This window comes from Oculina patagonica, chromosome 14 (assembly GCF_052425735.1).
Source record: "Oculina patagonica isolate OP01 chromosome 14, crgOcupat, whole genome shotgun sequence".
NCBI lineage: Eukaryota > Metazoa > Cnidaria > Anthozoa > Scleractinia > Oculinidae > Oculina > Oculina patagonica.
This window is the reverse complement of record NC_135771.1, coordinates 19324829-19395987: the sequence shown is the minus strand read 5'-3', so window position 1 is coordinate 19395987 and position 71159 is coordinate 19324829. Positions and strand designations below refer to the sequence as shown.

At 39.2% G+C, this 71159-nt stretch overlaps 7 protein-coding genes and 1 long non-coding RNA gene across 9 annotated transcripts in view; 7 read left to right on the top strand and 1 right to left on the bottom strand.

Moving 5' to 3' along the window:
- Nucleotides 1-13020: 13020 nt before the first annotated feature.
- On the bottom strand, nucleotides 13021-19516 carry LOC144637590 (transcription factor BTF3 homolog 4-like). Its single transcript, XM_078496654.1, has 9 exons — nucleotides 19475-19516; nucleotides 19008-19051; nucleotides 17226-17340; nucleotides 16505-16556; nucleotides 15798-15854; nucleotides 15402-15439; nucleotides 14655-14706; nucleotides 13916-13972; nucleotides 13021-13278 (listed from the first exon to the last, which is right to left on the bottom strand). Exons 1-9 carry the CDS (start codon nucleotides 19514-19516, stop codon nucleotides 13232-13234), a joined length of 504 nt encoding a protein of 167 aa, XP_078352780.1. The 3' UTR covers nucleotides 13021-13231.
- A 2361-nt stretch (nucleotides 19517-21877) lies between these two features.
- LOC144637589 (uncharacterized) lies at nucleotides 21878-37059 on the top strand. The gene is made up of 2 exons (XM_078496653.1): nucleotides 21878-22464; nucleotides 35857-37059. The coding sequence occupies exons 1-2, from the start codon at nucleotides 21889-21891 to the stop codon at nucleotides 36436-36438; spliced, it is 1158 nt and encodes a 385-aa protein (XP_078352779.1). The 5' UTR covers nucleotides 21878-21888; the 3' UTR covers nucleotides 36439-37059.
- A 1138-nt stretch (nucleotides 37060-38197) lies between these two features.
- LOC144638778 (uncharacterized) lies at nucleotides 38198-42430 on the top strand. The gene is made up of 3 exons (XR_013568005.1): nucleotides 38198-39107; nucleotides 41161-41188; nucleotides 42315-42430. It is a non-coding gene; the product is annotated as an uncharacterized LOC144638778 (long non-coding RNA).
- A 4639-nt stretch (nucleotides 42431-47069) lies between these two features.
- LOC144637588 (uncharacterized) lies at nucleotides 47070-54786 on the top strand. Its single transcript, XM_078496651.1, has 3 exons — nucleotides 47070-47730; nucleotides 47934-47985; nucleotides 51935-54786. Exons 1-3 carry the CDS (start codon nucleotides 47101-47103, stop codon nucleotides 52855-52857), a joined length of 1605 nt encoding a protein of 534 aa, XP_078352777.1. The 5' UTR covers nucleotides 47070-47100; the 3' UTR covers nucleotides 52858-54786.
- A 3437-nt stretch (nucleotides 54787-58223) lies between these two features.
- LOC144638432 (uncharacterized) lies at nucleotides 58224-60751 on the top strand. Its single transcript, XM_078497631.1, has one exon. It carries the CDS (start codon nucleotides 58261-58263, stop codon nucleotides 59023-59025), a length of 765 nt encoding a protein of 254 aa, XP_078353757.1. The 5' UTR covers nucleotides 58224-58260; the 3' UTR covers nucleotides 59026-60751.
- Nucleotides 60752-63431: 2680 nt separating this feature from the next.
- Nucleotides 63432-64619, top strand: LOC144638435 (uncharacterized). The gene has a single exon (XM_078497634.1). It carries the CDS (start codon nucleotides 63763-63765, stop codon nucleotides 64333-64335), a length of 573 nt encoding a protein of 190 aa, XP_078353760.1. The 5' UTR covers nucleotides 63432-63762; the 3' UTR covers nucleotides 64336-64619.
- A 1723-nt stretch (nucleotides 64620-66342) lies between these two features.
- Nucleotides 66343-71159, top strand: part of LOC144638433 (uncharacterized) — a 6245-nt gene continuing 1428 nt past the window's right edge. The window contains exons 1-2 of one of the 2 annotated variants that reach the window (XM_078497633.1): nucleotides 66343-66848; nucleotides 70091-71159. The exon at nucleotides 70091-71159 is cut by the window's right edge and continues 1428 nt beyond it. In XM_078497633.1, the coding sequence (XP_078353759.1) occupies nucleotides 66359-66848; nucleotides 70091-70185 (585 nt within the window). In that variant the 5' untranslated portion in view covers nucleotides 66343-66358 and the 3' untranslated portion in view covers nucleotides 70186-71159. Of the gene's footprint in view, nucleotides 66924-70090 lie in introns of both variants that reach the window. The other variant, XM_078497632.1, reaches the window with a different exon arrangement.
- On the top strand, nucleotides 69297-70086 carry LOC144639017 (uncharacterized; the record flags this gene model as incomplete). Its single annotated transcript, XM_078498282.1, has 1 exon — nucleotides 69297-70086. A coding segment is annotated over exon 1 (759 nt), but the record flags the coding sequence as incomplete, so codon positions are not given.

The following is a 71159-nucleotide window of genomic DNA, read 5'->3' as shown; positions in this document are numbered from 1 at the left end:
ACGAGAGTTACAAAATTGTACGCATAATTATGTATGGTGCTCAACAGAAATCTTTCCAATTGTTTTTTATTATTTTGTAACATTCTAGGCTTGTTCAACGGAGGAAATTGAAATGGACTGGTCTAAACACTTCTCTGTGACGTCAATCTTGGCCGTCTGACCATAGGTAAGTCTCTGAATACGAGAAATAATACATTGACATAGGCGGCGGAGCAGGGGGGTCAGGGGGGCTCCCTCTCACGTTTTGGTGCCGAAAATGTCGTGAGCGCAACGTTAAATTGGTTTGTCAAGATATTCCGTCTTGTGAGTGAGTTCAAATATCTTAGAAACTTCATTGGAAGTCTTCGGGAAACTTCGTTTATCTTCGGAAAAGTTTGAAAAATGATCGGAAACGTTTGTATGGCCTTCGAACAACAATCGGAGAATCTTCGGAAATCTTCGGTCTAGAAACTGCTAAGAAAACAAAAAGTTGCCAGAACGGAAAACGTTGCTCCAAATATGAAAACCTGCCGAGTATTTTTGGGACAGTCTTAGCCCCCCTCTCGCCCCCGCTCCGCCGCCTCTGATTGACGTTTTCTTGTTCACTTCATAGACAAATCAAATACTAGGAATTTGCTGTTTTCATAGTGATTTACTGGAGCATATTTATATTTCCTCAAGATTCAATGCAGAAGCGCATACAGCTGAATTCTCCCTACGTGCACTGTAAGAAATGTATGGGGGGGCATTGCACGTTTACAGAACAGTTGATCATTGAAACAAGCCATAGTAAAATATATGCCGCAAAAGAAGCCCTAGACTTATTTTTGCGAATGAGGTTTTGGGGGCTATTTAATTTCTGGGGGGTTGGGGGTAGGGGAGAGGGTTGGCATATTACACAAAGTAGTTTTCATAACTCTTAAAGGGAACCTCCGCTCTTAAGGCAATTGACGTTGAGTTGTTTGAAAAAATGTCTCAATTACGAATTTTACCAGACAAGGAAGAAATAGCAAATAATTATAACAATAAACGGAAAAAAAGATTATTGCTTTTAAATTTTTTGCGGCGCTATTTTGGAATATAAGACGTCAGCGCGTTGCCCAATTGTTTCACACAAAAGAACCTCTGCTTTCTCCAAAATGGTGGCTTGCGGGAAATTTGAAAGAGATAATCTTTTTGGTTTATTTATCACAAAGAATGCACTTGTCTAGAGAAAGCCAACAATTAGAGCTGTCCCAAAAATGCTCAAAATTTCCTTAAAGAGTTGCTCAAAAGTTCCTGCAAAATCCAAAACGTTGCTCAAAGGTCCTGCAAAATCCAAAACGTTGCTCAAAAGTTGCTCCAAAAAAAACAAAACGTTATTTTAAAATAGGAAAATTCCGCAAATGCATGCTAATTTTCCTTTTCCTAACAAAACCGGAACAGAAATATCCAAATAATATTTATTATTATATTATTAATTTATAATTAAATTACAAGGATTTCGTTCGCGACGAACAATTGTGAAGAAACCGATGACGTCATGTTTGCTGACGAGTTTCTAATGTAGAATGATCCGAAAGTTGAACATCTTCTGAACTTCCTCGGAAATCTTCGGCAAATTTCGTTTATCTTCGGACAAGTTCAAAAAATGCTCGGAAACGTTTGTATGGCCTTCGAACAACACAGCCCAACACTCGGACAATCTTCGAAAGTCTTGGTCTAGAAATTGCGAAGAAATGCCTGAAATTGAAAAAAGTTGCTTGAAATGTGAAAAGTTGTCCAAAAGTTAACGATCATCTTTAGCCCTACCAACGATGACTGCAAAATACAAAAAAATAGTTGAAATTAAGGCAACGAATAATCATAAATCAACATGAAATTGATGGTCCAAATGAGGATACAAATCCCATAACGACGATGGCCTCCGAGGGGGTGTTAGGGGGTCCCTAAAAGTATTTCTTCAAATTATTGTGTTCCCTGTTCCCAAAATATGCTCCTGTTCAAGCTCAACGGTTTTTACTTTGCGACTGATGGGGATTATTCCCGAAACGTTTCGCAAAACAAGAACATTTTAGCACTTTTTGAGAAAAACATTTCATAGTACATGAACAAAAAGCTACACAGCAACTTATTATTTTTATCCTGTTCCTGTGTTCCCAGTTTTAGATGTCTTAGGTTAAAGGGACTATGTCACGGATTTTAACTGATTTTTGAACGGCCAAAATTTACATTTGTGTCGCAAGAAACCTAAAAATAGTAGTCCATTTTTATTAAAAATTACTATATTAGAGCACTGAAACTGTTAACGAGCATCTTTGGCTGCAGATGGCTCGGATGCAAACGGATTGCTATTTGAAAAAGTTAGGCAAACGTTTTCAAGTTGTTTCCGCGCGTCTTCGAAATATTGATATTTATAAACGTAGTGTTTTCTATCCGCAAATTAAGGTTATATATTCCTTTAGATGTTCAAAGATAATGTTTCTTTAAGGTTAAGTTGTCCACCACTAATTTCAGAACAGCTGCAAGCACAAATCTGCAAAATCCCCGTGACATAGTCCCCACAATGGCCAGAGTTAATGGCCATGTTGCCTTGTTCCCTGAAACCCCTGGGAGAGCCTCAACAACAGGCGGCTAGCTTCACAATCTGAAACTACATGGCTAATTATTGTTGTATGAAGGTTATTTGTTTAACATCCATTATTTCCATTTTACATTTCCAACAGGCAAATAATTGAGCGTCATTGGCTGTGGCAATATCCCTGTGTGGTTCAAGCTAACAAGAAGCCAGGGATTTACGGATCATTGAGCAACTCTTCTGTCCAAGGTTTGTGTTGCAATTTTATCCTTTTAGTTGGAGAATTAATTAGTTCAGATTGCTAGTTGATTTTGAGCGGTTTTCACTTGAGTGTCGAAAGTAACTTGCGTTTGCTTTGGTTTTGCAGTACTTCGCATAGTGATTTGCTTAAAAATCTCGCGCCACTTTCTCAGCCAATCAGAACTAAAACCAAAACCAATCGCGTCTCCCTCGCGCACATTTTCCCGCGCTTCGTGCCGGCTTCATGTATTTGCTTCGAGTTTTGATTGGTTCACTGCCGGGATTGCCTCTGTCCTTTGTGATTGGCTAGAGTAATAACAGGTAATTACTTTGGTTTTGGTTTTACGACACTCAATTGAAAACTGCTCTATTACTTTCTGATTGATCGGACAACTTCAAAATTTATAGTTCAAGGCCAGGTTGTTCCAAAACCGATTAACACTAACCCAGGATTAAAAGTGGATCTAGAGTTCAATTTCTCTTGTATAAAAGTGTTTTTATTGCTAATGTTTTGCCGAGTTTGAGATGAGTTGACGTCAAAACTGGAGGATAAAAAATATAAACAGAAAAACTTTGAGAAAAGTTAAAAAATTAAAAGCAAACTTTACGCATATCTATGATTAGCTTAATCGTGCTTTGAATAACCCGGCCCATCTTGGTAATCTTATTTTATTTTGATGACTTAAAATTTTCTAAAATACAGAATTAAAACGCTTGCAAACATTAACGAAATCATCTGTGCAGCTTGTAGAAAGAAATGTTTGAAGAATTCCAACATTGAACCTAACTTTGCAGCCAAAATCATTTGATCGAATACCATCTAAAGTTTTGCAGTGAATGTTAAAATACGTTTGGCCAAGTTACCATACATCTGGTTTGATATATTATTAGTCGAGAAAAGTCAATTCTTTATGCAATATAGGCTGTTCGGCTTTTTACCTGACTCAAATCAAATTTGCTCTGTATACGTTCAGTTTGGTTTTCATATGATTAATTGCTGCCAGTTCTGTCGTTATTTGTTTCGCCGGTCTGCGAGTTGATGTTTTAATCCCATTTGTAATTTGTAGTTTAACCCTCGCAACTTACGCACAAACTTTATTATTCATTTAAGGGATTGCTTGTAAAGCCTGGTTTCACGTGACGCAACACAACCCACGCGACCCTTCCCAACACACACACCTGTGCGCTTGCGTTTTTTCACGTGTAGAGGTACCCGCCCGCGCAGTGCAAACCAGGCTTAAGAAAGATGTTTGAGGTCGAATCTATGTTAATTTTTTTCATCCAAGGCATTCCAGTCAGCCAACTAAACCAAGATCACAATACCACGTTATAATAACCATTGTGTTTTTCCTGGAAAATAACAAATTTGAATTTTACAGCACACACAAATTTGCGCTCGCTTCCAAAACAACGAGTTCAAACCTAAGATATCGTAATCTTTTATAGTCAGGTAAAAGCTGATGGTTGTACTATTTGGGTTTCACCGTAAGTGTTTTAATTTATATAAAGCTCTGCTTTCTACAGTTTTATTTTCAATCATGATTTTAATGTTGTTCTTTTCGTTTATATTACAGGGCAAAACAAGTCGACCGTGCTGTGAAAGGACAAAGAAGCTATACAGTCAAGCAAACAGCCTTCGGTGAAAAGGATTCATCGGCGAAAGACATTGAATAAATAAAGTGAAAGTTTGCGTGGTTCATTTCGCGGGGAATGCACAGCAAAAATTTCTGCGCTTTTGAAAGGAGCTTTATGAGCGAAAAAAAAAACTAAGTCTTTTGGCGGGAAAAATTTCTGCGCTTTTGAAAGGGGCCTTTTGAACGAAAAAAACTAAGTCTTTTGGCGGGAAAAAGGGAAAAAAAAAAAAAAAATTTTTTGGAAAAAAGGCTGCGCTTTTGAATGGAGTCTAGTATTGAGTCAAAAATAAACTAAGTCTTTTGGCGGGAAAAATCTGTGCATTTACAGCAGATTTCACCCATCAAAAGGGCAGGAGTTTATTCTGATTTGATACTAGACCCCGTTTAAAAGTGCAGAAATTTTTCCCGCGTCGGCAACCCTCCATAGGCAAAATATATAAAAAGAGATAGCCTATATTCTGACTAGTTTCCAGGCCCCTTTCAAAAGCGCAGATTTTTTTTAATTTTTTTTCTTGTAAATAAACCAAGACTCATTTATTGATTACAAGTGTCTCTTTATTTCAACTTTTTAATCAGAAGAACCTTTATTATACAAAGTAGTAACCGTTAACTAACTATATTTCAAAGATGAAAATAAACAAGTACAAAAAACTGAAGTAGATTTTTCAAACAAGTAACTACTAACAAACTCGCCAAAAAGATGTCTTAAGTATTTTGGGTTTTTTCTAAGTGTAAATTGTTGGCGAAAGCAAATTAGATTAAACTTAACAATATTCTGCTAGTTTGCTTATAATTATGCGATAAGCAACTACTGGAAAACTCTCAGAAATTAATACTAAGTCCCTTGGCTGTTTGATTTTTGCAAAAAATCACAGGCAAAATAATCAAGTAAAAGCAAATCAGGTTAAATTAAATAAGTTCTGCTAGATTTGTTAAGTTTTATGCGACTACTGGACAAAAATGTTTAAAATATAAACTAAGTGTTTTGGTTGTTTGGCTTTTGCAATAAATCTTTGGCAAAATAGGTTTTTTACCCGGAAAAACATACGTAGGGGAAAATAAAAAAATAAAAAAAAAAAAAAAAAAAAAAAAGAAAAAATTATAATGGTAAAAAAATGTAATAAATATTTCACGGGTTTAGTGAAATCACTCTAGTCGGGTAAAGCAAAAATTTCTGATGATTTGTCAAGTTTTTTTGGCAAACAAATAATCAAATTTCAGATTACGAAGAAGTTTCAATGAAAGAAAAGGGAACGCACTAATTTAGACGTGGACCCATGCAATACATTAGAAAACCATGCAAAAAAGTTCTTCAAAAATGAGAAAAAAATTGTGCACCAGTTAATTTTGGTATACATTCAACAAGTCAAAATTGATTTAAATTTGTTCTGATACTTGCTTAATTATTAGCAAAATACTGATTTCTTCTTTATTTCACGAGTTTTGTTAAATCTATATCAGTAACTATTTTCAGAGTTTTGATACACGTTGTGTAGCATTTGACCGATGTACGTTTGGTAAACAACGAGGCCAAATTATAATCTAATTTTCAATATCAAAATCACGCTTATAAACTGATTGCGTGTGTTTACTTCTGTTTTAAAAGATAATTCAGTGGCTACTTGTTTTGATTTTATTTCTCTATAGAATTTTGTTCACAGATTGATTAGACGTTAACAGTTTTGTAGATTTTGGTGCAAAGATTGACGAATTTAACCAAAATCAAATGTAACATTGCAAACGGTCTTGGAAAATTACGAAATGAAATTATTATCAAAACTTTGTTTCAGTATCAAAATTTTTTGCGTGTTTACGATTAAGATTTGTTTGGTGCACATGTGTAAAAAATTTAAATTTGTAAAATTCTTGGTATAAAATTGTGAGGGATTTTTTTTTTCAAAATTGAAGTTGTCCGAAAATGAAAAAAAAGTTCTCCTTCAATATTGCACGGGTCGTCGAAATACATCTAAGCCCTTATCGTGAAATAAATTCTCTTTAGTTGTCTTTTCAAATATCCTTATATCAGGAGAGGAGAATTTGGTTGTTAATCGAGACAATTTGTCTGCTGATCAGTTCAGTTTTTCTCCTGACCTTGACGCATGATCATACCCAGAAGTATTTTGAGAAAACCGATTTCGATCGCTTAGTGAAACTAATGTTATTTACCTAACAAAGCACAGAACAAAACTTGTACAGGAGTCCTTGAGCTTTCATCTCGTCAGCTTGCTTCTGTAATCCATTGAAATCCAGAGCTGGCAAAAATCTGCGGAAAAAATAAACAGAATTCCATGTTAACAATTTGTTATAAAATTTCATCGTTTTACAGCAAACAAGAATTCTAACGTTGTTGTGGGTTACAGGCAGAAGGATATTAAATTTTGCGAGATTTTCGCATTGGAAGTCCGAACGTGAAATATATTTGAACATCTGTACAAATCATTCGACTTTATAGCCAAATTATTTTATAGCATGGTTCGTGTGACAAAATAATTTACATTTTTTTTTAATCACGATCACCGGTATTTTGGTCTTATAATATAATGCAAATTAATCTCCTGATTTTTGAGGACGCAAACAAACTTTACAAATCCTTTCACGATTTTAACCAAAAATTCTTAGTACGCCGAGCTACTTTTTTCCAGCTATTTTTTTGTTTGTTGGTAAATTTCAGATATTTTTGTTCTCATTTATGCTTTTGCCGCAAATAAGAGTTTTTTAATACGACGTTGTTTACAAACTAGACAAGTAATTTGCATAATAATATAAAAGCCATCATGGCGGCGATCGTGACCGCGGTCCACTGAAGGTCATTCAAGGTCAACCAAAATGAAAGGGGAGGAGGTATACGTCATCCAAATAGGCAAAAAAAGTTTAGCTTTCAAATATTGTCAAATTTAGTGAAATAACTCCCTAATTGTAAGCGATAAGGAGAAAACAACTAAGAAAGTGCCAATACTTGAAGATGTGTTTAAGCGCAAGGTTATTTTTTAGCATCAATAAAAGATTTCATGAAAATAATTTGATGTGTTTGTGATGTGTTTCTCTGCGATAAAATATTTCTTTTGGATAAAATCGCAGAAATGAGGCTTCTAGTCTAAAAAATGCCAGGGCGATTCCAACAATATTCCTTTTGCGAGTAAATCTTGGTACCTTGAGTTCCATTCACACCAATTAAACATATTAAACTCATTCAATTTTAAAAGATAGAAAATCTGTGCCAGGATTATATTCTGAAAGTCGTTATTTGCACAAAGTTATATAAGCCTCCCTCTTGTTTTCATTATGTTTTCATTACGTTAAGTCAATTACAGTGACCTCGAGCTCGGTGAACAATGTTTGTACACAAAAGAATTTTTTTATCTGAACAGCGTCAGTACATGTTTAAAAATCGGTGTGAACAGACCACATCATAGGCCCGGCCATTTTGAGTGTGAACAAGATTTAAACTAAACGAATAGCACTGATTGATTTAACTGAATACAACACAGCTCTGAGAGAGATAATCAACTCACCATCGTCTTAACATCAAGATTTTCCGTCTCCAGTAGACTTTAGTCTCCAGCTCGTAAACGGCATTTTTTAGTCTGTAAAATAATCAAGAGAACAACATAAGTGATTATGTTTTTAAAAAAGGCTTTAGCACCCCATTGTGATCTCTGAGGCTCTGTTTATATGGAGAAATGTTGTCCCTGATGGGAGGGTCAACCTCATTACCAAGCCACCCTGGGCGTGAGATCTTTTCATGCGTTTCTTTTAAACAAACAAGACTGCAAGGTAGACCATACTCGTGAAAAGTAGACTTTGCGAGACACCACCACGACTAGAACCGATACAACAGCAGTCCAGCTCGTAACCAGAACTGGATATATGATTTCCTGTAATCTGATTGGCTCACTCACTGACCAAAACATTGTTCTGACCGCGAAAAGACTAAGCTCTAGTGCGTCGGTAAGCAAATATGGTTTCGGCTCTCGAGTCTCCCATGAAAGAATATAACAAGCTCGAATAGAGCAACGGAATCCCGATTTAACCCACGTTGCATTGAACCTCCATATAACTCAAACCAGTGGTTTTCCTTGGATCTACGTTACGTATTTTAACACTTCAATTTAACGCACGCTTTCGCGAATCAATTTGAATCATTTCCTTCAAGGTAGGGTGACCCAGGGGAGCGAGCAAATTTTTTCATATAAACAGATTGATTTTTTTTGCCTCCCTTCCAGGGAACTCTTCTCTTTCCCCAAGCCCCCGTCCCCCTAGACCAGCGGGCTCTGGGAACAAATACGGATCGGAGCATGCGCAAACGTTAATATTGGTTAAACAAAATGGGGGATAATTTGAAATTGAAGTCGGCGCAAAATCGTTCCGCTTTTTGGAAAAGGCCGCCATATTAGTTGTTTTAAAACAACTTTCGCCATTCTTTTAAACCGAGACGGCCAAGTTTTGGCGCGGTAAACAGCGACATTTTTTCTCATACGAACGGCTTGGCAAAAGGTGGCTCTGAGGGAGGGTAACCCTTCTAAAAGAATCAACTCTCCTCCACATAAACAGGCCCTGAGAACGGCGTTTTGGTTAAAAGTATACCCCTGGGTACTAAACTATTTTAGGCGTAACTGTCCTAGCTTACGTTAATGCACAACACCTTGGCCCGAGGCTCGACTCTTCGTCCGGGAATCGAACAAAGAATCAAATCAAGTTAGCCTAAAAAAAAAAAAAATCAAAAAAAAAAAAAAAAAGGGAAAAAAAAAAAACAAAAAAAAAAAAAAACGCAACCTGGACATATCTGACCATGCAATATTTAGCCCGAAAAGAAACAAGATATCCCCCTCCTCCCATCTTGCAACTTGCCCCAAATTTTTACTAATGGAATATTTTATTAAAAAATAGATATACAAGATAAGAACACTAAGAAAAGCTGTTACCTGAAGAAATCGTCCAAGTCGTGTCCTGAATATGATGACTACCCTGTATGAACCTCAAAAGACTGGTTTCTACCCTGTTATAGAAAAGGATCAGAAAAACGTGTGAGATTATAAACGGCCCAGTTTATTTGCAAGGTTCACAGAACCTGTTTGATATATTGTTTTATACCATGCCATGGAAAATACAGCCAATCAGAATAATTTTTCAGGAAAGCCATTGTATATTCGACGTCATTAAAAACTAACAATGGTATATTGCAATTCCTGAGTTTCGATTGGTTAACAGACAATAGTATATGAGCTCATATATATCATTGACCACAAATATGGTAGCTGATACGCGTCAACGAAAACAGCTGGGGAGCTCAAATAGTTAGCCTCGTTCGCTATCTACCATCTCATATCTAAGGATACCATTAATGACTTTAAAAAAAGCCCCTTACCCAAAAGAAGCTCCTATTTTAAAAAGAAACCCCAGCTCTTTCATAAGCCCCTTTTGGATAAAGACCAATCAAACTTATTTTGATACAAATGTGGTCTTTGGCACTTCATTGTTTACATCTCACGTATCCCTTGTAGTTAGTACATAATTGGGTGATTTTTGGCTGGCATACAGTATAATCCCGATTTCTCAAACCTAGGGTTTCTCGAAACTCCCGATTTTTGACCCAATTTTTCGTTTTCTTAAATAGTACTTAACTGTAATTTAACCCCCCCACCCCCCCCCCCCGTTTCCCCTGGAGGTTCGATAAATCAGAATTTTACTCGATGTCAAATGCGCAAATGAAGGCGTTTATAAATTCAAATTGGGAGCGAACTCTCAATAATGTTGACGGCGGTGCGACATTAATTAAAAAAGTCTATTAATTTCTTACCAAACTTGAAGTTAATCTTTTCACAAACTTTATCGCGCAATTTTTTTCGCACAAATGCTAGATTGATAGTAATATTTTGTTTTTATGACTAACATACTGCATAAATTATTCAGTAAACAAGTTATAAGCAGCACATACGTATTCTAACATGCTATATTTGTGCCTAGTTTTATTTTACACGCTTTTCAAGAGAAATTCTGAGTTTACCAACTAAGATACCTCAACAAAATAGCGGTTCAAAATTTCGTACCTTGAAGAGGACTCAAGAACCATTTACTATGAGCACATTGCGGCGTCTCTGTCCAAACGAACCACGTGCAGTGCTCGCAAGACTTGGTTGAAATGAAGTACTTGTCCAGGTATTTGTGTTTAGCTACAGCTCCAAGCGATGGCACTCTCAAATTAAAGCCCGCATGATGGTTTTCCATAGCAATAAGCCTGGGAAAAAGATAGGTTTCTGCTTGTAATTTTTAACATAGATGGCAAACGTCCGACATCAAGAACGCCACATGACAAATAGTTTATCACATGTATAATTTACAATTTAAATTTTAGAGTGCCGTTTTAATGCGACCATTTTATTGGTTCTCTTCGCATAATCAAATAAGGACCATTTGAAATTTTCAAAACGAGGTCCCAGTGTTTGAAATTGAACAGAAATCGTTAATGGAAAAAACGCTGGAGACTTCAAATTTACTAAACAATCCTCGATAATTTTACCACAGTAAGAATGCCACAGGAAGGCGCAGTAGCCTGATGGTTAGTGCTCCGGACTCCGGATCGAACGGTCCGGGTTCAAGCCCTAGACACTTCACTCCGAAATAATGCTGTGGGACACCCAGCTGCGATGGACTAGCACTGCTGTGGCCGGGAACTTTCCCCATTTTCTGTGGAATGATTCCACAGAAATTGGGGTAAGCTCCCAGTCACAGACAGACCACCCTATGTGTTCGTGGTTAATAATTTGTTCACATAAGACGAACAAAAGATGATATGTTTAAATCTAAGAGAGTTATGAATAAAGCTCTCCAAATTACATTTCTAAATGAATCTCGTTCTAAGTATTTCAACAAAGGTGAATTAAATGTTAATCGACTCGTAATTGGTGTAGCTGTGTTTCAACCATTCAACCAACCTGTAACCGCCTGTAACCTATGCCGTAGCCGTCCCTAAAACCCGTAGACAATCAAATCAACTGTCCCGGGGCCTCTACGGGAAGGTGCCGCTGGATAGGGTGTATCATTTCAAATCATGGGTTTAACGGAAATATCATGTTCGCGTTTCACCAATCCCAAAACCCCAGGAGGGGGGGGGGAGGGGGACTCGCATATGAAAGTGACGGGAATGCTCGTCGTCTCGCGTTAATTTCGGATTTTTGGTCTCGCTTAGAGTGTTCCGGGCAAAACGCCCAAAACGTCAATATTTTTAGCCATAATGGTCTTGTTTAGGGTTACACACGAAGAAATATACAAATATAAACTCCATTCTTAGTTTTTTGGTATCTTTTAGGGGTCAAGAAAAGCTTGAGCCACACCCAAATTGGTCTCTTTTAGGGGTTCTTTTCAAAATTTTCCGACGAGCATCACCGTCCGTTTCATGTGGGAGTACCCCGTTCGTAAAGAACGAAAGGAAATACAGAAGTGAACAGACTTGGAATGCAAGGAAATGGGAATGCACGGGCAAGCGAAATACGAAGTGCATTACGCCTTAAAGGGAGTATGTCACGAGGATTTCGCGGTTTTTGGTCTAAACTGTTCTGAAAAAAACAAAAAACATTTAACGGAACTCAAGACATAACCTTTATTTGGGGATAGAAATTAAACTACGGCTATAAATATCGATTTTTTTTTTAAGGCGCGCGGAAACAACTTGAAAACGTTGGCTAACGTTTTCAAATTGCAATCCATTTCCATCCGAGCCATCCGCAGCCAAACGCGCTTTGGAACATTTTTTGTGCTCTGAAATAGCAATTGCTAATAATGACGTTTGTGTCGTAGGTTGCCTACGACACAAATATAAATTTGTGCTGTTAAATCTGTTAAAACCGTGACATAGCCCCTTTAACAAGCCAGTAACGGGGTGAGGGAAGCCAGAGGAATAGGTTGAGCCGAAATAAGGCTTAGAACGCTGATTTCCCTAAAACCGGGACTTTCCCTAAATCAGGGAGTTTCCTTCAAACCGTGGTAAATTCCATATTTTGTTAAATGTTAATTTCTTCGTTTATTAATAAAATTAGGATTTAATTCGTCATCATTGCGCTCAAGAGATCCCTCCCCTATATACGTGTGTAAAAAGTATCTGTCGGTAGAGTTCAGAGCCACTTTACCTTTGTGCGAAATTAACATAGCTCACAAAAGTGTTTCTTTTGCTGATAAGACAAAAACGTATTTTTTAAAAAAACTTTCACCAAGTAGTTTTAACTGGTTATTATCCTTAAACAGGTTTTCAGGCTCCTGCCTCACCTTCGACCTCCTTTCACATTGCCATGACAACGAATTTTAAGGTCAAAGCAACTTTTAGCTCATTCCCCAGTATGCCACATTGAAGTTAGGTGCATCCCTACTGCCCCTAACTTCACCGTGATTAAAACCAGTAAACATTTGACTGACCTACCTACTGATCGACATACCAACTGAGTGACCTACCTACCAGCTACGTACGTACGTACCCATCTACCTACCTACCTACCTACCCACATGTACATGTACCTACCTACTGACTAACCAACCTTCCTATTGACCTACCCATCTACCTACCAACCAGCCTTCCCATCAAGGTATGCCCAGCTTATTTACACAAACCACCATTCCAACTGAAGCAAGTTTCCCATTTATTTTATTGACAGCCCAATAAATTGCTGTGTATTAAGAATACAACACCAAGATTGTACAGGACACTTACAAAATTTGTCTCGTTAACTATTACATGTACAATGAAAAAGGCTACAACTGTTGTGTTTAGTTTGTAGTCAGCACTAGTGTGGCAGCAGAGTGTTGGTTTATCTGTGCCACATTTGACATCTCTTTACACTCCTTCTGCTTTTGAGGGCTCATCAAAATTCTCAACTAATTCTATAGAAGAGAAATAGAATTGAACTTTAGTATACACTGCACAAACCAGTTTAATTACAGCAGCTATTTAATCCTCGTTGCCACTTGTGAGAAAATTGCTCGAAAAGCCTCAAAATGCCAGTCGATATTTTTTGCAAAAGTTTGTGAGAACAAAGAATAAACTTGGCAAATTTTTGTTCGTATAAACTACTGTTGCAGAATAATGTAGCTCTCCAGCTAAGTGGTTTGTCTGCAACTTGTTTAGCCTTATGCCATGTCTTTCCAATGTTCTCCGACTATTACAGCGCTTACAGCACAGGCAGCTCATTTAATTTCTTCCTCCAAGTAAGATGTCGCTTATTAAACATTTCTATCTTCGGAGTAGGCACTTATCAACTCTCCAAGTTTAATTTTTTTGTTAGTCTGACAGCTCAAGTTTGGTTGCCAGTGAAAAGTTTTAGTCTTTAGATTAAGCTCACACTTTCAATCCTTCTTCTCAATTTTGGTCAGCAGTCTGGCGACTTCGGTTCCAATTTAATCGCCATGGCCACTAAAATGGTCTTAATTTGGAGGGTTGCTTATTCTAGGTGGGTGCTAATTCAAGGTTGGCTGTTAAATCAAATAAAAAAAACATTACTATACAATGTTGACATGTTACCTGGGACGTCATCATCATCAACATCTTCAGTTAGAGTGGGCACATGGCCAACATCAGCTGTGAACGGAACAACAATGCATCAATAAAATTGCTAGGACTGCTGACAAGTTTGACAAAATGATTACGTCTGGATTGAAACATATGTCTACTGCGTGCAATGGAGTCACACTTCTCAGCCATTCAAGTTAATAAATCTCTAGTCCAAAACACCATGCTCTGTTTCTACAGTGGAATCTATATTAACATTTTCTTAAACCTCGGAGGGAAGTGAAAAATAGGTTTGTGACATCAGCAGTAAAATTGCAGTGTTTTTCTGAGGGAAGGCAAACCACTTTTGGTCCAGCTTCATGTGTCAGGACGTTAGACAACTTAAGGGTTTGAGAAAAAAGGATTTCATTGTACTTTCGCATTTTTCTTTTGTCAAAGTACTTTACGGTTACAGTTTATTCTAATTGGGCTGCTGTCACTATTATGGTTATGATTTCACATCAGCAACATTGTGTTGTAGCGTCTCTGTGTGAAATGTTGCATATCTGGCCTGCTACAGGCCTCACTAAATTATTAGGACTTTTCTGTTAATTTAACAGGTCAGGTAACAGACCTTGTCAGGTTTTTTCCCTGAGCGCACCCCCCCCCCCCCCCACACACACACACACACACACACGCACACAAATTGGTTATTCGTTATCTGTCTGGCCCTTTAGAAACTATGCATCAAGTACATTATGTCTTGTCTCACCTGGTGGGAATTTCTCAGCCAGCTTCTTTAAATTGGACAGACTATCATTACCCTGGTTACAAAACATAAAACAATAAATTGTTAGCGTCATCAAGACATGCAATAAAAATTGTTTTGTACCTGCTGTACCCAAAGGATCATGTACGGTGCACTAAAAAAATTAAGTATTTCCAATAAACCTGCCATCTTACATCTAAAACAAAATTCACTGTAAGGGGCTTAGAGTTTTACAGCAAGGCGCCCAAAAGTGTGACCACTTTTACTTTATTCACATTTTTTCGTGCAGATTTAATCCAATCAGAAGTCAACTGAAAGCTATCCACAGCTTTTGATTGGATTAAATCTGCACGAAAGAATGTGAATAAATTAAAAGTGGTCACACTTTTGGGCGCCTTGCTGTAATGGTACACAAATAAGTTTTGGACTGAAAAATTTCCAGCTTACTGTTGGCCAGCATCACAGTTTCTGAAAGGAAATCTGCCAAGGATGGAGCAAATCGAACATTTTATTCTGAATTTCTGCAGACCATTGTTTGTGATGGCTCAATCTTCTCCATACTCGTTGCTTTTCTGTTATAGTAATAATTTTTTAACGAGGAAATCCAACTCACAATGCGGCTACCAGTGGTTTGACATTATCTTCTATTTTTACCTTGTATGTATTAAACATGTTATTGAAAATCAGGCTATATGGAAACGTCCAACGTTAAGACCAGGAACCAAACATCATTAAGAACAGGCTACTTACCAACTGATTCAGAATTCCAGGAAGCAATTCAGTGATTGCTACAAGAAAAGCAAAACATTAAAGTTAGATAACAAGGCATAACAAATTGTGGCTTTATCTTTGCAGTGGATGAGCTAAGAACTGCAGATCAACATGCAAACATGGATGTAGCTAAGAAAACACTAAGCCGGCTTATCCACAAGCCCAGCTGGAGTTTCTGGCCATTGCAGCTCTAAAAGTTTACCCAAGTCTTTATTTTCGTGTAAAATTTCAGCCAGGTTTAAGATCTCTTTTTGCTGGTAAAACTAGCCAGCAGCCAGCTCTTAGCAACATCTATGTTCTACACAGACTTAAGCTTACAAGATAAAAGATGAGCTCTTCTCCAAAGCTATTCAGTTAGCAGATCTCTGTACTTACATTTATTTTCAGACTGACCATTCACAGCAAAAGTGTTGGAAGAAAGGGAAGCTTGAACTAAGAAAGTACAAAAATAACTCAAGGTTAGGTTCCAAGTTGGAGAGGTGTGATCTATCAAGAGACCATTTTCGTATTCTCGGTATTGTACTGGAAAAAGCTTGCAATGGACACGAATGCAGGGGAATATCATTAAAAAGAGCGTCATGTCATTTGCTTTGAAAAGATTACCTGCATTAGCCTCAGTTGCAAGCTAGTTCCAGTGTAATACCAAGAATACGAAAAATAATTTATCGTATTCAATTTAATGGACTATTGGAATGTTACGTCATTTCTAAAGTGTGCCAATTTGTAAAACACAAGATTGAGCAAAGGGCTTTTTTTGTATACTGTTTTAGACAAAGACAGTAACATGAAAATCTCATAGCATTTTTCTCCACCGAAGGGGAACTGACAGCATCGTGAACAGCTTCAGTACTACCATGTGCTTCATGCTCTGTACAGAAAGTGTTATTACTGTAATGATTGCAACCTGGACACTAATTTTATTTTGATAGCTCAAACAGAGAGTACAAAATGGAGACCGGGTACTTATTAGGGTTTGCTAAGGTTAAAAGAACTGATATCCCAGGTAAATTTAATTAAGTAGATACAATGTTTCCATTAAAAAACTGCAGTTAGCATTTAGGCAATTGTTACTATTGCTGTACCTTTTGGATTAGTAAAATGAATGACCATTCCATCGTCCTTGATCATGTTTACCTATAAAAACAAAACAATTCAACAGACTTAAAATAGGTATTTATTACATACATGTACGTACTGAGATTTACCTTCTGAAAAGCCGCAAAGTAAATTTTTGTTTGTAAACCAATGTCAACCAATTACAGTCAAAATAGTCAGTGCGTGCCGCCTAGTATTCCAGAATAGTTTTGATTAACGGCGAACAGATTGCATTTTTGTTTCAAAAATTCAAATTCAAATTGAATATTCCGTAAACACGTGAACCTGTCAAAAATTATCGAATTTGATTGGCTAATTTTTGACAGGTTCACGTGTTCACGTGTTTACAGTTGGATGATTTCTAATATTCAAATTGAATTTGAATTTTTGAAACAAATAATGCAATCCATTCGCCGTTAATCAAAACTATTCTGGAATAATAGGAGGCACGCGCTGACTATTTTGACTGTAAATGGCACATATCACTTTGTTCACATGCGAGAAAGATGTTACGTCCAATCGGGAGCCAGGCATCATGTTTATGACATGTGAGATGTATCAAGTTGAAGTTCATGGTTGATTGGTGGCATTTTGCACACAAGCCATCTCTTGGCACAGCTGAAAGGCTTTTTTTCTTTTTTACAAAATTGTAATCCCAACATTAATTGAAATTTACAGCAGATCAGAAATCTAAACAAGATATATTACCTCTTCAATGCCAGGAATGCTGTTAACAGAGAGTTTCTTGAGAGTATTCTGTAACTTCTTGTCATCTGTTGTTGCCGTTTTGTGAACCACCTTCTTTTTTTCTTCTGGGTGTTCCCTGAGATTGTAATAATTCAATGCAGTGAATCACCAAATGAATAATTATTGCCAGAAGCCAATACAAGTATATTCTTATAGGTATATTCTTAAATTTTGTATGGCAAGAATGTTGTTCTGACAAGAATGAGTTTAGGGAAATGGTCAAACTATTGTACTCAGACAGGACCCACCACATATGAAAGTTTTAAGTCAAATTTTAAGGCCAATAAATTTTGTCCATTTGGCTAAACAGACAGGTGGTATCTTGTATAGCCCCCCTACCTCTACACAAGGTGGGTACTCATCGAGTACACTTGTTATGACCACTTCCCTGGAAACTAGCTTCGTAAAATCTATCTCGCGGGAGGGGGGGTAAAAGGCTCTGGAAATCCAGGCGGGAGGGGGGCTTGAACTTCAAAAAGTCTTCTGCAGGGGTCATTTCAACCGATAATTCAAGCGCTTTGAACGTTTAGTTCGGTGACACTTCAGCGCCCTCAGATCCTGAAAAAGTAGATTATATTTTTGTTCATATATTTCTCACCTGACATAAATGATAATCTAAGTTCCTTAACAGGTCTTTTTATAGCAGAAAACGTTAAAACAAGATACAAAATTAAAGAGAACCCCTCACAAGATCTCAAGACGTTGTTGCAACGAAGATCGTGAAACGCCTGACACATTTCTACTCTGCAAAAGCCTGGTGACGAATGTTGTTCACAGCGGACTTTTGACACAACGCAATGGACGAATCTGAAAGTCATCTTAAGCCGCTTTAAAAATAATTAGTTGAATTCATTTCGTGATTGGGAGCTGTTTCAAGTGCTTTTGTCTTGGCTACATTCTCCTCCGCATAAATTTTGCCTTCCCGATTTACTGACGAAAGCCAAAAAGACTTTTTGTAACTATGGGCAGTATGGCGGGCATAATAACTAAGAAAGCGGTTCACAACGCGAGTTTCAACTTTCCTTCCACTGCAGATTAGAACTTCTGGCTCTTGAAGGTAGGATATGTGAATGAAGTTATCCATTCCTAAGTTATAGAAGAATTTGGACGATAAAGAAGTTTAGACTTTTGTTATTCGAAAGATTTTGAAGAAGATTTTAGAAGTTCTCGATCTTCAGTGGACGGGACTGACCTTATGTCTCGAAAAGCAGGCGAAGAGGAATGACTATTTGACTCTTTTATCATATTTTTTACTAATCGTATTACTTTAGGACCATATCTAGCGCAGAGTAGAATAAAGGGCAACTGATTTTAATGAGCTAAGAAGGTAAACACTCGTTCACTTTTTCGTATTTTTGCTCCTTCCTTCTTTTAGATCTATGCGATAGAATTCTTAGCTTAATATTAGCTGATGCTTAAAAAATTAAACAAGAACATCTTCTTGACGTGATTGTGCATATTTTCTATTAAAATTAATTAAATTTAAGCATAATATTTTTTTTCTGGAAATCCAGGCGGGAGGGGGGGTCTTTGGTTTTGGAAATCCAGACAGGAGGGGGGGTCTTGTGCTTCAGGAAATCCAGGTGAGAGGGGGGTTAAAAAACGACCCCATCCGTCGGGGGGGTGTGGATTTTTTCTGGAATAACCCATTTCCAGCCCCACCTGGTATAAATTTCAACTAGAGTACAACTCCCTCTATAGCTATAGTATAAGCACTGAGCACTGTCAATGTGAATGACTCACCTTTCCTCCAATTCTAACTTCTTTTTGTAATCTTGATAACTTTTCTTGATTCATAATGGTCTGTAACTTAATAGAACAACAAAGCACCATTAGGAAAGATGAACGTTGATTTGATTCATTTGTCTCATGATAGAATTGCTTTCAGGAGTTAAGTGTGACACTTCAACTGCAACACTGCTAGTCTTCACCAGGCCACTAGCAGTATAGCAGTCAAAACGTCATGGTCAACACCTCAAAGTGATTCCATCATTTTATCACATAAATATATCCAAATTTAGAATACGGTTGACCCTGGTATTTCGAACTATCAAGGGAAAAAAATAGTTCAAAGTAGTGGGAGTTCGAAATAGCTGATAGTAAATGACTGAAGGGCAAATCCACAGGAAATAGGCTTACATTGTAGCTTGAAATAACAGGGAATTGGAAATAACCGAGTTCAAATTAGCAGGGTCCAACTGTAATCTTACAAGGGATGCAACAGTCTCTTGTTTGTTAAATCTACAATTCATTTATAATAAATGAAAAAGAAAGAAAAAAACAAGGTGTTAACTACAAAATATAATGTAACTAGGCGTATTTTTCAAAGTACAAATGTTTATAATAAAAGCGTAAGCTTTTTCTGTAGCAACATGACATTGCCTCTGTTGTGGAGGAATGGTGAGATTTAAAGATTGAAATGCAATTAAAATTACTGCCCCGAAATAACAGGCTTATCCCAACACCAGTCATGCCGATAATAAATATTTTTATGCATGGAAGTTTATACCGATGACAAAATCCTACAAACAAGAAATTATGGTTCTAAATTGTACAATTTATCGGTTCATACACCTTTGATGTTTTTGCTATTGCTGCACGGGTGGAGTTAAATAACAAGATTTCTCCAGTTTAACGGAAACTGCTGGAATTCATACTCAACTATTAAAACGAATTATCCATGCAGCGTGTATCGAGGAGTGCTTCGACTTCAGCAAAACATGTGCGTTTTGACTACGACAACTGGAGTGGTTCTAAGCAAATTTAACGAACTGTGAAGAACAAATACACTAAAACTTACCTGTTAGTGGTATTTGGTATCAACAGAAAAGTCGAACTCCTGCTAAAATGTCATCAAAGAGTTTTTCCTTCGCTAAACACGAGGATGACTTGATCGGCACGATGGCGTAAGAGAACGGGCCTTCATTGCGCAGGCGCTCTATTCCGGACCGCGCAATATCCAAGAGGCTGGGTCGAGCGGTCGGGAAACGCTGACCAACAGGTTCGCGGCCTCTAGCTCTGGGGAGGAGATATTCCTTTCAAAAGGATTGCGGTCTCTAGGGTACTTCTAGCCTACGTGGCCGGTGTTAGCTGGTGTTCAAAGGGGAAGCGCGAGGTGCGAGAAGAGAGCACGAAGCCCGATCGCGCATTACGCTCGAACTCCCTTTCTCCTTCGCCTTTAAACACCGGCCACGCAGGCTAGGGTACTTCTTTCGCTGAATCAATCTTCGTTCCTTGCATGCTTCAATCTTTTATCGTGGCTATACTCCAACTGTTGCAAACAACCAATTAAAATTTTCGCGCGCTCTCACTGGGCAAAACCAGCAGCCCATGACGCAGAACAAATCAGACGACGCGGTATCAGATTTACTAAATATAGTCACACATCCCGTCCGATTTGATGTCTGTCGCCCGATTTTTTGAGAAGTGTAAAACAAACGAACAAAGTAACTTTTTCAGGTCTAAAAATCAAATTTTAGTGCTAAATAAATTACGTAAACCAATCAACTTTCATTTACACTCCAACTACAATTACGGTACGCCGTTTAGCACATATTTTTTTCCTTTGTACCGCGATAAAGCGCAATGTAGAAATAAATCAGAGGATAATAAAACAAATAAACCCTTTCTGGCTTTCTAGTATATTGTATATCGGGAGGATAACGCTCTTTTTGCTGAAAAAGCGTCCTCAAAACTTCACAGCTGGCCAAGCATCCATTTTTGAAAGTGCGCTCAATAAGACTTTTCCGGCGTGCAAATGCAATTCATCGCGAAACAGTTACAGTGTTTTGCTCAATTGAGGAAGTTCGTCTGATCAGTCGCGTCCCCGGGGGGAAGGGGAAAAAGGCTCGTTTCACATTCAAAACCACCGGTCCGGCCAGCAAGTTCTGACTCATGGTAAGCGCTCTTAGTTACGCGAACATGTTCACTAGTCTCATGATATAGTTTTGTGCCTTCTGTGTTGATTTTGTATTCGTCTTGGTTTCGATTTTAAGCGATGACTGGGTCGCTTAATGTCGTGAGGCGGTTGGTTCTTTATGTCTGTTTTTTTTTTTCTGTCGCGATCGACCGCAAGGAAAGTGACAGAAATCAAGTTAAACTCAACAAGAAATCGCCGCGTAGAACACAAAAGCAAGATACTTCCGTGCAGTTTAAAGGAACAGAGCAAAGCATTAAGGGGGGGGGGGGAGCGCAGCGCAGAGTAAAATTGGTTTGACAAGATATTCCGTTTCGTAAGTGAGTTGAAACATCTTCGAAACTTCCTTGGAAGTCTTCGGGAAACTTCGTTTCTCTTCCTAAAAGTTCGAAAAATGATCGGAAACGTTCGTATGGCCTTTGAATAACAATCGGAGAATCTTCGGAAATCTTCGGTCTAGAAACTGCTCAGAAAACAAAAAGTTGCAAGAACGGAAAAAAGTTGCCCCAAATATGAAAACCTGTCGAGTATTTTTGAGTCAGTCTTCCCCCCCCCCCCCCTCCCCCAACACACACACACGTTCCAGAACGCTCCGCCGCCTCTGTTATGTTCTGTGTTAACACGTGTTGGTTTTGTTGCGGTTTCGAGGTCATGAAACCGTGTCGATTGGAAACCGCGTGCTCAGATACATGTACTTCCGCGTTAGCAATGGCGGCGAAGGTAGCTTTTTGCGTTCTGTTTGTCTGTTTCTTTGCGTTTGGAAGCGCTAAAAACTGTGACTGTGGCGCATGGTCGGGCAAGACTTGTTGCTCAGATAACGTTTGCAGAGAAACATGTCATAACTGCACTCACGATTATCAATGCGGTACAGATGAATTTTGTTGTGATGGTGACTGCTTGTCAGAGTGTACTCACACTTTTTGGACTGAGGTTACTATTGCCGGCGTTTCGGTCGGCACAATCGTGTTTTTCGCGATTATTATTTTCATTGCCTACCGCCATCATTCGCCACGGACTCAGCCTCGTTACCAACTGTTCAAGAACACAGCACAAACTTCCACCACCCAGGAAATGCAGCAATATCCCCCGCCAGTGAATAATCACCAGCCGCCACGAGGTTGTAATCAGGCACCGTCGCCATGCCCCAGCTATCCGCAGCCATCAGCAACACATCTTCCCACTCAAACTCAAAGCCTGCAAAGCCAGCCACCTATGCCTCAGCCTGCTCGGCCTCCCGTCAGCCAGCCTCCCAAGTACTACAAAGTACAGCTTGTTGTGAAACAATGAACTTTGGAACAGTTAGAACAGTGAGCAATTAATCGAACTGTGCCATTGCTGAGTGAAGTTTATTTTATTTAGTTTTACACGCTATGAATCCTAATGTTTGCAAAGGAATTTCTATAGCTTCAATGAAACTTCGTACAGTTAAAAGCAAACGACATTAACTTTGAAAACTGTTCAGCCAAACAATATTTCAAAACTCATATCGCAATCCGTTTCAATCTTCGTCATTTTTAGCCATCCGTACCTTCTTTTGTATTTACTGTGTTATTGAAATGTTCCTTCACTGTTTCAAGAGGTTATTTTTATATTTTAATTAATGTAACAGTGAAATCCCGTTCACTCGAACCCTCGAATCCATAGCTAGCTTCCATTCGCTGTTCTTCGCGTTAATCTCGTTTTTGGCGCTCTCCAACTAACCGAACGCCTGAAAAACACTATCGATTTCGAAGTCATTTCCTTTGGATGTTTGACAAATCGGAATTCCACTGTAGCGAGAAAAGTACATAGAAAGAAGCTGACTTTACAAGTTTATAAACCAAAGCGAAAGTTAACACGGCATCATTTTGTTATGGTAGAATGATTTTCTATGGCTAAACTATTTGGGCCCGTCAGCCCTTAAACTGATAGAAATAAATACATCTATATGCGACAGTGTCACTTTACAAGTTTTTAAAAGGATTTAGGTCATCAGATTTTCCAAGCCATTCTGGCAATAGTTTTATGTGATTCTCTAGTAATGAGTCTAAAAAGGTGGATTTCCACTGTCGCGCATTTTAACCTTCGTCAGTCTCGCGCGCGTCTACTGAAAAAGTTAAATGTGTTTCAACTTTTTTCCACAGATGCAAGCCGTTCATTAATTTTCTCTAGTTTTTTTTAGGCACAAAAATACAGTTAAATAATTTTATTGCCACCGTCTAGAAAGTTTTTTTTGTTAAGGGTCTAGATTACATGGAAGCTCAGACAACGTAATTGTAGGGATTGCATCGTTTGGGATTGTTTAAGTTTTTGTAATTTTTTTGAAGGAGTGGTAAACCTCTAGTTCCTTGTGATATTTCTCGTGTGTGGTTCTTTTACTAGTCATTTTTACGCTTTCTGTTGTCAGCACTGATAGTTCAGTTATAGGTTAGGCGTAGGTCTGCTACTGGCGTATAAATCTGATCAACAGGTTTGTGTAATTTAATCGAGTTACAGCAGTTTCCAATTGAGTGTCGTAAAACCAAAAGCAAAGTAATTACTCTGGTCAATCACAAAGGACACAGACAACTCAGTGAACCAATCAAAACGCGAAGGAAATACATGTAGCCTTCACGAAGCACGGGAAAACGTGCGCGAGCGAGAGACGATTGGATTGGTTTTAGTTTTGATTGGCTGAGAAAGTGGCGCGAGATTTTTTAACCAATCACTAAGCGTAGACTACTGGTAGTCTGTATGTTCTTTTTAGGGTCCGATCGAGGACCGCGCGCGCACTAATCAGAGACGCGAGCCGCGAGCAAACTTGCGGATGAACGAGAAGGGGATTGGGGCGAGACAAGAAAAGACGGGGTGAGCGCGCGTCAAGAGCGCGCGCGCCCTCTTTTCCTGCCCTACTCCCTTCTCGCGTCCTGAACCTTCCCTAAGCCTTTTAGTTGCACTGCCTTACAAATTTCGAGAGAAAAACAGACTGCAAGCAGTCTACGTAGTAATGCAAAACCAAAACAAACACATATTATTTTCGACACTCAAGTAATCAAAAGCCCTCTGGGCTTAGTGTCTCGTGACTCTTTTCAGAGTTTAATTTATTTGAAAATAGACCGCTTTCCACGTCTATTTATTGCTTGTAAAGATATCGAAAATTAAAAAGCGTGCATCTAACATAAAGAAACATTTAGACTCCTCACCCCTAAAATTTGAACTAAAACTAAAGCTACTTTTGTCGCTCGATAAAAGTTGTGACATTCACAACACGATATACGAAACTCTTGATTCACTTGTCAATTCAGAAACCTTTGTCGTGAATGCTTGCGCTGAACTTCACGATTTCACAGTTAAAGATAAAAACAAAGGTTTATTCCAACTACAAAAGGTTCTCACGCGAAAGGCTCAAAATCCAACTAAAAATATATATGTCTGATTTTTTGAAAAAGGGGTCAACGTTATTTTCAGCGCTTGGTGCGAAATCCGTCGAAAACGTTTTTTTCTGGCCAGAAACTATCTCCAAAGTAGACGATATAAAAACTAAAAGAAATGTCATTTTTTTTTCTCGTCTCCTTTGACTTATTAACCCTTTCGCGCTGTTTATCATTTTTTTTTTCTGTTTCAAGGCCTTCTTTTAAGCCTACTTAAGCCCCAAAGCTACATGACAAAAGAGACCGAGGAGACTAGACTTTTCTTTGACCTGGTTTTCATAAATTCATGTATATGATAGCGTAGTACGTTACATACTCTAACAGAAAGCCTAGTTTTCAACCCAGAAGCTTTGAAAGTGATTGACAGTAACACGAGAGGCACAATTTAAGCTTTTCCGGTCATATTCGCCGTGATCTATGCCATTATATGTCGGCTTAGTGTCTCGTGTCACTTTTTAGAGTTTATTTAAAAAAGAGATCGCTTTTCATGTCTATTTATTGCTTGCAAAGATATCGAAAATTGAAAAGCGTGTATGTAACATCATGTAAAAAACAAAATTCAAAGTACACTTCAGCATCTGGCCGTTGAACAGTTATAGGACTCCAATACTTAGCTGTGGAAAAACGCTGTATTGCACTTTGGTTCACTAAGCATACATTCTACTGTATACTTATACTATGACTTCCATGTGCTTTCTTCACGCTATATGAGAAATCGCTTTGGGTGTTTATTCGTGAACGCTTAGCCTGTTGTGTGATAATGACATGCGAGTGGTGATGATTTTGTTAATTCTCATAACCTTTTCTCCTGATTTAGTATTGATATTGTAGGAGAAATTTGATTTTGGTCACTCTTGAGCAGGTCTTAATGTTTTTGTAACGCCAAAGCTACAACGCAGCGGCTGAAGAACGTGTAAATTACAGTCATTTCGGCCGGCCCGCCCTTAGACTCTGGCCTGCTTCCCGTACGAACGACGCAACGCTGCAGCGCTGCGTTAGTTCACTTTTTTGGTTGCACAGCGCTTAAGCGTCGTTAAAGCAATACTTGTGAGTCTCTCAAGCTGCCAACCCAGAATATCATGCACTGCAGAAGCGCTGTAAAATTGTACAAACTAAAAACAGCGGTAAAGGAGACGCTGCGTAAAACCTGCAATGAGTATCAGATGTAAACATTGTCTTCCGGCGATAAAACATTCATAAAGCAACGTTGCACAGCTATGCTTAAAAGCTACAGCAGCAACACATTGAAAGAAATCATTAAAACTGCTAAAAATATCATTTTAAACACTTATAATCAGTCTTGCGTACTTGGAGGTTGGAAGGTCACGCGTGCAGGTAAAACAGTGTTTATAAACAAAAGCAAACGGCCCATCGATTGAAATATAAGTTTATTAAGAATAAAATTAATACTCTGAGTCTACATCTCACGATATCGTTATTTTAGAGTGCTCTGTGGAACAAAACTAAAACATTTTCAGCTGCATGTAAACGGTGACCGGCGAGTTCGTGAACAAAACTATGTACTACAATATTGATACTCAAGAATGTACTTACGTTACAGCTTGATCTACCATTCTTGTCATTCTTTTTTTGCCAAATTTTCGAGTGTATGTTGCCATTTCAAATAAATACCTTCCCAATGGTATTTTGCCTGGACCATTTTGTACTTATATCCGCTCTCATAAGAGAAAATTTTCAATGTTTTCATGTGCAGAAATTACTGTATCTAACCATACGATACGTGATGGAATTGCCGGAATGAGATCTCAGAGATACTTGTATGTACTATAACTTGATTGGTGGGTTTTAACAACATGTTTTGTTTCAGTGTTTCATGCTCGTGTTACAATTTCAACCGTTGAAGCGGGAACGAAGCTCTGGAAGCAGGCGGATTGTAGAACTTTCTTATTTATATATGTCAGAAGCTTCTGTATATGCACAATCTGGGAAATTATTCTTTGATTTTCCCAGAAAACTGATTTTCACTACAGCCAATTCTACGTAAGCAGTGATTTTGTGCAACAAACCAGTATCGCTCAAAGAAGAAACATGTGTGATTGCAGTTTTGTCGGCTCGGATATTTCAGGATTTTCTCCAATCTGTTGTGAAAATGAAAGGGTTGCAAGACCGTTGGGTTAATATGAAAGGCAATTTCCCAAAGAAAAGAACAAGAAAACGAGGTGAGCCTGCATACTTACAAAAACAGAAACGAATTTGCCTGTTTATTTGGATATATGTTTTAAAGGTCAAATGCAACGAAATTGGGAATTTTTTCTTTTGTCCGCAAACCTGTCGTTTATGAAGGTACTAATGATAATAAACTCTCAGAAATGGTTTTTGTGCGAATTGTGGCGCTTAGGAGATGAAAATCCGACGATTTCCGAAGACTTCACGAAAACGAACCAAAAATGGCCGCGCGTGGAATGGAATCGAATAGAGGTATTTGTGACGTCAGGTGTGGCGAGCAAGTTTTCACGTGTTATGAGCGATCCTTGCAAATCCTTGGGTTTGTTCGATGGATTTCCAGAGTTTCTGGAACAGCCGTTAGTTGAAACCGATGAAGACTTTGATTCAAGCCTTCGAAAAGTCTAAATACAGCCTTATCAGTTCGAACTAACGGCATCTGGCAAAGAATAAATCGATTTCTCGAGTGATTAATTCCGACTCTGCGAGTGAACAAGATGGCGTCTAAATCAGGAAACATCGACATGCACCAACAACGAAGGAATATGGCCAGATATATTGGTGAGCCTAATAAATATAATGGAAACGGCTTTCAAAGAATTTGAAATAAATAAATAGTTAAATCTTAAGTTGAAGTATTGTCTTGCTTTTGTTCAAAAGGATTGCAATGTGGAATTATTTGTACACTGTTTGTAGCATTGCCCGAGCTGAGTGTGTTCTCTAAAATAACACAGCTTGAAGAATCAATAAAACCTTTAGAAGCTTTAAACTAATTTCCCTCAGCCAAGGGCCATTGGTGATTATTTTATCCTTTAACTAATTCATCTATGTAATCTGGCCCTTATATTTTTTAGTTGATTTTACTGATAATTCTCTGAAAAGGCAATTGTCTAAAGTAGATGGGGTGTTGGTCGAAGATAACAATTTCAACAGTAATTTATGGCAACTTGCATTTCTTAAGACCCAGGTTATAAGATATAACTTGTGTGCTGACACAGGACCTCAGATACTGGGGCATGTAGCATGCTTACACATCCTTGTATGTACAATCGTGAGATTTTGTCAATGCTGCATTATTATAAAATATGCTAGGAAGCAAGGATGGCGCAGTCAGGTGAGAGTCCTTGCCTCCCACCAATTGACCCAAGTTCAATTCCCTGATTTGGCATCATATGTGGGTTGAGTTTGTTGTTCGTTCTCGGCCTTGCTCCCAGGGTTCTTCTCTGGGTTCTCCAGTTTTTCCCCTCCACAAAAATCAACACTTCCAAATTCCATTTCGATTAGGAATACACTGCCCCACAAGCTTCTAGCTTTAATCCTCTCCATGTCTAAAAAAAAGTTTTATTTATTTTTATATAAACTTGTTCATGCAGGATGTCATTTAATGTCAGCTTCTTTGTTTTGTACATTTATTGGTACTTCTAATGGGTAATATGTTCTTTTGTTATGGTTGGATGGGGTCGGACATCAATGCATAGCCCCTTTGTCAACATCCATCTTTAAACATGAACAAACAACACAGATCCAAATCAAGCAATCACAGCCCACTAGCATGACCTTCTGATTTTGTGCGCTCATTTGCATGAAACCAACACCAGTAGCTATGCAAGGTCACTGAATGCATGTGTAAGAAGCTGATAACAGTTTCCAGTACCGGTACTTTCCAGCCTATTACTATGATAGGTCAGTACTAATTATTTGTCAGTTAATGCTGCAATTATTTTATCGAACAAATGTACCATCATTGCCGAAAAAGTTGTGGTCATTTTTAGTTTGTCACTGGTAACCATAGCAACAGTAAAATATGTCCAAAATTACCCTTAATTTTCACTTTAAGTGCTTATAGCTCAAAAACGAGCTAAATGATAATCAGCTAGATGACAATCAAACTAAGTGCCGTGATTTTCCAAGACCCCCTAAGGAGACATTTAGCCTCTGCATGCACTGCTTGTAATTTATCACTTAATCTCAGACCAAGCGATGAATACCAACAGTATGAATACAAACAGTAGGTGCTTCAAAAAACTATTTCCAAGTTTACAAAGAAATTGATAATCTTAATGATACCCAATTTCAGAATGGCTAAAAACAATACTTTTTTGTCTCGAGGAAAGGGGGGGGGGGGTACTCTTTAGTAGGGGTGTGCTGCTGGACCTCTGTAACCGTACCCTATCCCACACCATTTTCAGCTTATTTTGCAGTACCCTATCATAGTATGCTAGACTATACACTGAAAATCCCTACCCTACCCCAAACTATTGTTCACTATTTCATCTTAAACTCATCTGCTTGAAAAACACACAGCAGCACACGTGCATTTTCCTATCAAGCTCATACATGGGAGTATTAGGCTTGCTTACAAGTTGAGCACACAGAGTGCGAAGCTCGAGAGCTCCACACCGGGATCTAATACCACCAAACCGGAAACGAGAAGCGAACGACTTTTGGAAAGTCTATGGGAGTATGGGAGTACCCCCAGCAAGCGGGGAGAGGGTCTTGGGCACCAAAAATACCCATATAGATTTTGAAAGGGAGTATGCCTAAAGCTATTACTGAGGAATTTGTAAAAGGTCAACAGATTTGGGGCAGACAAAATTATGAAGAGTTAATTTCAGAAATAAATTGTCATGACACACCTACAATCTGGTTGTAGATTCTCCTGTAGTTCATGACAAAAGTGCTAGATAAAAAAAGTTAGCTGATCTGGTCGGGTTTATGCCTTAGATTTCTCATAAATAGCTTAAACTAAAACTAAATTACCATTCAGTTGCACATACCAATTTATTGGCCACAATGAAGCCTGATTTGCAGGTTATAATGAGTGCTATGCAATGCAACAGTCATTGTACTGGACTGAAATGGGGTTAATGCAGATCTGAACAACAAATGAATCAGGTAAATTGGCCTTTACAAGTGGACAAACTCATCATATACACGTAGTTTACATGAAAAATATAAACCTTTTCTTGGGCCCCAACAATGCTCAGTCGGGGGTATTTTCTTTGTTATATATATCATTAATTCATAATAATTTCAAATATAAACAAACATTGAAACGAGTGTTTCATTGTACACAATACTGTAAATTAAAAGCATTATTTTCCTTTAATGACTGCATGTGTGATTTAGCTTTTTAGACGATCGAAGCAATACAGGGAATATCATTTTTAAGTTAAAAGAAACATAAACATAAAAGATTTGTTTGTAACTTAGTAAATTCATGCAAAAGTTCCTTCCTGTAATAAAAAATATATTTTTAATACCAGCCTCGCGATTCGCAATATTTCACGCAAACAGTAAAGTTATATTTTTGGTAGAAGTTTATGAAGCGACTAGGGTCAGGTTAAGAAAGTAGTGTGTGAATCTAAGTTCAATATAATACAAGAAAGTACAACTTTGGGGTTCCCAGACAATGGGTTAAGTTTATTAGCGACTTTACCTTCGAATTCTGCATTTCGTCGCAAACGATTTCGCATTAGTCCTGGATTAACGGCTTTCTTTCCAAGTTGGTAATAAGAGGAGAGGCGCCAGGTCTCATTCGAAGTTTCTAGGGCTGAAACTCGAACCAAAGTGCAAGATTCTGCTGAAAGCTTTCTGAGAAAAACATGTCGGATGATACTGTATTTGCTGAGCAAAGCCAGCGTGCATTTGACATAAACATCCTCTCTTTTTCGTCGATTTTAACCATTCCTTGCATCGCTCCTCGTCTTTAAGAAGATATTTCGAATGGTCATCCGGCTTAATCGGGATTTTAAATGCCAAAAGCCGCAAAAGGCGCAGCAGACCTGGTAGAGACAACAGCACTTCGCTGCATCTTCGCGCGTCGAAGCTCGCCACATGTGACGTCACAAGATCCATTTCCGACAATTTTCCGAAGCTTTTCCGAACCGTTCCGTTTGTGAAGCGAAGATAAAGGGCTGTCTTCAACGTCGAATATCTCAGCGATGTTTTAACCAAATCGTTTAAAACTTTAGATTATGATTATTCACAGTATTTCCTTTCATTTAAAGTCAAAATGAATCTTAAATAAAATTTGATCAAATTTCGTTGCATTTGACCTTTAAAAATTCCGTAGCTCAGTAAAATTTTCTTGCTCAATTTTAATTATCTTCAACTCCACTGACTGCAATAATAAGCAAGTTAAATTTCAAAGTTTCGCCAAATCACATGGATGTTATAGTTTATACTTAACCTTGTATGTCTGATTTCATAATTAAAACTCATGAGCATATAAAAACTTAATTTGAACGTCAATCGCCGTAGGTTTCAGCTCATAATTTTGTTTGCGATGACTCTAGATCATAGACTGTGCGATTGATTGCTGGACTTCAAGATAATGAAAATAAAGTTTTGATTTGTTGATTTACTAAGATAGATTGTTGTGTACGTTTCTTTTAGTTAGAAAACTTTGTAGTCTTTCTAGCGCTAGCAAATTTTGCATAGTCATATTAGCGTGATGTATTTTGTATCTCACTGAGAGTATCAGGGAAGCGCTTCGGTCGTATTTGCAGCCTAAAGTAACGCTGCAAAGCGCTGCTTTACAGCTGCTTTATCGACCCCATGGCTTCGTGTGGGTTATGATCAGCAGCTCTCCTGCAGCTCTCGAGCAGCGCTCACCGTCGCTCCTGCAGCACTCACGCAGTCATTTTTGACATTTTTCGAAACTTCTGCAGCGCTACGAAAACAGCGTTCGCACAACCTACACGCAGCGCTGGTTGCAGCGCTCATGAGTGGCTAAAACAGCGCTGCATAAACGGCTTATGTTTCGTACGGGTTATTGGATGAAATCTACTGAATGAAATATTCTGCTAGGTTCTGCTTAATAGGAAACATTCGATCTTGCTTGACACGTGATTCCGCGCGAACGTACGCAATAAACTATGTAGTAGTGTTTAACTCGCACAAAATCGTTATCAAATCTCACTTTTAAAGAGAGACTTTAACTTCTACACAGAGCTACGCTGTACCATAACTGGTCATAACTTTAAAATGGTTGGGTATTCAATCGACTAACGATTCAAACGATTCAAACCTTTTGTTCAAACGATATGTGCTATGTGTGCAAGATTAACTTTGACATTCAATCCCGAACCGCCAACTAATTGCTTAGATTACAATCCCTCTTTAACCCCACGGCTAATTTAAAAAAAGTTGTCTACACAAAGATAAGAACAATGCTTACAGATCGAACAACTGATATTTACATCGTATACTAGTTACGTTGATATGAAAGCTATATCTGCTATATTCCACGACTGTAATCTCTATAAATACAGTTGTAACAGTAAATATCCTGTTGAAACCTGCACCATTTTCCTACGCGTTGTAAACAGAAATGATTTTCAACTACTTTCCAAAACTCTCAAGATAAAATAATAGATATCAAATGAAAGCACGCTATTCTTTAAATTGGCAAAGTAAAGCTGTTATTCTGATACATCTTACAATTGCACAAATCACAACTTTACAAGCGACCACAAGACAAGACACTCCAAAGAGATTTTAGAGCTTCATGTTAAAAACTGCTTTTCTCGCTCAATTTAAGTTGCGGTATACTAGCGTTATATGCACAACAACGACAACGAAAACTTTACAGGCAGGTCCATCTACTGACATCTTGTTGATTATTAGACACTTCTGCTTTTCAGATCCGTTCTAAAACTCATCAATATATTTTCTCTCTTTCGGTTAGTACATTGTATTATGCGTTTGTAATAACCTGGTGTATTTCATTCTTCTTTTACGCGTTTTCTGCTTGAGTTACAATTAATTTAATTGATTTTCAGTACAATCTTGTCGCAAAGGTTAGAATGTTATTTTAAGAACGTAAAACATGTCTGTATTTTTCTTGATAACTGCTGGCTGCAGCTCAAATATATCCAAAATTGAAAAGCGTACAGCTAATTTAAAGAAAAAAAATGCGTCACATCTAGAGCTTCATTCATCCACTGAAAAGGCTGTTGTTGTCGTCTACCTTATTGTTACTTATTTTCGCGGGCACTTAATTTCGCGAAAATGGAACAGGAATATTTCGCGAGTCTTAATTTTCGCGATTTGGCCAAAAATACGTAATTAGCATAAAAAATACAATAGAAATCGGTTGGAATTAATTTTCGCGGGTCTTTAATTTCGCGATTTTTTGAAAATCGCGAAAATCGCGAAAATTAAGTCCCGCGAAAATAAGTAACAATAAGGTAAAAAAGTTGTGTTCATTGTAGCGTGGAATTCACAGCAGGATATATGAACCTACATGTAGTGCCTCTTGACTCAGGTCAATCTTCGGGTCAAAAAAATACAAAACAATGTATGTTTTGCGCTTTAGATTGACATTTCTGCTCTTCAATCCTAAGAAAACCCCTCAAATATAATTTCCCTCTTTCGGTCATACATTGAGTTCTACCTTTACCTCAGAGCCGAGTGTAAACGAGGCTTTGCAAATCGAAAGTGTAAATGTTTCTCTCGATGAATCAGAACCGCCTGAAAAAAGAAAGGCAAGAAAGTACGACTCCAGACTGGCAGAGTTCTTTTTTTGAAATGTGGGAAAAAGTATGGAACAGCACAACGCAAGATTTGAACGATCGGCTGAAATGTTCCGTGACGCCCAGAGCGGCAAATGGAACAAACAAACGCCACAGTTGACATTTTTAAAGATTTGGCATCAAAATAATTGTCTTTATCGAATCGTTTATCTTCTGTTATTAAATTGTTGTTATTCATGCCACAAAGGTCACCCCTTTCAATACAAATGTTTTGCAAAAGTCACGTAGCAATCATAGTCTTTTTTAGGATGCTCGTTCTTTGTTCAACCTTTTTCAACACAATTCTCCAACGAACTTTCAACATGCCAAATGCTCGTTCCACTACAGATCGTAGCGCACCGAACTTTAGGTTTTAAACTTTCTCTGCTCTTGAGTCAGGCGTCCTCTGTCCGGGTAGGGTTTCACGAGCCAGTTCGTTCTAAAGCGGATAGGCACTGTTGCCAGCTAAAAGGGGCCTTATTTCTGTTCCATTTTTATTGCCTGTTGGACCACTTAAAATTTGCTCGTTTGCTGCAAGTTCAGAAAAAACGTCATCTCTTTTTAGCGTGCCTGTATTTTTACATAATAAGCCCTTTACAATAAATACTCCTAACCTACTGTTTGATAAACCAGCGCGTTAGTTGCGACCTTTGTAAAGAAACATTATCTGTTCTTTGATATGAAATTCCGGCGGCCTCAGATCACAAAACAAATGGCGGGAAAATTCCGCGGCCTCACAAAGCAAATGTTGACATGGCGGGAAAAATATTGACATGGCGGGAAAATTCGGCGGCCTCAGAAAGCAAACACGCATGGAATGCACCTTTCCCCCCTGTAGAATTATCTCGTGTCGTCATGACAACGTCATGACGTCACGAGACAAAAACCGCCTCAAGCTGTGGAGCTTAGCTTTCAAGAGGAGTTCAGAGATCTGAGTCTGAGACTTAGCGTAAGTAATCAGTTGACAAGACGTTATCTACTGAGACATAGGAAGTGATTTAAAGGGACTGTGTCACGGCTGAATTTAGTCTATTTTATTAAATTTTGCCAAATACTTGCTATTAAACTTCATGTCTGCAAATAAATTACTTCCATGGATCTGTAAAATGACAAAATCATAGTTTCATTTCGACCAAAAATTTCTCCAGGGCATTGGAATTTAAAGTTGCAAACAACCGAGATTAACTTTTAAAACTGTTCAGCCTAAAAGTATTTCAAAAACCATATCGCAATTTATTTCAGTGTTCTTCAATTGTTGTCCATCCGTACCTTCTTTTATATTTGCTGTGTTATTAAAATGTTCCTTCGCTGTTCTATATGGTTATTTTTATATTTCACCCCATTTGGTTGCCATTTTCCCATGCCTAAATTTGGTTAAAATCCGTGACACAGCTACTGTAACTATGGTTATTTTTAAAACAAGTTTTATGCAACGAGATCGAGAGTGACTAGTGTTGTTCTCCGCGTTTTCAATAATCCTTGAGAGTATATTCAGCTTTCGCTACTTATAATAATTTTGCTTAAAAGCGAAACGTAATAGAAATGAATCAGCATTGATTAGAACAACAAATTGGCACGAGGCCGATCCACATCTTACGTGAACGTTATGGACTTTTTTGCGTATTCCTACTTAGCAATGGCGGTAAATAAATAAATAAATAAATAAAATTTCTTTATTGCGCTTATTAAAATACATAACAAACGTTACATGTAAAAATCGCTTAAATTATATTAAATTATTAAATAGCCAGATTATACTTAAACCTTAATCTATTAAAAAAAACTATTTTTAAAACGTTCTGTATTAATCCTTGGTAATTGACTCGCTTGTGATCTTAGCCTCTTGGATGATTGTTTGACTTCCGGCAAAAGGGCATACAATGGATGGTCAACACTGCTCTTGATCTTGGTAAAGGGAGGGCGGTTTTTCCATTTAGAGGTTTATTTTGTTACCCAGATATATTAAGTTTTACTCGGCTTTGAGACGCACTCTCTAAGCAAATTTGGCAATTTCTAACTGAATTTACTATAATATTCACCAATCACACCTAGGCCTCAGATTTTGCGTTCGGCTGTACGTTACAGCCTGCAGCTGTACAGTTCATCTCCTACTTCTTTCGTGCTCTCGTCACTTCCTTGCGTGCTTTATAACAGAACAAATCACGGTCAAGGCTTTTCAATTTGTTAATTAAAAAAAGTTGTGTCACTGACAGACTGAAAAATAGTCTCTTTTCAGCGGCGGATCTGTGTTTGTACACCGAAAAGATTTTAAACAGGGGGAGGCATTTATAGAAATGTCTTTTACCAAAAAAATAAGGAGGGGGACAGGGGCCCCCTGGCTCCTCCCATAGATCCGCCACTGCTTTTTCCTTTCGCTCGCTTGTCTCTCGAATTGACAATTGCGTGACGTGCTAATGTGTGACGCACGATATGGAAAATAGCGTGATGGTCAACCTCGTTCCCAGGACTTTTCCCTTGGTAACTTGAAAAGCCCTGGGAACGAGGTTGCGTGATGGTCTGGCACGAGTTTGGACAAAAGCCAACCGCACCCTTCGAGGAAAAAGATATCGTGTATCACGAGTTGAGCAATGGCGCTGAAGGAAGTTATTTGCGTTTTCTTCGTCTGTTTCTTTGCCTTGGGAAGTGCTACATACTGTACTTGGGATAGTGACTGTGACACAATATCGGGCGAGTCCTGTTGCTCAGATAGCATTTGCAGAGAAGCCTGTATCTACTGCTCTTCCGATAACCAATGTGGCACAGACGAAGTCTGCTGTGATGGAGACTGTGAGACATACTGCTCTTCTTACACTGTATGGACTGGAGGAGTTGTTGCAGGCACTGTAATCGGCACGATTGTGTTTTTCGCGATCATCATTTCCATTGTGTCTTGTTGTTGTTGTGCTTGCTGTCCCTACTACCGCTACCGCTCGCCCGGGACGGTGATTGTGACCGGCCAACCTGGATACCAACCGTTCGTGTCCACAACTTCCACGACCCAGCACATGCAGTACCCTCCTCCAGGGAATTACAACCAGCCGCCTCCAGGCTACACTCAGGGTCCTCCAGGATACCCCGGCTATCCGCAGCCCTCAGCACAGTATCCCCCTCCTCAAGGACAAGGCATGCATCAGCCTCCAGCCACCGTTGGAATGCCTGCCAAGTAGAAGCTTGTTTTGTAAGAATGAACCCTTGAAATAGTTAGAACAGTGTTTAGACGAACGATGTGAAACTCGTGAACTGATCAAGTTTATGTTTTGTAGCGCCAGCTCAGTTGAGTTAAAGCGACTTTTTATAGAACTAAGTATATGCAGTGGAATTCCGATTTATCAAACCTTAGCGGATTTTCAGAACCTTTAGACAACTCGAACCAAAATTCGTTTCCATTAGATTTGCTTCGGTTAGCTGAACACTGATATTCTCTCCCCGCCCGGATTTCTTGACTGAACAAGTTTTGTTTCCCTTAAGAAATCGGGATTTCACTGTAGTAAAAAAGAAAAGTGCATAGAAAGAAGCAGGCTTTTACAGTTTATTTACAGTTTATACATTAGAGCCGTCTGAGCGAGTTTGGGCCCGTTAGCCCTTGAACTGCTAGGAATGTAGACACTATAAAATAGATATGATATTTCATTATGTTCATATGTAATTTCATATTAATCTCCTGTGTCAAACGTGTTATGATTATGTTCGTAAAATCGTCACCTCAATGTAAAGCTACCGGGTACGTGACTGATTGTGCAATGTTTATCTGAAAAAATAAAATGCTAGGTTGCGTGACTACAAGACGAGATCGAATCTGTCGTGTGTGCCGAGAAGCACGCAATGATTATTTGACACGCGAACGAATGCGCGGCCGCGCGGGATAATGTTTACCGCATTCGTTTCCAGGCTTCTCGGTTGTTGTATTTCCGGGCGGAAGTGTGAAGAAGAGGGTCCGTGGGAGCAATTGTGATGTGAAACAAATAGCAAAGGAGAACTTCATGTGCTAAAATAAGCAGCCGAAAAATGCAGGTAATAACCCCCCCCCCCCCCCCCACCCCTCCCCGCTTATAAACCCTCCCGGTAAGAGAACAGATCAATCTGCTAACAAGAAAAATATTGCGGTTATAAGGGCCTGACTAACTTGCCAAGTTCAACAGACCAGAGCATTGTATTTAAATAGAATGGGGTTATGGGGACGTGCGGCTCGATAGCGTATGGTTTTCAGGCTTTTTGTCTTGAACGGGGTATCTTTACATGGGCCAATGTCAAACAGGATAGGCTTGTATGCCTGCAGCACTGGAAAAGTTGAAAATTTACATGCACATGTAAATTACGATTTACAAAATGTAAATCTTATTTACATTCTTTGTAAATTAAAATTTACATGTTGGAGTTTTGTAAAACAAAATTTACATGAAATTAACAGTCTTCAACGGATCATGTAAATGTATTGTAAAAAGTGATTTACATGGTCCTTTATTACAACGCTAATTGTAAGAACATGTAAAAAACATGTCAAATGTATTAACCACTTTTACAGTTTCTTTCTTTGTAAAAAACATGTAAATTTCTTTACTAAATCATGTAAAGAACATGGAAAATTGACAAAGGGGCGCCGTTCGGAAACATGTAAAAACCATGGAAATTGACAAAGGGGGCCTGTTTGGAAACATGTAAAAACCATGGGAATTGACAAAGGGGGCCTGGTTGGAAACATGTAAAAACCATGGAAATTGATAAAGGGGGCCTGTTTGGAAACATGTAAAAACCATGGAAATTAACAAAGGGGGCCTGTTTGGAAACATGTAAAAAAACATGGAAATTGACAAAGGGGGCCTGTTTGGAAACATGTAAATACCCTGGAAATCGACAAAGGGGGCCTGTTTGGAAACATGTAAAAAACATGGAAATTGACAAAGGGGGCGTGTTTGGAAACATGTAAATACCCTGGAAATTGACAAAGGGGGCTGTTTGAAAACATGTGAACATGAGCTTTTAATTCATGATGTAACCCACCAAATAACTTTCGCGTGCATTCATTAGTTAGACAGAACGCATCACGTGGTACGAAATTAAACGACGAAGAAGAAATCGGAGGGATTTAAGAAAGTATAAAAAAAATATTTCCCCTTCCGGCTTGCTGGAGGATAATACTCCTTGCCTGAAAGATTATCCTCAAAATTTCACAGTTGCCTTTGAAGCTTAGTCAACTGTTCATTTTTTCAGCCAAGGGCATTATCCTCCAATATGCAATCGCCTGAATGGGTTTTTATTATTTACTAATTATCTAGATGAACGAAGCGCAAGACGAAATTAAGCGACTGATATCAGTTTTAACATAACTCATTACAAAAGCTCTTAGTTACAAATCTTTTACTAATATCAAAAAGTAAACAGATTATAAATAAAAACCTTTTGATGCAGAAAACGAAGGCGACTATGACTTCGTCTAACAATATTTTAAACAATCTGGAGCAGTGGGGGGAAAACGCTAGCGTCCAACAGTTTGGCTTATATATTTTTCGAGGCATGCGTTTTGGTTTTCTTTATATTATAGACAAGGAAATTTTGCACGCGAACGGCGGTAAAATTGGTCGTTTGCCGTGTTTGACCTGGTCGAGAGGTAAGGCCGAGAAGCACTGGCGCGAACGAAAATTAATCCCGGCGTCCTCTCTGGTACTTTTTGGCGCTCGGTTCAACGGTTCGAAGATCGATCATTGAGAGGCCTTTTCTCTCGCTAAAAAGGGCAATTTTCCTCTCTTTAAGACCTTATTACTTCCAAATTAGCTGCATGGAGCCTTCTTTCACCGGATCTCCAATCAATACGCCTGTTTTAGCCAAGTTTCTTTCCAAGGTAAGCTTATATATGACCGTTCAAATCATGTTTGATTTCCTCTATGTAGCTTCTAGGTGAGATTGGAGTTCAAAATGTAGCATTTCGTGTTTGTTCTTGCACTTCATACGTATAATTCAGCACTTCTTAAACATGAAGTTATTGTTAGAATAAATTGAATAATTGCGTGTGCATGTAGAGATGTCAACACAGGACTGTTCAACATGTTTTATTTAAAATATAAGCTTATATAATTTAAGAGTGCAAGGCTTATTTATTCATGTTATTGTATGTATAGTAATTATTATTTTGCCGATTTGCAACCGTTTAAACTCAGTGAGGCTTTCAACTGGCAGATTATAAAGCAAACTAAAACAGCTTTAAAATTATCACCCAAAGTATTTAGCAGTATTTATCAATCTTATCTATATAGTACTCCTGGCATATCAAACTCATTCGATTGGTTTTGTTAGTCGAAAAAAATCGAACGTCTATTTTGCTGTGAGTTCGATTATTCCCAGGGTAACCAATCGAATGTTCGGTAATCGAACTCAATCGAACACCAATTGTTCGATTGGGTTCGGTAATCGTACATAATCAAACTCACAGTAAAATTTGGTCAATCGAATTCAATCGAAAGTTTGATTACCGAACTCCTGTTTGTTTATACTGCGTATATATTGATTTATACTGCGTACATATCGATTGATTTCAAGAGCCACAGCTGGGGCAGTCGAACAATCTACTCGTCCGAAACTGAAGTCAATTTTGCATGCAAGTTTTTTGTTATTACGATGATTTTGGTCTTAAGAAAAAAAATATTTTACTTGTTCACTTATTATTGTTGTCATCCATGTTGATAGTAAGCACTTCCTCTAATGTAATTGTTATGCTGGAAATTGCTCTTCTCCTGTCAACGTCGCTTTTGGCCGCCCTCGAGGGCTAAGACAGACTGATGGCGGCAGCGTTTTGGCTCCCTATAATGATTCTTCACATATTGAACACACTGATTGCCTGTGTTGTAGTGAATGAAATGGTGCAACTTCTGTTTGAGTGTAACGGTAAAATCTGCAGGGCAGAAACCATATCCTTCCTTCTAATATAGAAATGTAAACAATAGTGCATTTCAGTTATTTTACCGTCCTTCTGTTCTCTTCTACCAAATATATTTTACTAAACATTGACATTCAGTTCGATATTTGGACGTTTTTATATTTATTCCATTCAATAAAAGTTGATTTTGATTAGTCCTGCGTGATTTACTTATCAAGAGAAAGATTCAGAACTAGATCAAACCCGATTGAGTTTGACTGTGTTTGATTATGTTCGATTGGTTCGAAAATCGGACTTACAGCAAAATAGATGTTTGATTTTGTTCGATTACCAAACCCAATCGAACGATTGGTGTTCGATTGGGTTCGATTGATTTTTGGTTCAATTTTGTTGGATTGGATACCCCGGGGAACCAATCATACACAACCGAACACAACCAAACTCAATGTGATTCGACTTTGTTCGGAATCCATCTCTTGATAAGTAAAAACATGCAGGACTAATTAAACCGAGTGTCAATGTTTGTTTATACATATTTTGTGTAAGAGAACGAAACAACAGTTAAATACTGATATATGCACTTTTGTTTACTTTTTTATAGTGGTGGGAAGGAAATGGTTTCTGCCTTGTAGTCACCATAAGACTCAAACAGAACATTTTTTTCTACTTAAACAGAACTTGCACCATTTCATTCACCGCAACATAGGCAGTAGTAAAAACAAAATAATAAATAAAAAAACAACAACAACAACAAAACATAGGCAGTAGTGCACCATACAAAATGTCTGCATAATATACAAACAAGCAAGAGTTTGTAATCAAACATTCCATTTTGTTGGATGGACCAAATTTTAATTTTAGTACGGTTATGTGCAATTACCGTACCCAATCAACCATTGGTGTTCGATGGGGTTTGAATATGGAATGTTCAATTGGTTACGTCAGGAGTACTGAAGTGACTTTTTAATTGAGTCAGCAAAATTAATGACATTGAATTGTTTGGATGTGTTATTATTTTCAGATGAAAGGGTTGATAGCAAGAGTGGCATGTAAGTACAAGCCTCAATTTATGTCTCAATGACTAGCAGCTAATCAAAGTTTTAAATCCAATGTAGACTTAATGACCTGCAGTCAAAGGCTTTTTTCTGTAAGTCGAATAGCACTGCAGTAAGCCCAAATAGGACTGAGGTTAGCCGAAATAACAACCTGGTTAACCTCAATACAGTGGAACCCCGATATAACGATCTTCGATATTCCCGATATACAGTTGTAACGATGAATATGTTATGTCCCGGCAAAAATAAAATGTATAGGACAGCACCCTGATATAACGATTCCTTGATATAACGATATAATTTTACTGCCCCCTTGGCATATCGTTATATCGGGGTTACACTGTACATGTAGCACTATTGTTAGCCTTAATAGCATTGCACTTACAATGTAGCCTAAATAGCACTCCAGTTGGCCTTAACAGCACTTTGTGTGGCCCTAAATTTTAAAACTCTGGTTAGCATGTTTATGGTTAGCCTTAAAATAATTAATAGTGGTAATGGTAACATAAAGTGTACTTTAAAAATTCTGACATTTGGCAGCTGGCCACTGTGGTACAGTGGTCATGAGTATAGCTTACCATGCAATCTACTTTATAGGAAATTTGCTACATGTACATTTACAGCTGGTCTAGTACAAATTCCTACATGTCCAAATGTGCATTGTAGAGTGCTTAAAAAATACATGTTCAATTGTACATGTGCATATTTGTTTGAATTTTGTGATACCATAAGGTCTTTTATTCTTGTGTAAAGTTTATATTTGAGTGCAACCAGTGGACTGCAAAACTCTACTTCTTGCGTCCTTGATAACAACTGGATGGCAATGTACATGGAGCAACGTCTGCATGTAAAAAATTACTTTCAGTCAGCTGTTCTCAAGGTCAGCCCTCCCAGTTATCTTGAAGTCCCTAATGTGCAGGTTCAGAAGTGGTGATGTTGTGGTTTCAACTCTTTGTTGGCTTTAATTTTTCAAACCAGTTTTGATTTTTATTTTCTTTTGTTTCAGATAATATTAAGAAATGAGACAGTGGAAAGTAAAAATTGGTTTGAAATTTTTTTAACCACAACATTGATCTAACCAGAATGTCATTCCTAATGATTCTTTATAATTTGTTGTTAGGTTAAAGAAGGCTCTACCACTTTCACTGATGAAGTCTTGTACATACAAATACTAAAAAGGTGGCAATAACCAGAGGTGGTTAAGGTGTAAATCGTTTCACCTCGGGGTCAGTATCAAGTCTGTACCATTACAATGAAGCATCTTGCTGAATGTTCAGTTGGTGTACATACATGTACATGTTGTGTGGTTTTCTGGTGGAAATTTATTCCATCACTTTTGTTCTACTTTTGTACAAATTATTTGAATTCATGGCAGTTTTCAAATAGGACCATGTTAACAAAGCCTGACAATTACAGTGATAAATGTGTAAAGTGAACCTAGGCTGGTCAGTGTTCGAAATCATTATTCAAGAGGTTCTACTATGGTTATTTGATGCCATAGCTTTTTTATCAATTGTAGTGCTATGATAGTAGTTGAAGGGTTGGAACCCAAACCATTTGCCAAATAACCACTGTTAAAGGTGAAGAATTATTCTACATCAGTGTCAGTCTTAGTTCTGTACTTTCACAATTAAGTGTTTATTTGATTAAGCGCCCAACCTCGAATAAGCGCCCACCTCGAATAAGCGCTTACTCTGTAGGTAGGAAAAGTTAAAAATAAGGTCTTGTAAATGTACAACGAGAGCGACCGAGCAAAGATGAAAATCAGCTTTTGTACAATTTAAATTCAAGGCATTTTTTGGGACAATTTTAACATAGCTTAGCAATGAATGGTGTTTGAACTTACCCTGCGGGAAGGCTCACCTTGGGGCACAAAATATACTTTGGGGCACTCACGACTGGCGGGCACAGCAATATGGTGGGGAGGAGACTGGTGAAGAGGCACCAGTAAATTTCATATCTCAATGAATGTTATATCTTGTCAACATTCCTGTCAAACTTCTACTTTCTTTGAAATTAAATTGGCTTGTCAGTATTCCTGCGGTTTTCGGGGTGGGAGTGAAAAATTAGCAGAGGTTGATGCAGGTTCACTGGCGGCTTTGCCACGTAAATGTCATTCTTGTGCGTGCTCTAAGGTGAGCCTACTCGCAGGCTAGTGTGAACTTGGCTGTTCAGTGTTCAAAATCATTGTGCAAAAGGTTCTGCAATGTTTATTATTCGTTTGATTTCATAGTTTTATGATATGGAAGGGTTGTGGTAGTAACTGAAGGGCTGAATGCAAAGTCATGTGCCAAACATTAAATGAATTGAAGCAAAAGAAAAACATTCAACAAAAATTTAATCCTGAAATACCATGGTTTCATTTCCAACCCTTCAGTTACTGTAAAGTATATTTTATGCGGTTATTCAAAAAGACCATTTACGCCTATTAATAAAAGTGATCAATATCTTACCCATAGTATAACTTTAAAAGGCTCATTTTCATCCTACAATACATGTCTTTCATGATATGGTACATTTTCATACATATGCTAAGCTATTGCATAATTCACCTCATTGAGTGCATGAAGACACTTCAGTAGAGGAACATAGGATAAATCGGGGCACATGCCAAGCAAAAGAGATTGGCTTTTTAAGAGAAAAGCAAACACCAGTGCAACATGCAGGATCAAAGTGGGCCTTTGCAATAGAGGAGTAGTATTATTACTATTTGGAAATGAAGTCACTGATATGTTATTAGACAGTTCTATCAATTAACCATGCATAAATTTATCTTAATCTTTATTGTTTTCCATAATGATTACGTGAAGTTGAAATAATTGGTATCAGCAATTTTTGACCTAGTAAAACTGCTTTATTTGAACTGAAAAAACTATGCAAAACTATACGATCTAAATCATTTTATTCTGAATGAAATGCTAGTTTTTATTATATTTATAAAGAATATTCCAAGCTATATATACAAGATACATGCAGAAAAACTTTATTACTTATGGGGTATAAAATCATTTGTATGTATTATTATTAACTGGAAAAATATATGCACTGACGTACTGAAAATGAATGTAGTTAGGATAGTATCAAGAAAAGGTTCTAGACGAATAAAAGAAAACCGTGCCAGGCATTCTGTTCTTCATTTTAATTACAGGGGCTAAGCAGATCCCCTTTGTCAATGTCCATGTTTTTTACATTTTTCAAACAGGCCCCCTTTGTCGATTTCCAGGGTATTTACATGTTTCAATCAGGCCCCCTTTGTCAATTTACATGTTTCCAAACAGGCCCCCTTTGTCGATTTCCAGGGTATTTACATGTTTCAATCAGGCCCCCTTTGTCAATTTACATGTTTCCAAACAGGCCCCCTTTGTCAATTTCCATGGTTTTTACATGTTTCCAAACAGGCCCCCTTTGTCAATTTCCATGTTTTTTACATGTTCAGTCTATTTATAAGCATCAGATATAAATGTTTTTACATGCTTTTTACAGGGTTGATCGGATAAATTGACATGTTATTTACATGGTCCGTGGTCTTTCGTTCGGGAAATTTACATGATGTTCTGTGTTTTTACATGTTTTACTTCAAATATTTACATGTTTTTGACATGTTTTGAGAAGAACATGTAAAAGGGTAAAAACTATGTAAATCATCCTTTACAGTGTCTTTACATGTTATTTACATGTTATTTACATACTATGTAAATTTTCAACTTTTCCAGTGCAGAGGTGTAAATTTATACCAACTTGCAACTTAGCCACAAGCCGAATTTTCACAAATTCTTCCGTATTGCTGACTTACGTTGATTTCGGCATTCATACTTACCATAATTCACGATTACAACAAAGCCAGTGAGGTAGTTGTCTATGTCTTTGACGGGGTATCAAAAATTGACCTTCTGTCTAAAACAAGGCAGGAAAATCATAGGTTCGTGTCTTAAACAGGCAGGAGGGCAAGATTTATTGGCCAATATTTCAACTAGCAGAGCTAGTCTTCTTCAGGGCCAGTTCTATAATATAAGGAAAATAACGGCTCTAAAATTTTAGAGCCGTTATTTTCCTTATATTATAGTACTGGCCCTGAAGAAGACTAGCTCTGCTAGTTGAAATATTGGCCAATAAATCTTGCCCTCCTGCCGTTGTACCAGCCTTGCAATCATTGGTTTTATAAGCACTTAGAGTGACGTCTGGTACGAGTATTTCTTAAACAACAGATCCGGCAGCAGACAAGCCAAGCAGTTTTTTCTTCGTTGCGTGGTCCCCTGCATCCAAACTGTTTTTTCTTAAACAGGGACAGGGTTTAGGAGGCCGGACCGATACTATTTCGAGTACCCCCCCCCCCCCGGATTTATATGAGCTAGCTAAGTGATGGATTTCCACCGTCGCGTAATAATTTTAGGTCTCGCGTCTGCGTAAAAAGTTAAACACGATTCAACTTTCTGCAGACGTTAGCTGTCCATTTTTTTCCCTTTTTTTAGCACGTAAAAACAATTAAATTCACGCCCGTAAAGCCCCGCTCACTTATTATAACGTATACAGTAAAATTCCGCGACTACAGAAATCCACCTATTGAAAAGAGATATATGAAAGGCTTGCGTACGCGGAAAAAGTTGAACCGCAGAAGCAAGCGGTGCATACTAGGTCACTACTATAGCACGTAAATCCACTTACTAGTTATGTAAGTAAAATTACGCGACAGTGTAAATCCACCTTACGCACATCTCAAAGCGCTTTACAATTATTTTGGGGGATGAACTATAAGAGCTTGTATGGTTTTAAATAAAGTTGAGAAAAATTTCCCTTACTATCATTGTAAAGCTGATAAAACTTTTAAGTTTTAAAATACTTACTTGGTGTCACTTTTTGTTGTCATTTTACTGCTTTAGAAAGCCATACGCACGGACCTTTGGAACGAAAATCGCGCGTATGGCTTTCTAAAAAGTGACACCAGGTAATGTTAAAAGTTTTATTATAGCTTTTCATTGGTAGTAAGAGAAATTTTTGTCAACTTTATTTCAAATCTATACAAGCTCTTATAGTACGCTTTGGTTACTTCTGTTATGGGGTGCGTGTTTGCGGAAACCCACTGAATGATTCAACCCCTTATGAGTTCCTAGTATGTGCTTATATGGAGTGTGTAGTCTAGTTATATTGGAGTATTGGAGCTTTTCCGAACAGATTTCATTATGCATGAAGATGGGCCCAAAGCGTTAACCAAGTTTAACATCAAAAAATAAATCTTAAGGTAAAATGAAAATGAAATGATCGAACAGATCGAAAACGTTTAGCATCAATTTTAACAGCTTTTACCTTAAGTTTTATTTTTATTTTTAACCTTTTATCGGCGAAATGTATATAAGTTTAACATCATTCTCGTCCCCATAGCCCTTTCGTTTCTCTTAGCCAGCTGGGCCTTGGCACAAGGAAACAAAGGGCTCTGGGGACACAGGATTTCCAGTCCTAGATTCTAGGACTTCCGGTTTTCATGTATGCAGTCATGACGTTTCGAAAGAATGCATGAGAGAGTCGTTACGTTTTCGACTTCCGTTTAGGAATTCTTTGTTCCAAACAGCCAATCAAAAAAAATTCGAATTAATTCAAAAATCCTATGGTCCCCAGAGCCCTCCGTTTTCTCGTGCCAAGCCGGCTAAGAGAAACGAAAGGGCTATGGGGACGAGAATGGTTTAACATTACCAGCATTTTTCAGTTTGTTTTAATTTTCATTCCTTGGGAATATATTCAGTTTTCGATATGTATAAAAATTGCGCTTGAAAGTGAGACCTAAAAGAAAAAAACATTTATTTTGTTGACGGAAAGTATGACGTACAAGGATTGGCACCAGGCCAGGCCGCATCCGCATGTGAATATTATGGACTATATCGAGTAGTCTTGAGATACTTCCGCTTTAGCGAATAATGGCGGCGAAAGGAGTATTTTGCGTTCTATTTGTCAGTTTCTTTGCCTTGGCAAGTGCTACATACTGTACTTGGGACATTGAGTGTAACAAACATTCGGGCGAGACCTGTTGTTCAGATGGCATTTGCAGAGAAACCTGTTATTACTGCAACTTCGATTCCAATTGTGGCACAGGCGAAGTCTGTTGTGATGGCGATTGTAAATCATCGTGCACGAATGTTGGTGCTGTAGCAGCCGCCATAGTCAGTACTATCGTGTTTTGCGCGATCATTGGTTCGATCGTGGCTTGCTTTTGTTGTGCTTGCTGTCCCTACTACCGCTACAGATCGCCAGGGACTGTAATCGTGGCGCAACCTGGCTACCAACCGTACGTTAATACAACGCACACGACTGTAGCCACTCAACACCAACATTACCCTCCACCAGCAAACTACAACCAGCCACCTCCGCCAGGGTACAACCAGCCACCTCCGCCAGGGTATAATCAGCCACCTTCGCCAGGGTATAATCAGCCACCACCGCCAGGCTACAATCAGCCACCGCCACCGTACCCGAACTATCCGCAGCCTCAAGCTCAAGGCCAGGGCCCTATGCCTCCTCAAGTCAGCGCTGGGCAGCCTGTCAAGTACTAACTTGTTCACAAGGAACGAAGCTTGGTACACCAGAACAATGTTACAAACGATGTGAAATACAAGTGAACTCAACTAAACTTGTGTTTTTTAGCGACAACTTTATAAGCTAATTAAGTTAAAATTATGTGTATATTTTTTATATTTATAGTAGGAGCTTTAGAAGCAAACTTTTCATATTTAAAAATGCGGTTTGTTTACAGCGGTGTCTGACATGCAGAACGCAGACTTTTCACTCCAGTTCCCTGCACTCAGGTTAGCCTACTATTCACTCTGGTTATCCTGAATAGCACTTCCGTTAGCCTGTTCATGGTAAGCTTTCATTAATGGTAATGGTAACACAATATATATTCTCTTACTACAGTCTGCATTCTACAAATGTCAGACACCGGGTTAACGGTGGCTTCGTCGACCTGTAGTTTCGCCAACGGCCAAATGAGAAATACCGTATTTTTTCGATTAAGTGCCCTGGGCGCTTATTAAATTTTTGGACCTTGAGAGAGGGCGCTTATTTGAGGTGGGCGCTTATTCGAGGCTGGGCGCTTATTTAATTTTCACCATTTTTAGCAAGTAGTTCACAAAACAAAAAAATGAATAATAATGAAACGTGAAGATGAACCAAAGCAAACCTTTAACTGATCATTGAAAGTTTTTGTAAAATACTAAGAATAATCGGTCTTCGTGGAAGTCATGATCACTCAGTAGTACTAAGTCAATTTAAATTGCAATTTCAATAATAATCAACACTCTTCTTGTGTACTTCAGGGTTTTTTTTTTCTGAGAAAGGTGGGGGGTTGGCACTTATTCGAGGCTGGGCACTTATTAACTTTTCCTACCTACAGGGTGGACGCTTATTCGAGGTGGGCGGGGGACTCACCTATGAAAGGGGCGGCGATGCTTGTCATTTCACTTTGGGTTGTAAATTTCGGATTTTGATCTCGCTTAGGGTGTTCCGGGCAAAACGCCAACATTTTTAGCCATAATGGTCTCGTTTAGGGCTGCACACGAAGAAATATACAAATATAAATTCTGTTCTTAGTTTTTTGGTATCTTTTAGGGGTCAAGAAAGGCTTGAGCCACACCCAGTTTGATCTCTTTTAGGGGTTCTTTTCCAAATTTCCGATGAGCATCCCCGCCCCTTTCATATAAGAGCCCCCCCCCCCGGGGGGTTGGAATGTCTGTTAAGCACTTTTCTTCATGAATCCTTTGTGGGTGGAGAAATAATAGGTACATATTATATAGACTATATACAGTAATGCAAGGTTCTCAACTTTATGTATTGTATACAGTCAACTCTCTCTAAGACGGACACCGTCGGGACCGGCCCCAACTGTCCGTCTTATAGAGGTGTCCGCCTTATAGAGAGTCGAGGTAACGTGACACCAGAAATTTTGAGACGATAAAGCTAAACGGCTATGCACAACGAATACACGTCTGTTTTAGTCGCTTACAGTGGAACAAAAATAATATCAGAGATTCGACTTGTTTGCTAATAACAAACGGTGATACTGTAAGTAGAAAACTAAATCTACAAGTTTAAGCAGAGAAGTAATGCGTTTTAGCCGATTGTTTTTGGTAAATTTGGTATTCTAAAGGCGCTGACCTGCTATGCTATATGTCGATAACAAGTTTTGAAGTATTATTCACGAAAAAATAACTTTTAGTGCCTGTCCGGTGGCGGTTTTAAAGTGTCCGTTGTCCGTCTTAGAGAGGTGTCCGTCTTACAGAGAGTTTTCTTACAATAAAATGACTGAAAAACGGCAGGGACCATAACCAGGTGTCCGTCTTATGGAGGTGTCCGTCTTATAGAGGTGTCCGTTAAGAAAGAGTTGACTGTATACCCCAATACCAAATTATGCGAAATAGGATTCATAATCGACAAAAAATTAATGTTCATTTTGTAAGTCTGAACCGGAAACCCTTATTCACCTTTTCGACTGTATATTAATTCAAAGCTTTTCTGGAAGATTTTGAATTATTCTACTATTTTTATCATCTCAGTTTAAAATGTATAGGTATATAATAATCTCGTACCAATCTTCTCACTCGGGAGTGTACCACCGTGGGTAGGTAGACATCTTGGCCCCAAAGGTTGTTCAAAGGATGGCTAATGCTATCCACTCGATAAATCACTATCAAGTGGATAGCAAATCGATAGTGTATTTTGCCAACACTTATCCGGCTCTGGGTTTGAGATTCCTGGGGTATCCAATCGACCAAAATTCAATCGAACAAAATCGAACATCTAATTTGCTGTGAGTTCGACTATCGAACAATCATAGGCGTACGAGGCGGATCGAATCCCAAAAAGTTGGGTCGCCAAATCAAAAATTGCCTCCAAAATAGTAATGTGATAACTCATCGAAGATGGCGCAGAAAGGATTAGGTAGATGTTTCATTCATTTTCGTGCCAATTCCTATACCGTAAAATTCCGGTTATAAGCCCCCCCCCCCCCCCCGCTTATAAGCCCCCCCGTTTAGGGGCCCATCATCCTGGAAACAAAAAAAATACATAAGCCCCCCTCTCCGATGACAGTACTGAATAGGGCTAAATGTTGCTTTATTATACGTTTTTAACTTAAAAATGTATTTCCGTCAACACTCCCATGGCTCGTTTCGAAACGTTTTTTTCATTCCCCTTATAAGCCCTCCCGGATATACCTAAGCACCTCCGCTTATAAGCCCACCCAAAACCCCTTACGAAGTTGTATAAGCCCAGGGCTTATAACCGGAATTCTACGGTATACGGTTCATGTTACTTGAAAGTGTACATGTAGAAGCTCTTCCTCGATTCTTCTTTGTTTTGTTTTGTTAAGCGTTCTTTTGTTAAGTATTAAACCCGGCGTATTCAATCGAACGTTCGGTAATCGAACCCAATCGAACATCAATCGTTCGATTGGGTTCGGTAATCGAACATAATCGAACTCACAATAAAATTTGGTCGACAATCGAACAAAATCGAACGTTTGATTACCGATCAGTCAACAATTGCACTCATTCAAACGTTCGATTACCGAACTCCTGTTTTTTTATATTGCGGATATTTTGAACGGAGCGTCTCTTGTTAAGTAAATCCTGCGTGATTTACTTAAAGAATCTGACCCACCCACTTTGCATTGCGCGCCTGTTGTTGTTTACGAGCGCAGAGGCCCACAAAAACTATTGTTTCACGATAACGCTTCTTTCAAAAACAGCGATCGTTCGAAGATCACAAACTGTAGAGAAGCTATAAGAAGCGATAAGACTTGTTTCTAGCATTCACATTGCGATACAAACAGATTTCTCACCTTTTTCAATCCGCCATTTTTGGGGCCCCCAAAAAAGCCAGTGAGAGCGACCGAGAAGTAAAATCTGTTTCCATCGCGATCTGAATGCTAGAAACAAGTCTTATCTCTTCTCTTCAGTTTGTTATATTCGAACGATCGCTGTTTTTGAAAGAAGCATCATCTTGTTACAATAGTTTTTGTGGTCCTCCGCGCTCGTAAACAACAACAGGGCGCGCAATGCAAAGTGGGTGGAGACTCTAGACGGATTCCGAACAAAATCGAATCGGATTGAGTTCGAGTTTCTTCGATTAGTTCGAAAATCGAGCTCACAGCAAAATAGATGTTCGATTTTGTTCGATTACCGAACCCAATCGAACGGTATGTGTTCGATTGGGTTCGATTGATTTTTGGTTCGATTTTGTTCGATTGGATACGCCGGGATTAAACTATTGCCTATTTATCATGTGACCCGGTGTTTCTTTTACGAATATAACACGATCACGGAACGTGGATTCAAATTTGCAGTTTGAAACATCTTCAGTCCGGTTCGGATGCGAGTCACGTTCTAGGATTTACTTTCTCGAAGTTTTTAACTTGTTTGTTCGATATTCTTCGCTGCTAGCCTGCGATGCAGACGAACTAAACATTTGTGACACGTCCGGCTCCGACGCAGGCTATTCGCTGCATACATTTAATTTTCGCTCATCTACGGTTTCAATCTGTGATTTCTTCGTAATTCGCAAAAATATAACAAAAGAATAAATTTTCTTATATTGATCACGGATTCATTTTCTGCTCTGTTCTGTTGACTTTTGCTTTTTGTGAAAGAGAAATTTGTTCTTGTTCTTCAGCTTCTCGATAGTTTTATTTATACATTGCAAATCTTTTAAAAGAAAATTTATGTAAACGGCTTCCCGAATCGTTCTTGTCTTTCGCAGGAAAACAATTTTTGGTGGGAATTTATGGCGGTCCAGTCCGGGTTTTGCCAGTCGGATCCCATCCAGTCCAGATTTTGTTAATCCGATCCGATTGGGTTCGGATTTTGTTAATCCGGTCCGATCCGATCCGATCCGGTCCAATCCAGATTTTGTCAACGCCCTATTATGGACCATATTGCGTGGGGATTCAGATACTTCCGCGTTGGCGAATAATGGCGTCGAAAGGAGTATTTTGCGTCCTGTTTTTCTGTTTCTTTGCCTTGGGAAGTGCTACATACTGTTATTATGACAGTGACTGTGAAACATGGAGCGAGTCTTGTTGCTCAGATAATGTTTGCAGAGAAACCTGTGGTTACTGCTCTTACGATTACCAGTGTGGTACGGGCGAAGTTTGTTGTGATGGCGATTGTCAGTCATCGTGCTCGACTCCTGGTCGTTACTCATCATCATCATTTCCTTTATACGATTACTGCAGCTACGATAACCAATGTGGTATAGGCGAAGTCTGTTGTGATGGAGATTGTCAAGGATCGTGTCCGGTTAATGGCGGTGCTATCGCAGGCGGTATAGTCGCTGTAGTCGGCATGATCGTGCTTTTCGTAATCATTGCTTTGGCTAGGCGCTACCGTTATCGATCGCCAAGGACTGTAATCGTGGCGCAACCTGGCTACCAACCTTTCGTTAATTCGACTACATCGCACACGACTGTGGCCACTCAACAGCAACATTATCCTCCACCAGCAAACTACAACCAGCCACCTCCGCCAGGGTACAATCAGCCTCCACCGCCAGGGTATAATCAGCCACCACCGCCAGGCCACAATCAGCCACCGCCACCGTACCCGGACTATCCGCAGCCTCAAGCTCAAGGCCAGACGCCAATGCCTCCTCCAGTCAGCGCTGGGCAGCCTGTCAAGTTCTAACTTGTTCTCAAGGAACGAAGCTTGTAACACCGGCACAATGTTACAAACGATGTGAAATACAACTGAACTGAACTGAACTGAACTAAACTGAACTTGTGTTTTTTAGAGACAATTTAATTAGCTAATTGAGTTAAAATAATGTGTATATTTTTAATATTTATAGTAGGAGCCTTAGAAGCAAACTTTTCATATTTAAAAATGCAGTTTGTTTACAGCGGTGTCTGACATATGCAGAAATGCAGACTTTTCGCTTCGGTTAGCCTGCTATGCACTCTGGTTAGCCTACTATTCACTCTAGGTAGCCTAAATAGCACTTTGGTTAGCCTGTCTGCGGCAAGCTTTCAATAATGGTAATGGTAACACAATATATGCTCTTAGTCTGTAGTCTGCATTCTGCAAATGTAAGACACCAGGTTTAAGGTGGCTTCGTCAACCTGTAGTTTCGCCAACAGCAAAATGAGAAATACCCAGTGTTGTCACTCCATAGTCTCTTATTGCAATATTATACTGCAGTGGGGGTGTCGAATGGTAAATGCGAGATGGCGAGACTGATATCTTTTCTGCGAGCCCGAGACCTTTTTAGCCTTGCAAAAGAAATCGAGACTGCGAGAAGGCGTCAAAGAAAAATTCGAGACGACGAGACCCCTGAAATTTGGCTAAAATTTTGCGAGACAATGCTCAGTTTTTGAAGGACCATTCACTACCCCTTGCAGTTGATATATATTAAACATTCCTCAAAGTTAATGAGATGTTAGTGAGCCGGCTGTTGGCGAAACGACTGGCTACTATATTTTAGGTTAGTATTAATACATTTTGTTAAGGGCTTAGTATCGGGTGTTTTAATGTAACACCTTAAAATTTTGTAGTAAATACTGCACATGTCGATTGTTATATTGGCCATCTTTAAACTTGCTCTCAAATGACTATTGACTGACGATCAGTCGACTATTGACCAATAATGCCAACCAATGTATCGGATGACACTACCTACAGTCAACATGACCAATGATTTGCATTTTTTATGCATTTTAAGGGATTAGGGGTATTTAAGGTCATACGTTAAAAATTTTGTAGTAAAACTACTTGGCTGTTGGATTTATGAGAAGTGATATGAGTGTCTGACACTCAGTGAAGTTATAAAATAATTTTGCCATTGTTCCAAGTTTTTTTATACATTCAAGTGGATTTTCAGTGACAAAGCTACATGCTATAGTAAATCTAAATGTTTGTAGTTAGCCTTAACATTAAATGTGTATATGTTGATGATAACCTGTGAGCAGATCGACTCCCAGCTGAAAACCAGTGGATTTTGTGAGGAGTGACAACTCTTTCCAAAAATATTTCTGACATATTTTTTCATTTTTTGGCAACGTTTCAATAAACTGATGAATTGTTTCTATTTTCCTGGCAGTTCCTTTTGATTCCCAGCTAAAAAAATATTTTTTTCTCCCAAAACAGCATTTTAAAGGGTTGTTATCCCCAGGCAGGTTTCTTTAACAGGTCACAAGCACAGGTCAAAGTGCTAGTGATATATATAAACAGGCTAAACATAGTGTTCTAGCCCTAGAACACTGGATAGTTGTTTAGGGCTATAGGAGACTGTGTTTAACCTGTTTCTATATTAGTAGCACGTTGACCTGTGCTTGTGACTTGAGGAAAATGACCTGTAAAAGAAACCTGCCATGACACCCCCCATGATTTTCAGTTGCATATGTACATACATATACTGCTTACTTATTTCAAGTACAAGTGTGTTGTATAATTGTTATTTGTTCAGGAGTGTTACAATCTTCAGGTGTAAGTTAACTGTAATTTCAGTTGTGACTCGTTTTCATTGATATCCAGCAGCAGTATGTGTGAACACCGGCTGTCATGATCTCCTGCTTATAACAACTTTACTAGAACCTAATAAAGAATTTTCTAAAACAATTATAAGCATGCAGTTAAAAATATGGTTTCAATATCTTCTAAAGTACTCTAGGAGCCAACCTCGTTCCCAGCGTCTAACATCTTCCTGCTCCTGTGGGCGGGAAGATGAGAGACGCTGGGAACGAGGTTGCTCTAGGAGCCAGGGTTTCAATGCCGGGGAGGGGGGGGACTCACCTATGAAAAGGGGCAGGGATGCTTTTCGTCTCGCTTTGGGTTGTAAATTTCAGATTTTGGTCTTGCTCTGGGTGTTCCGAGCAAAACGCCAATATTTTTAGCCATAATGGTCTCGTTTAGGGCTACACACAAAGAAATATACAAATATAAATTCTGTTCAAAAGACACAAAATGACACCTATCGTGCCGTTGCCATGGCAACAGTTTTGCTGCAAATACCTATTTTTATTAAAATAAATACTAATATCCCCAGTGTTTGCTTAATCAAAGATGATCCACTTCCAACAAGCTAATGAGGAGAGTTAGGGTAATAGGGCATTATGTGTGTTCCAAGCTGGACCCTCTGTCCCACTTTTTTTTTTTTTTGCAAATTGAGATATTTGGTTTATGACAAAAAGAGCCTGGAACCAAGAGTGTTGCCATGGTTACATCATAGAATGAGCCATCTTGCACCTTTAAGAAAGGTAACTACTGACGCTAAGTTTCAGAAATATCACCTTTATATTTACAGAGATATCCTTGATTTTGTGATCTATCTTTTAGTGGAACAATTTATGACGTCATCACTATCCTCATTTGCATAACACAAAAACGTTCACGAATATCTCCTAAGAAGATCTTTCAAAACGGTAAACGCCATAATTCTTCTTTAATAATAGAAGTCTTTCAAATAAGCATTAATTAATTTTTACTTCACTTTTTACTTTTACTTTTATCATGTGACCCGGTGTTTCTTTTACGAATATAACACGATCACGGGACGTGGATTCAAATTTGCAGTTTGAAACATCTTTAGTCCGGTTCGGGCGTTATATTAATTTGATGCGAGTCACGTTCTAGGGTTTACTTTCTTGCCGTTTTTAACTTGTTTGTTCGATGTTCTTCGCTGCTAGCCTGTGATGCAGACGAACTCAACATTTGTGACAGACGTCCGGCTGCGACGCACGATATTCGCTGCATACATTTAATTTTCGCTCATCTACAGTTTCAATCTGTGATTTCTTCATAATTCGCAAAATATAACAAAAGAATAAATTTTCTTATATTGATCACGGATTCATTTTCTGCTCCGTTCTGTTGACTTTTGCTTTTTGTGAAAGAGAAATTTTTTCTTTTTCTTCAGCTTCTCATCCTGAATCGTTCTTGTCTTTCGCAGGAAAACAATTTTTGGCGGGAATTTATGGCGGTCCAGTCCGGGTTTTGCCAGTCGGATCCCATCCAGTCCAGATTTTGTTAATCCGATCCGATTGGGTCCGGATTTTGTTAATCCGGTCCGATCCGATCCGATCCGATTCGATCCAGATTTTGTCAACGCCCTATTATGGACTATATTGCGTGGGGCTTCAGACACTTCCTAAGGATGGGCCGATACAGGTTTTTCAAAACGATACGATATCGATACGATATTTGCTTTTTTTCTCGATATCGATATCGATATTATGACGTCATTTCCGTCCTGACATCATATGTATGTCACGTGATTTGTCTAAGAATTCAAAAGACAGTCCTGGCATTATAGATATTAGCCACGAATGTTGATTTTTGGTCTTTTTGTTTCACTGTTACATCAGCAGTGTGTGGACATCAAGTCAGGGCAAGAAAAATTCAAATATTGACAAGAACAACAATACAGTGGAACCCCGTTAATACGGACACCAAGGGGACAAGTCGAATTGTCCGTATTATCGGGGTGTCCGTATTAAGCAGGTTCTCAGAAAAAAGTCACAGATACATGGCATCAACACAAAGACGAAGGCGAACGTTCTTACGGCAACAAAACGTTGTTTGATTTTACTGTAACTGTAACAAATGCAAACTGTGAACTCCCTGACAATAATTAATAGTTTTTACGAAAATCTTACGATCTAGTCAGACACTCGAACTACACTTTAATAAACTCAACAGTGGAATTATTTGAAAATGTCGCAACTTTACTATATACAAGAAATAAAACGCATTTCAACAGCAACCGAACGTTTTCTATAAAGTTTCCTTTGTAACTAAGACTCTAACCGTAACCGTTCTTAAACTCTACAAACTCATTTAAAAAGTCGGAAGCTTTGAGCTTGCGACACAACCAGGCGGACTGAAGATTCGACAAAATCTTTGTAAGTCATGCTATTACGCTACTATGTGAGAAATCGTTTTAACTCGTCAAATTATGTCATTATTGGCAAGGGTGAAGTTAGCAAATAACCGCGACAATGAAAATTGTCAGTGCACGGATGACCAGTGTCCGTAAAGCGGGGTTGACAATGTATGACAGTTTGTCACTCGGGACACGGAAAAGTGTCCGTTTTACGTATTAACGGGTGTCCGTATTAAGCGGGTTAATTTAAAAGAAAATGTATGAGGTTTTCGTCGGGACCAACGAAACTGTCCGTAATACCGGGGTGTCCGTATTAAGCGGGTGTCCGTAAAGCGGGGTTCCACTGTATTTGCTTGAGATAAATTGCATTTTTTAACTTCAGGTGCTACCAAGGGACCGCAGGCTCAAGTCACGTGTGAAGTATCGAAAACGTATCAAAAGTGCGATATTTTTCGAAAGTACCGATACTTATACCTAATCGTACCTTTTTGGTACGCTTCGGCGGCATATCAGGCGAGTTTGGTCGAGCCATGGTTCGTATTTTGGCGAGACGCAGTCGAGCCAAAATACCCATGGCGAGACCAAACGAGCCTGATATGCAGCCGAAGCGTACCAAAAAGGTACGATTAGGTATTTACCGTACCCAAATTCAGCCAAAATTTCGGTTATATTTATCGCTCTGTTGAAGCCATGCTTGCAAGGTATGCACCACAAATTGTGTTGAATTGATCTTCAACACTTTTGCCAAGTTCCTCTTCTGCCTTTTTTTGTGCTCGTTTTATTCTCTAAATTTTCAAAATCCAACTTAAGCGAAAAATTTGGAAATTCCGACTCCATTTTTCCAGTCTGAATGTCTCAGTACTTGTCGGCAAACATCGCCCAATTGGCAAGCGCGCTCAATTTTAGTTTTGGCGGGAAAGTGTTTCTCTTTTTACGACCGCTAAACACCGCTAAATTTAAATTACGAAGTTCTGTATTATTGGTAAAACGACTTTTCAATTCATCGTTCTTTGCATCAAAATGACCGTGATATGATGCCATATCAGGTCAGTGACTTGATATCGTAGGATATAGTAGCTATAGATCGCGCTTCTGATTGGCTACTTGCGAATTTGGGTACGGTTATTTTCAAAATTGTCAAAATATCGATGTATCGAATATTTGGTATAGAGTTTCGGCCCATCCTTTTAATACTTCCGCGTTGGCGAATAATGGCGGCGAAAGGAGTATTTTGCGTTCTGTTCGTCTGTTTCTTTGCCTTGGGAAGTGCTACATACTGTGCTTTTGACGGTGACTGTACGACATGGGGCGAGTCTTGTTGCCCAGATTATGTTTGCAGAGAAACCTGTGGTTACTGCTTTCACGATTACCAGTGTGGTACGGGCGAAGTATGTTGTGATGGCGATTGTCAATCTTCGTGTTCGACTCCTGGTGGTCACTGCAGCGGCGATTACGAATGTGTTTCAGGCAAGGTCTGTTGTGATGGCGATTGTAACCACTGTTGTGGATCATCGTGCTCGACTCCTGGTGGTTACACATCATCATCTCCTTTATACGATCACTGCAGCTACGATCACGAATGTGGTATAAGCGAAGTCTGTTGTAATGGAGATTGTCAAGGATCGTGCAATGTTTGGAATGGTGGTGATATCGCAGGCGTTATAGTCGGCATGATCGTGTTGTTGGCGATCATTGCTTCGATTGTAGCTAGGTGCTACCGTTATCAGCGTTATCGATCGCTAAGGTTTGTAATCGTGGCGCAACCTGGCTACCAACCTTTCGTAAATTCGACTACATCGCAAACGACTGTGGCCACACAGCAGCAATCTTATCCTCCACCAGGAAACTGCAACCAGCCACCTCCGCCCGGGTACAGTCAGCCCCCACCACCGTACCCGGACTATCCGCAGCCTCAAGCTCAAGGCCAGACCCCTATGCCTCCTCCAGACAGCGTTGGACAGCCTGCCAAGTACTGACTTGTTCTCAAGGAACGAAGCTTGGACCAATCTTACGATCGCGAACGATGTGAAATACGAATGAACTGAACTTGTGTTTTGTAGCAAAAACTTATGCACCTATCAATGTTAAGCCCAAGGGTGGGAGGGGGGCAACCCACGGGAATTTGACATCATGAAGCTCTCCCAGGGAAGGGATTTTGACATCTTAAATGGTCTGCTGTTTTAGACATTTAAGAAGAGATATGTGAAATTTGACATTCACTAGATGCCCAGGGGTAGGGAGTTCAACTTTGGCTTCCAAAAAATCTCAAATTCCCCTGGGTCTTCCCCCCCCCCCCACCCACCCTGGGGCATGACATTAATAGGTGCATTAATAAGCTATTCAAGTTAAAATAATGTGTATATATTATTAGTAGGAGCTTTTGAAGCAAACTTTTCATATTTAAAATACATATATATCAACTGCAAATATATGCTGCTGCAGTTTACCTGCCAACTTTTTCCTGGTCAAAGGCGGGAAATTTTTATCCTGAGAGTGCCAGGATTTCCGAAGACGATACGACAATGTCCGAAGTTTTCCGAAGACGTTCCGAACATATCACGATCCCAATGGGTGGACGAGTTTTGCTAAAATCGACCTCATTCCCAATGCTTTTTTTGTCAAAGCTCTGAGATTTCGGGGAAAGTATCATCATTTACTCATTTTACATGGAGTTTTTGTTTCTCAGATTGGTTTAAGTTTACATTTCTTTGGAAAGTGTGTCATTTGTGGTTGTAATAACTCTCATTTTTCGACTAGGCGTGAGAAATTGGTTCCTAGGCGTGAGTTGGCATAAGATCGAAATTTTCAACTCGCAGGCTTGAGACTCATGCCCAAGGCGTGAGAGTTGGCAGGTATATGCATTTGATATACTAAACAAACATCAATATGAGATGTTAATGAACTGGCTGTTGGTAAAACTACATTTTGGCAAAACAACCGGTTACGGTAGCAGCTTCAAAAGTTTTGTAGTGTGCTTATCTGTTGAATTTGTAAGTAGCGACGAGTGTCTGACACTCAGTGAGGTTAAAAAATAATTTGCCATTGTCTCAAGGTTTTTTATACATTCAAATGGATTTTCAGTAGCAAGGCTACATGCTATAGTAATTTTAAATGTTTGTAGTTAGCCTTAACATTAAATTAAATCGAGCCTAGAGTGAACTAGGCTTAAGTGTTATTTGTTCAGGAGTGATGCAATCTCCAAGTGTATATTACGGAAATGGTCAAAATTATTATGCTCAGATAGGACCCACCACTCTGCAAACAGACAGGTGGTCTCTTCATGTACCCTCCTTTCCACACCTTAAAAGATGGTGTCTTGTTTGTATAGCCCTCACTCTATCAGGAGTAGAAACTCAGAAAAAGATTTCAACCTCCTTGTGCCATTTCTCCAGCAAGGCAAGCTTCATGCACACCTAATATGAAAGTCTCAACTCAAATTTTAAGGCCAATTAATTTTGTCCATTTTGGCTTACCAGACAGGTGGTATCTTGCAGGGATCTTGCATAGCCCCCCTACCCCTACACAAGGTGGGTCCTCGTCGAGTACACTTGTTATGACCACTTCCCTTAGTGTTACTGTAACTGCAATTGTGATCGTTTTCATTGATATGCAGAAGCATGGAAGAACACCCCACTGTCATGCTCTCCTGCTTATAACAGTTTTTAATACTAGAACTTAATAAAGAATTTTCTAAAAAAATAATATTTATAAAAATTATGGTTTCCGCAATATCTTCTAAAGCACTATAGGAGCCAGGGTTGGAATATCTGTTAACCACTTTCCTTTATGAATCCTTTGTGGGTGGAGAAATAATGGATACATATTATATAGACTATATACAGCAATGCAAGGTTCTTAGGGACGGACCACTATTTTTTTGGAGTGGGGGGGGGGGGGGGGGTGAAAAATATTGAAAAAAAAATTGTTTGCAGGGCCTGGAAAGACAAAATAAATTGTTTGCGAACACGATATGTATAACAAAAAATAGTAAGAATTTCGAAAAAAAATGTTTGCAGAGGTGCATAAACTAAAAAAAAAGATTGCAGAGGAAAATTTTTCATCCCCTCCCCCCCTCCAAGAAAATAATGGTCCGTCCCTTAGACAACAAATGTTCCTTTTGTAAGTCTGAACCGGAAACCCTTATCCACCTTCTTTTCGACCGTTAGGTACCGTAATGATTCGATTTAGCGCCCTTCTTCAAATAAGCGCCCCCTTCCGAATAAACGCCCCTCTTCGAATGTGTTTTTGTAAATAAGCGCCCCTATTCCAATAAGCGCCCCCATTCTAATTAGCGCCCCCGTTCTTATAAGCACCCCTATTCTAATAAAAGCCCTTATTGTGGATAACTGCCCATACTGAAGTCATTGATCACGACGTCAACTAGATAAACTCCTGACCGTTCGCCGTACAGTTCATGTATATATTTACTGCTAAAAAGAACAATTCTTTTAAAAGTAACTGAACTTCAAACAATTTCTAACTGTTAAAGTTTCTGTTATTGTTAGATACATTTGGTTGTTTCTCAAGAAATTAAATAAGCGCCCTGTCCCGAATAAGCGCCCTGTCTCGAATAAGCGCCCTCCCTCGAGGTGCCAAAAGTAAATAAGCGCCCCGGGCGCTAAATCGAATCATTACGGTAATTGCAGTTTTCAGTGAAATGCGAACTCTGAAATTCATCCATCTACGATTGCGTTTTCGCTGCCCCTTGCGCCCCGCCATCGGCGTCGTGCTTGGCCTCATCCGGTGTCCTGATGGTGCCGCGCTCGTGACGTGATCTACAATTTGATGTTCAGTTCTTGAGTGTACGTGTCGGTTCTGTCTTTTGAGCGTTAGTCCGCACAATTCTTCTTCGCCAATTCTTTCTCTCTTCGTCACGGTTCTCACGTTTCCATCTTTCTTTTTCCTCTCTGTTACTACACTCCTCCTATCTGTCCGATGATGTCATCACTTCTGTCTGGCTGGTCCATCCACTGTCTCGGCCGTACGACAGAGTCTGGATGGTCCGCCTCTCAAGCGTTCACACTCTTCTGAGAAATGCGCCCAAGATGATGATACCCGATGAGCGCGATCAAGCATGGTGGCGAGTAAACCATGTTTGTAGCGGCTGACTACATGGCTGTGATAGTGCAGGAGTAGCCCTGTGTTTGTCGGCTAATACAAACCTTTGTTCGACAAGTGGCGCGCGATTTAGAAGCTGCACCCAGCCTTCTCCCGCCCTGCTGCACCCCAAGGAAAGGGAGCATCCCATTTTCCTCTACCTCCATGGTGAAGCTCACAGCGCTATGGGCGTGGTTCAACGTATCCAAAAATTCTGTAGCTGTTGTCAGATCTGGCATCCTGACTAGAGTGACACTCTAGTCGGTTACTCTAGTCAGCGGTTATCATCATCTACACAAGATGCACCGAAACGTCGGTTCCTATCATTTATATTCCTTGTATCATGTATTGGAGCCTGTTTAAATGAGGAGAGTTGTCCCTGGTAGGAGGGTTACCCTCTCCCCTGAGCCATCTTTTGCCGAGCGTTTATATGAGAAAGTTGTCCCTGTTGACCGAGCCAAAACTTGGCCCTCTTGGTTTAAAAGACTGGCGAGAGTTGTTTTGAAACATCTATTATGGCTGCCTTTTCTGAAATCAGGAACGCATCGACAAAGACCATTTTTTGGACAAATTTACCGCCGACTTCGATTTCAGTTTATCTGCAATTTTGTTTTGGCCGATAGTCTAGCGTTTGCGCATGCTCCGTATGTGTCAACTTGTCCCTGGTAGGCGAGGCAAAAATTACTAAACTGTTTATATGGAAAAAGTTGGCTCGATCACCAAGGTCACCCTACCTTCAAAGTGAGTGACCCTCCAGCCAGGACTACCCTGCCCCTCGAGCCAACGGTTCGCAGCTATTCATAAAGAAATCTTTGAAAAGCTGTCTCGCCCGGGATGGCTCGGTATGGAGGGTAACCTTTCTACCAGAGACAACTCTCCTCCATGTAAACAGGCCCTTACCAAATCGGTTTTTTTTTAATCTTCTGTTTGCGAAACAAAAGTTGATTGCTTAAAGCTCCCCAAAATGAACTGCGCGCACAGATAGAATAGAGTGTTTTCATGGCATGCAGCCATGTTGGAGCAGTGAAACAATAAAAGATATTTGCATAGCCTGCGTAGCAGGCGTCGAAAGGGGAGGAGGGGGCTAATATTTGCATAAAAATGAGTTTTTTCCCCAAAGGAAAACCATGCTATTGTTTTACTCCTCCAATATGGCCGCCATGAATACACTCTATTGTGTTACAGTCAACTTTAATTTTTGCTTTCCGAACGCGATTTTGAATATAAAATTTTTATCGAAAATCGTAAAAAGAAATCAAGAAATGACAAATATTAAATCCTGTTATCTGTTTCGGTTTTTCTTTTCATTTCTCTGTCTCCTCTGGGAGAATAGCTTTTTTTCGGTTTTTACATGTTGATACAAGTTTGACGATTTGTCCGTAATTTCTGTTTTTTTGTACAGCTCATTAGAATATTACACAGCACATTAGCATATGAAAAACGGGTTACACGAATAGTCTTCTTTCGATATGTTAAAATTCAGCTTGGTAGCGAGGCCTAGAGGACCCTCACAAAAGAAATGAATAAACGTGCTTGTAAAATTTCTTTTGTTTGTGTCGTCAAGGCCTCGCTACCAAAAAGCTGAATTTTGTATCGAAAGACGCCTATTCACTCTAATGGCGGCGAAAGGAGTATTTTGTGTTCTGTTTGTCAGTTTCTTTGCCTTGGGAAGTGCTACATACTGTACTTTGGACAGTGACTGTACGACATGGGGTGAGCATTGTTGTCCAGATAACATTTGCAGACAATCCTGTAGTTATTGCACTTACGATTACGAATGTGGTACAGACGAAGAGTGTTGTGATGGCGATTGTAAGACAGCGTGCCCGGTTAATGGTGGTGTCATCGGAGGTGCTGTAGTCGGCACGATCGCGTTTTTGGCGGTCATGGGTTCGATTGTGGCTTGCTTTTGTTGTGCTTGTTGCCCGTGTTACCGCCACAGATCGCGATCGTCAGGGACTGTGGTTGTAACGCAACCTGGCTGCCAACCGTTCGCCACACAACAACAACATTATCCTCCACCAGCGAATTACACCCAGCCACCTCCGCCAGGCTACAATCAGCCACCACCACCAGGGTACAATCAGCCACCGCCACCGCCAGGGTACAATCAGCCTCCGCCGCAAGCTTTGTATGATCAGCCACCGCAGCCGTACCCGAACTATCCGCAGCAGTCTCCAGCTCAATAGCCTCCACCTCAAGGTCAAGGCCAGACCCCTATGCCTCCTCCAGTCCAGTACTAGATCAACAAACGAAGCTTGGAACACCGCAACAATGTTATGAACGATGTGAGATACAAGTGAACTGAACTAGTTTTTTGTAGCGATAACTTAAAAAGCTAATTAAGTTACAGTAAATTGTTTGTGTATAGTCAGGGCTTTACTGCTTTTTTAAGAAGCAGATTTTCATATTTAATACGGTTTAAATTGTAACAGTAACAGTATTTAAAATGGTTTCATCTTTTTTTGTATTTTAATCACAGTTTATGATCTGCAATGGGGTTTGCTCTTTGCATAAGCTAGCCTGCGAGCAGGCTCACCTTGGAGCAAGTTGCGGGAGCGGCGTCAGCCGCGAGTGAGATTGGCGCCTCTCCCCGCCTTATCGCTACGCTCGCTACTAGGCATAAATAGATTGTGCTCGGCAACTTTTGAGCAACTTTTAGCGTTTTGAGCAACTTTTTGTAGTACCAGCAACCTAGGACAACTTTTGCTTTCCTTGGCAACTTTTAAGCAACAAATTGATATAAAACCGATCCAAACCATAAAAGGTCGTTTTATCTCGAAGGATTTTAGTAAAACTTTTTTTTTTGAAAACTGATTTTTTCAATTTTTTATTTTTTTTTAACTTTTTTTTTTTAAAAATATTTTTTTAAATACTGGTGAGCAGCACACAGCATAACAATATATGGTTTTTTGGCCTATTTTAATGATTGTAAGAACATTTAATGAAAATGTTTAAAATTAATGGCAACAAACAAACAAACGAACACGTTTTGAGTAGTTATCTAAAACAAAACGACTCAAGAGAGCAAGCAACTTTTCTAAATTTTGGTGGCAACTTTTTGATATTTGAGCAACTTTAGAGCAACTTTTGGGTATATTGTGAAGCAACTTTTCTTGAATTTACTAGCACAATCTATTCATGCCTACTCGCTACTCGCGTGTGCCCCAAGGTATATTCGCGCGTGCCCCAAGGTGATCCTGCTCGCAGGCTATGCACCATGTTGCACCATGTGTCACTAGCTTTATATCCATTGATTCAATTGATACAGCAGTCGAGCTTTGGTCGACTGACAGTCAGCAAGTCACTTGGCTGATACATGTCTATCGTTATAGCGTCTGACTTTTAACTGGTTTTCAAATGACTTTTGTCTGACGTTCATGTACTGAACAATGTATTGGACATTGGACAACACTACCCACAGTCAACATGACCAACGATTTGCATTTTGTTATCCATTTTAAGGGATTAGGGGTGTTTAAGGTAATACGTTAAAAATTTGCAGAAAGTACTGTTTGTCTGTTGGATTTATAAGTTGTGACGAGTGTCTCACATGACGCTGATCAGTTAAGTTAAAAAATAATTTTACCGTTTTGAGATTATTTATACATTCAGTACATTCAGTAGCATAGCTATATTATAATTCTAATGTTTACTGATGAATTGTTCCTATTTTCCTGGTAAATTGTTCAAGTCTGGCAGTTCCTTTTGATTCCTGGCCCAGAAACGTGTTGTTCTTCCAAAACAGTGCTTAACATAACCTTACATAACCTACATTCTCAGTTCTAAATTTAAATGGCCGTAATGAACCAGGAAAGCTACAAAAAACCTTTATATCACAATCGTGCTTTAGCTAATTATAATCTCTAGAAAAAAAAAACAAACAAGATGACTGATGGAACATGGCCATAAATTGCGTCTGTTCGAAATATTTTAATTAAAGGCCCTTGACAGATTTCCATACCCTTGCATATACCTTAACTTGTGAAATCGCTACCCTTTCGAGCGGAGCCTCCCTGTATAGGGAGTACCCTCCCCCCACCCCTCCCCCGAATCGAACGTTCGATTGTGTTCGATTGACCAAAATGAGCTGTGAGTTAGATTACGTTCGATTACCGAACCCAATCGAACGATTGGTGTAACCCCGGGGAGCTTATGTGAATATTATGGACTATATTGCGTGGGCTTCAAAAACTTCCTCGTTAGCGAATAATGGCGGCGAAAGGAGTATTTTGTGTTCTGTTTGTCTGTTTCTTTGCCTTGGGAAGTGCTACTTACTGTACTGGTGATGGTGACTGTACGACATGGGGCGAGTCTTGTTGCCCAGATAACGTTTGCAGACAAACTTGTGGTTACTGCAGCTACGATTCCGAATGTGGTACAGGCGAAGAGTGTTGTGATGGCGACTGTAAGATAGCGTGCCCCGTTAATGGTGGTGCCATCGCAGGCGCTATAGTCGGCACGATCGTGTTTTTCGCGATCATTGCTTCGATTGTGGCTTGCTTTTTCTGTGCTTGCTGTCCGTACTACCGCTACAGATCGCCAGGGACTGTAATCGTGTCTCAACCTCCCTACCAACCGTTCGTGTCGACAACAACGCACACGACTGTGGCTACACAGCAACAGTACCCTCCACCAGGGAACTACAACCAGCCACCTCCGCCAGGGTACAATCAGCCTCCACCGCCAGGCTACAATCAGCCTCCGCCGCCTGGGTATAATCAGCCACCGCAGCCGTACCCGAACTATCCGCAGCCTCAAGCTCAAGGCCAGACCCCTATGCCTCCTCCACTCGGCGCTGGGCAGCCAGTCAAGTACTAGATGAGTCTAGATCAAGGAGCAAAGCTTGGAACACCGGCACAATGTTACAAACGATGTGAAATACAAGAGAACTGAACTAGTTTTTTTTTTTGTTGCGAGAACTTAATAAGGTTATTAAGGTAAATTTTCTTGTGTATAGTAAGGTTTTTACTGCTTTAGAAGCAGATTTTCATATTTAAATACGGTTTAAACTGTAACAGTAACAGTATTTAAAATGGTTTCACCTTTTTTTGTATTTTAATCACAGTTTATGAACTGCAATGGGTTTTGCTCTTTGCATAAGCCGATTATGGATTGGATGTTCACTGTATTTATTTTCATCCCTCAAGAAAATTTAATGTTGCACCATGTATCATTAGCTTTATATCCATTGATACAGCAGTCGAGCTTTGGTCGACTGACAGTCAGCAAGTCACTTGGCTGATACATGTCTATCATTATATTGTCTGGCTTTCAACTCGTTCTTAAATGACTGTTGTCTGACGTTCATGTACTGACCAATGTATTGGACAAAACTACCCACAGTCAACATGACCAATGATTTGCATTTGGTTATCCATTTTAAGTAATACGTTAAAAATTTTGCAGAAAATACTGTTTGCCTGTAGGATTTATAAGTAGTGGCTAGTGTCTGACACACGGTGAAGTAATAAAATAATTTCACCATTTTGAGATTATCTATACATTCAAGTAGGTTTTCAGAAGCATAGCTTTATATTTATAATTCTAATGTTTGTAGTAAGACTTAAACATTAAATAGGTAAGTGGTGATAACCTATGAGCAGTTCGATATTCATAATGGTAGCTGCAGTGGATTTTATGGGGGGTGACCTTTTTTTTTATTTCTCACCTTTTTTTTCCATTTTTTTTTTGTTTCAGCGAACTGATGAATTGATTCTATTTTTCTGGTAAATTGATTGAGTCTCCCTGGGGCGGATCCAGGGGTGGTTCGGGTGGTTCGGTCGAACCCCCTAAACTGAAAGAAAAAACCTTCTAACACGAGCGGTTTCTGACGAAAAAACATAAGTGAACGAAACAAAATGCCAACTTTATTGATTACACTTTCTGTCTATCTACATGCTTGTGATCCAGAAATCTTTCCTAACATCCACCTGTTGTTGCGAATTGGATGTATAATTCCAGTAACATCAGCTGATAGCGAGCGCTCAAACAGCACTTTAAAACAAGTCAAGCGTTGCCTTCGGACCACGATGACAACCGAGATACTCTCTGGCCTGACTTTAATGCGTATTCATTATGAAAAGCCTGTCGATTACGATGCTATAGTTCAGAAATTAGCCGAACAACAACCTCATAGAATGTTACTCGTTGATCCCATTTTTAAGAAATCTTAAGCGTGACTTTTTAGAACACATTAAATAGCGAAGACAAATATATTACAGTGATTTTAGTTTCATTTTCTAGGTGTCAGTTGATCTTGATTATTGTAAAGACTTAAACTTAGTCCTTGTTTAATAAAATAGCTTTAAAAAGAGATGGTTTGTTTAGATATTATACCGTCCACAATCATTCCTCAAAACGCTGGAAATCGCATTTCCGAGGACTTAAATTTCAAAATTTCCCGGGGGAGCATGCCCCCGGACCCACCAAGATGGGTCCGCCTTCGGCGGCCCATTTCTTCGAACCCCCCTTCTCCAAATCCTGGATCCGCCCCAGTCTCCAGATTCCTGGCAGTTTCTTTTGATTCCTGGCCAAAAAAAAATTAATGTTCTTCCAAAACAGTGCTAGTTAAAAGGGTTGTCATCCCCCATGATTTTCAGTTGCATTATGTAAATACATGTATTGCTTACTTTTTCCAGGCAAAAGTGTCGTGTAAGTGTTATTTGCAAACCCGTTACCCTTTTATATACCATTTTGACAGAAATTGTACCCCTTTCGTATAACTTCTTACTGTCAGTTACTGAAAAAAGGTACCCCTTTCATATACCTAAAAGGCATGACATAGACTTAGAACAGGACGTGTTCTTGTCATTTTCATGAAACACATAATAAATTAAAATAATACAGCCATAAATTGCATCTGTTCGAAAAATTTTAATTAAAGGCCCTTTTAAATACCTAAATGACAGATTTCCATACCCTTGCATATACCTAAACTTTGTGAAATCGCTACCCTTTTGAGTGAAGCCTCCCCATATATAGGCCATTATAGGGAGTACCCCCGCCGCTGGGGATCGAACGTTCGATTGTGTTCGATTGACCAAATTATTGTGAGTTGTGAGTTCGATTATGTTCGATGACCGAACCCAATCGAACGATTGGTGTAACCCCGGGGAGCGTATGTGAATATTATGGACTATATTGCGTGGGCCTCAGAAACTTCCTCAGCTCGTTAGCGAATGATGGCGGCGAAAGGAGTATTTTGCGTTCTGTTTGTCTGTTTCTTTGCCTTGTCAAGTGCTACATACTGTAATTGGGGGGGTGATGGCAATGAATGTAACAAAGATTCGGGCGAGTCCTGTTGCTCAGATGGCATTTGCAGAGAAACCTGTTATTACTGCACCTACGATTCAAATTGTGGCACAGGCGAAGTCTGTTGTGATGGCGACTGTAAATCATCGTGCTCGACTCCTGCTCATTACTGCAGCCACGCTTACGAATGTGGCACAGGCGAAGTCTGTTGTGATGGCGACTGTAAATCATCGTGCTCGACTCCTGGTCATTACTGCAGCTACGATTACGAATGTGTTTCAGGCAAGGTCTGTTGTGATGGCGATTGTCAATCATCGTGCTCGACTCCTGGCGGTTACTCATCATCATCGACATCATCTCCTTCATACGATTACTGCAGCTACGATTCCAACTGTGGCACTGGCGAAGTCTGTTGTGATGGCGATTGTCAATCATCGTGCACGAATGCTGGTGCTATAGCAGGCGCTATAGTCGGCACGATCGTGTTTTTCGCGATCATGGGTTCGATTTTGGCTTGCTTTTTCTGTGCTTGCTGTCCGTACTACCGCTACAGATCGCCAGGGATTGTAATCGTGTCTCAACCTCCCTACCAACCGTTCGTGTCGACAACAACGCACACGACTGTGGCTACACAGCAACAGTACCCACCGCCACCGAATTACAACCAGCCACCACCAGGGTTCAATCAGCCTCCGCAGCCGTATCCGAACTATCCGCCACCTCAAGCGCAAGGCCAGACCCCAATGCCTCCTCCAGTCGGCGCTGGACAGCCAGTCAAGTACTAGATGAGTCTAGATCAAGGAACAAAGCTTGGAACACCGACACAATGTTACAAACGATGTGAAATACAAGAGAACTGAACTATTTTTTGTTGTTCTGTTGCGACAACTTAATAAGGTTATTAAGGTAATTTTTTTGTATATAGAAAGGGCTTTACTGCTTTAGAAGCGGATTTTCATATTTAATTACGGTTCAAACCGTAACAGTAAAAGTATTTAAAATGCTTTCATATTTTTCGGTATTTACCACAATTTAAGATTTGCTCTTTGTGTAAGCTGATGATGGATTGGATCATGTTGACAAATTTGGGTAGTGTCATCTATTAAGCCAAGAATACATGGTTAAATATTTATTGAGCAACAAAATTAATGTTGCGACTGGTATTTAACAAAGTTATGTTGAACAGTGTATCCAGTGTTGAACATTGTTTAATGGAAAAGAGCCTGGATCTATTCCATTCAACAAGTTGAAACATTTGTTGCTCAACAAATGGTTAACCACGAATCATTGGCTTAAGGTCGCACAGGACCCTTGCTCATTAATAAATTCGTTAGCCAAATTTCCTGACGGGGTGCTATCTTGAAAAGCTTAAATTCGCTAAACTTTGAACATCGATTCCTCTAAAATTTATCAATGATATTAGGGGATGATGGAATTACATCTTTTTACTGAGAGATGACCGTTGACTGTGATGTTACAAGCTCTTAAAAGTTTAACTGCAGATAATGCGATTTTGTGTCCAAGTTTTCAGCTAGAACAGCGCACCGGATTAAATGATTATACAACCTAGTGATAAATCATAACCTCTTTTTTGTTCTGACAAGAACGAAATTTTCCATTTTAAAAACCGCTTGGAGTTTATGGCATAGAGAGTAGAAATGTGAAATCTAAACTTTGGAACGTGCTACCTTCATTTTGAGAAGGAAATTTCAAAATTCGCTCTTGTCAGAACACAAAAGAATACTCCAAGTTTGTGTTC

Bases quoted from the DNA above. Each gene is read 5' to 3' on its own strand.
- LOC144637590 (XM_078496654.1), bottom strand. From the start codon at position 19,516: ATGAATTGTAGATTTAACAAACAAGAGACTGTTGCATCCCTT. The intron at 15,440-15,797 runs GTAAGTACAGAG...CTTTTCTTGTAG, and splicing joins TGGTCAGTCTGAAAATAAAT to CAATCACTGAATTGCTTCCT. The intron at 13,973-14,654 runs GTGAGACAAGAC...TTCCGTTCACAG, and splicing joins GGCTGAGAAATTCCCACCAG to CTGATGTTGGCCATGTGCCC.
- LOC144637589 (XM_078496653.1), top strand. From the start codon at position 21,889: ATGGCGGCGAAGGTAGCTTTTTGCGTTCTGTTTGTCTGTTTCTTTGCG. The intron at 22,465-35,856 runs TGAACTTTGGAA...ATCACGAGTTGA, and splicing joins TACAGCTTGTTGTGAAACAA to GCAATGGCGCTGAAGGAAGT.
- LOC144637588 (XM_078496651.1), top strand. From the start codon at position 47,101: ATGGCGGCGAAAGGAGTATTTTGCGTTCTATTTGTCAGTTTCTTTGCC. The intron at 47,731-47,933 runs TAACTTGTTCAC...GTTTGTTTACAG, and splicing joins CTGGGCAGCCTGTCAAGTAC to CGGTGTCTGACATGCAGAAC. The intron at 47,986-51,934 runs GTTAGCCTACTA...TGTCTTTCGCAG, and splicing joins CTCCAGTTCCCTGCACTCAG to GAAAACAATTTTTGGTGGGA.
- LOC144638432 (XM_078497631.1), top strand. From the start codon at position 58,261: ATGGCGGCGAAAGGAGTATTTTGCGTTCTGTTCGTCTGTTTCTTTGCC.
- LOC144638435 (XM_078497634.1), top strand. From the start codon at position 63,763: ATGGCGGCGAAAGGAGTATTTTGTGTTCTGTTTGTCAGTTTCTTTGCC.